This window comes from Coturnix japonica, chromosome Z (genome assembly GCF_054131305.1).
Source record: "Coturnix japonica strain WE chromosome Z, WE-NBRP24, whole genome shotgun sequence".
NCBI lineage: Eukaryota > Metazoa > Chordata > Aves > Galliformes > Phasianidae > Coturnix > Coturnix japonica.
In genome coordinates, this window is record NC_140702.1 from 5,321,745 (window position 1) to 5,393,833 (window position 72,089).

Sequence of the window (72,089 nt, forward strand, 5' to 3'; positions counted from 1 at the left end):
TTGTCTTACTGAACTCTTACCTTCACTGTTTTGCAAGTACCTCCCTCCTGCTGAATATCTGTTTCAATTTATTTTCCCTCAGACACATTAACTCAATATTTTTTTCACACTGAATCTTATATTGCTACTTCCTGACTATGTTTCTGACCCCTCTAGGACACTATGTTTTATGATTAAACAAACCTGTTCATGGGCTCCATGAAAGATGAGATCGTGCACTTGTAGGTTTGTTTTTATTCAGTCACAGGGAAAACTGCACTTTGAGGGGAGGATCTATTGCATTTAACTACTTATCCAGGATTTATTAAAATAAACAGCCTAGGAATCAAGATCTTCCACATGGGATCACATTTCAATTGTGCTTCAGAAATATGTATGGACTTGCACGTATTCTATGCATAATAATTCCTCTATTTAATGAAGTCTAGTTAGCTTCACCATAGATTAGTTGCTCATTATTGTGTGTTCGTATACTCCAGAACACATTGTACATCATGAATTTGGACAGGCTGTAAGTTGTGACTGTGTTCACCTTTCCAAAGTACCTCATGTGCAAGACCAATAAAAATGTTGTATACCTCATGCTCTGTTGAAGTAACTTTTTCCTTTCCTTTCCTCTTTCCTTTCCTTTCCTCTTTCCTTTCCTTTCCTTTCCTTTCCTTTCCTTTCCTTTCCTTTCCTTTCCTTTCCTTTCCTTTCCTTTCCTTTCCTTTCCTTTCCTTTCCTTTCCTTTCCTTTCCTTTCCTTTCCTTTCCTTTCCTTTCCTTTCCTTTCCTTTCCTTTCCTTTCCTTTCCTTTCCTTTCCTTTCCTTTCCTTTCCTTTCCTTTCCTTTCCTTTCCTTTCCTTTCCTTTCTTCCCCTTCCCCTTCCCCTTTCCCCTTTCCCCTTTCCCCTTTCCCCTTTCCCCTTTCCCTTTTCTTCAACACTACAGTGATGGTAAAGTTTAAGTAAGCACGCTGTACAGCTATGGAAGAAATAAAACTCATAACTGTATTACATCAAAAACTAGAGCTCAAGCTAGCTAAAATCAAAGCCCATGTCAAGTACAACAAGATCACCATCAGGCTTTGTCTGCCTGCTCAAAGAGCTTTTTCTTGATAAAGGGGAAAAAAGGCAGGAGGGAGCAAGTTTTTACACTCATAACTCATGTTCCATATCACAGAACAGCTGCTCCAGGCTTTGTCTCATCCTTTAAACCCATTATTTAGCAAGGAAAGAAAGAACAGAGTGAGAAATCCACCAGAGGAAGTGTATAGTGTATGTGTAGGTAATGTCACCATGCTGACAGCTTGCTGTACTGCCATTAAAATGCAGCCACAACCACCTAAGGAAACAGGAACATGGCTGTGTACTGTGTGCATCTTCTTTTGCCCACTACACACTCATGCTCATTACAACTCTTTCTTTCAACTGCTGGCTAGACAGCTGGCAGGGCCTCAGAGGAGCACTGAGTAAGGGAGCATGTAAATTACTGTTGTGTTTTACAGCCAAGATAAACTCAAACTGCAAGGCTATAGCCTGAACTGACACACATACAGAAAGGAACCCAGAAGGCCTCTGAAAGGCAAAGGGGAAAGAAAGCGCATTTTAACAAACCTATCAATCATGATGGGGTAGGGAGAAGCAAATGCTCACAAAATATAATCCTTCTGTATGTCTGAGGAGTAAAGCAAGGTTAATAGCTCTGTGTGTACAACCATAAATCTGTTATTTTAAATTAGTATTATTTTAAGTAGCTCTAGGCTTACTTGTATTGTCTTTGCTGTAGATTGTCAAAGACAGCAATAGATTTGTGGCGATAATTTTCATATTATAGGCTTTCCTATGTGAGGCTTAGTGCACTTGTCATTTCAAGTGGGTCAGCATGAGGATAAAGCTCCCACATGAGCACTGAGCGGGCTGCTTTTCTCAGGACTGCCTATGCTGACTCTGTGTCTACAGCATCAGCTATAGCCCACAGTGTGAAACAATGACTTTAAGATACACTGGGATCCCAAGGAGTTACTGGGGTTAAAGCACTATTTCAGATTCATATTCACTTCTGATTGACTTTGCACAGGAAAGAACAAGTTACTGTTTTCCTATACAAGTGGCTTTGCTTAATACAGCACCCTGCATTGCGTATGTTGTGATGCAGAATGCAGATCTGAATAAACTCAACCATGGCTGTATCAAAGCATGCCAGGTATCAAATATTCAGATACTTTTATATAGATGGTCCAGGCTGCTATTGTGCATTACTGTGAGTATTTCCTTGGAGTATCATACAGTCTGTGGAAAACAGAGAGACTGAAAATATGTTCATCCTGACACATTCTCTCAAGAATGCTGCAAAATATGCATTGGGCTTGATTTCAAAACCTGTGGACGGAGGCACAGTATGTGGTGTGAATTACTGATCTGCTCCACAGAAATGTAGTGCACAAAGCTTTATCTTTCATCCAGAAAGCCTGGAACCTCTGGGAGAGTACAGTCTAAATCAAGAATCAAAACACCTCCCCAGTGCAACTGCAAATTGAAAAGAAGCCCTTGTACTGTGCTGGCAGTGATATTGATGGAATATGACTTTGAAATGCTGAAAAGGTTCTCAGATCAACCAAGTGACACTTTTTAGGTGAGAGAAATGTTAAAACCAGAGATGTATTTGTTGTGGTTTGTGGAGGTCTGAGAGGTGAGAAAGGGAGTGTTTAAGTAAAGAAATTATTTGTTCACTGTATAAAGACAGTTTGGTTGTATTCAATCATGGTGAATAATTAAAATATCAGTACTAAGGCAAGTGAGACAGCGCTTTCTGCAAAAACTATTAAAGTAAAAATCTGCATGGCTCCTAAGTTGAACCATGATGTGGTTTTGATAAAGAAAATTTCTTCTTTTAGAGTCAAAACCATGTTGCCTTTGACCAACATTCTAATCCATATTCCAAGCAGAGACAAAGTTTAATAAAACTCTCCTGATCCACTTAAATTTAAAGTTGTTAAACTATGCTATACAGTTAGTTATGTAGTTGTATGTAAAATACCTACAGTGAGTACCAGGAAGAAGGTGAAATGCAAGGAAAGCATCTGGGTGGATGCTAAAGCCAGTAGCACATCACGGGTTTTTTTCACTTTCCCCATCTCATGAGCTGTCAGGTTGTAAGGTAACATGAGACTAATTCACGAGGTGATTCCATAGGTGATGGCAGCACCAAGCTGAGCTATCAGGAAGATAGCAAGAATGTTAGAGTGCCAGTGGCAACTTCTGTTTCCAAATCTGGCTGATGTTTATCTCCTTGAACTCTTCTGCTTGAGGCAGCCACCAGAGAAGGGTCTGGGGAACTATGGGCAAGGCTGGTTTTGCTTTGAAAAAGTCCTCAACTTTTCCTCTTGACATTTCCTTTGCATTAAATCCTTTCCTATTTCTGCCATGCACTTAAAACAAGTTGTTAATTTTTCACAGCCAAAGATGTGCATTTAAACTGGTTATATAGGTTAGGTTTGTTTAATTCCAGAGATCACATCTTGCCTTACAGAGAGATGTGCTGCCTCTCTCCTCTTCAGACAATTTCAGCATGAATCCTTCTTAAGACAGGGATTAACACACAATGTTTGGGGTCAAACTGAATATGAGTGGCATGCAAAGAAAATACCATTCTGTTCAAACAATGCAAAACCAAGATATGATGTGGAGTTTGTTTCATGAAGGGCTATGGATCCTACCTGCTCTGTGTGCTCTTGCCACCAGCTGTGGCAGCACTGGACAGGCTGTGGAAGCTGCCCTGACACCTCTCAGACAAGAGGCTGTGTCCCTACTCCCAACTAATAAGCATTACTTATGATCTAAATGCCAAACCACTGTGAGCACAATGAAAGAGAAATAAATAAATAAATAAATAAATCAAAGCTGTGCCTTTTTGTGTTATACAGCTAGAAGGAAGAAATCTGTATTTTATAGAAAATCTGAACATTCCCTTCTTAATGGGTATATAAAATTTCTGAGTAGCCCCATATTTTCTGTAAAGGATAGATTAAACTTGAGTGGAGATAATTTGTCATATTGATAATAATTACACATACAGGGAGAGCATTTCATCTCTATCGATCTCTCTCTTAGTCCAACAGAGCACCTCTACAATGTCCTAAACCTGACATTGACACATAGTGTTGTCAGTATGTTACTGGACATAAAAGCTATCTAAATACTGTAATCTGTTCTCAGTCCACAGCAACGCAGCACACATGCGTCCTTTCTGCTGTCCGTCATGAGTCATGATGTCTGACAAACACTTGTAATCGGGTTCACAGGATGGCACAGGGGCAGATAGGGGTTTATATTTTTTCTAAATCTATGAGTGCTGTGTAGTTCAGCTTCTATAGCTGCAAGCTCTCTAATTCCAGTAGTATAAGGATGTCTATTGGGCACTATGCATTTCTTTTTAAATGGTGACTTTAGTGCTTCCAGGTACTGGAAGCATGTTATATTTCTTTTATTTTACATGAATGGTAATTTGCACCTGACATTCGCTCCAACTTCTGTCCAAATAGAATTATTAAATAAATAGAATTATTAAATAAAAAAATCTAGATAGTAAAAATTTTAAATATCTAAAATCAAATGATCAAAAATCAACCTTAATAGAATTGTTAAATAAAATAACATAGTGATTTGATAGTGAAGAAGTGTTTCCAGACTAATTCTGTTGAGTTCCGAATGCAAGTTTTGATTTAGAGACAGGATTCCAAATGTTAGATTAATTTTTATGGTCAATAAAAGTATGAATTTATATTATTAATATCAGGAAGTCATATACACTTTTTGCTCTACTTTTGCAGCTAGAAGGATGTACAGCATTTCTTCAAAGGAATTTTCAATTTATGTCATGATTTTCTCCTCTTTACATTTCATACATTCAAGGCATCTTTCATCAGTTACTCCATCCATATCATCTCACATTTTACACAGTGGTTTGGCATTTTGAAGACAAAACTGGAATCTTACCCAAATGTAGTAACAGTTTGCCTTGTAATTATAAAAGACAAGTTATTGTCTTATAGCAAAGTCTGTCTTCGAGAAAAAAATGTAAATGTTTAGGAAGGGTATGCTGCTGGTTCATGGCCAACCTGTTGTCCACCAGGACAACCAAGTCCTCCACAGAACATTTTACCAGCAGGTCAACCCCTAATCTGATGCATGTTATTCCTCCCCAGGTGCAAGACTCTGCACTTGCCCATGATTAGCTTCACCAAGTTCCTTTCCAAGCAATTCTTCTGCCTGTCCAGGTCTTGCTGAAGGGAAGCATAGTTTTTCTGATATGTCTTCTACCAACTTTGCATCATCATTCATTCATTTCATGCAATCATTCATCCAGGTCATGGATGACGATGTTGGACAACCCTGAATCCAACACCAAGCCCAGAGGAACACCACTTCTTACAGGTGTCTGTCTAGACTCTCTGCCTCTCATCACAAGTCTCTGAGTTCTGCTAGTCAGCCAGTTCCCAGTCTATCTTACTGTCCACATGTCTATGACACGTTTTCTAAGCTTACCTACAAGGATGTTGTGAGAGACAGTGCCAAAAACTTTGCTCAAGTCAATGTACACAAGATCCACTACTCTTCCCTCATTACCCTGACATTACAGAAAGCTACCAGATTGGTCATGCATGATTTCCTCTTGATGAATACATGTTGACTACTCCTTGTAACTTTCTTTTCTTCCACTTACTTGGAGATGACATACAGGACAAGTTGCTACATCACCTTCCCTGGGTTGGAGATGAGGCTAACTGTTCTGTAGTTTCTTGGATTGTCCTTAGGTTTTTTTGAAGGCTGGGGTGAAATTAGCTTTTCTCTACTCAGGCACCTCTCCATGACATTTCAAAAATGTTATCTTTCATGGGATGATAATAGATACATAACTACTGGCCTTACAATGTAAGCCTCCACTTTTCCTGGCTGTTGCAGCATGTAAGACAGCAAAATATTACTTTTCATATATGTTCAGTAAATTTCACAGATACCATGGAGGGCATTTTACTGATATAAGAACAAGACAGAAAATAATACTGGTGAAAAAAAGACTTATGTACACTAATGTATGTTATTTCTCAAATAGAAACATGGTCATTCAATTCAAGAAAGCATGTGGTCCTTGAAGTTCCTCTCTGAGAAAACAGTGCATAGGTATAACTGAAGTGTATCAGTCAATTCTTCAATGGCTTCTTTTTGAAAAGGAAATCATATAGCAAGTATACACAATTTGGAACAAATACTGGAAATGTGGAGATAAATCAATTATTCACCGTATGTTAAAAAACAAAATAGCTCAGAAATTCATAAACGTAAGGTATGTTAAGTGCCTAAATTCTAACTACTATGCGTGGTTTTATTTCTCACCTTATTACGCTTTGCTTTTAGTAGATGTCTTTAAAAGAGAGGATATTTTTATGTGAAAAATATAGGGGGGGGGGGGGGGGGGGGGGGGAATTTCCATTTCATTGATTTCATGCTCCTGAGATTTCAGTCTTCCATAAAATTCCTCTGGGATAATGGAAATTTTTCACATTCAATCATACAAATGTTTGAAAAGCCGTTTCTGTGGGAAATGTCATGCTCTGTAGTTCTGATCAGACACTCAAGTGGAATTGTAGCCACATTTTAAATTTTTCTTTTGAAGGAAGATATCAGTACAGGTGAAGAAAAGTTCAATATCTACATCATGTTTCTGTTGAAATGCTTGTGTGTATTTCAAATTTGCTTCAAGACAAGAAAAATACAAATCATTCTTAAAGAAATAGTATTCCTGATACCCCAATGGAGCCTTAATGTATGACACATTTGTGAACTGTGTGAGAGGATTTCAGAGCCGTGTCTGCTGATAGATCTTCTGCCACAGTGTGAACTGCTTATAAATTCCTGGGATGGGGGAAGATAAGGATGTAGTATGATTTCAGCTGAAAAAGAGGAAATAGAGCTTGGTTTTCATTTTTAAGGATTTTTCATTCCAGATGTAAGTCTTCAAAGAGCTGATTCCTTACTCCTGTTTCTCAAATGAGAATTTTTGCACTGGATGGAGTAGGGGAGGGATGCTGTGCGCCCTAAGGCAACATTTTCATTCCACAAAATCTCCCTCTCCTCAGGACAAAAGGAAAAAAAGGCTTTCAGGGTTACAAAGAAGTTTCTCATGGTGGAAAAACTCTAGCTAGAAGGGCTCACTTGGAGTTAGGATGATAAAGCCATTCTGTCTCTGCTTGACTCATGGTATAGTCTGATGGAAGGCAGATGTCCTTTGAGGGTTATTACTGAGGACTCTGGAATGGCAAAAATGTGGCTGAAAGGTGTACTCCTGGAAGCTTCCTCACTTGCCTTACCCTCAACAGAAGACACTGCAGATCTCAGTTCTGTGATGCAATGCAGCATCCAGCTTTGAGTGACTTTGAGTGTAACTTTGAAACTGTCCCATGAGAGTACACCAACTTTCTCTAGAAGAAGTTTTCCCTGGCTTTAATGAATTGCTTTAATCCCTAACTTGCTTCGGTTATAAGAAGTATCATGCTTGAAAGCTCTTATCCTGATGAGGTATTTCAAATATTCAGATGTCTGCTGGAAAAGCAACACAGCAGGCATGGTCACCAGCAATCCTGGAGTGCAATGAGGTAAACATCCTTGTGCACATACTAGACTAACTGATCAAATGAAAAGTGTTACTGGATCTAGTGCTCACCAATAGAGAGATCATTAAAGATGTTAAGAATGGAGGCTGCCTGATCATGACCTGGTTGAGTTTGTGATCTCAAGGAATATTAGCCTGGCAAAAAGTTAGTTCAAGACCCTGAAACCGAGAAGAAAACATCGTCTATTAAAGGAATTACTGAATTATATCCCCTGGGAAAATGCCCTTAGGGACAACTGTGTGGGGAATAGATGACAACTATTTAAGAATGTCTTTTGCAGAGCACAATGGCTCTCCATCCACCAGCATAAGAAATCAGAGAATGAAGGAAATGGGCATGGCTGAACAGGAACCTTCTAGTCAAACTGTGGGATAAGAAGGAAATGCATGCACAATGGCAGCATGTAAATTTGGCCTACAGGGATGCTATCCAGATGTGCAGAGATGGAATCAGGAGAGCCAGCACACAAATGGAACTGAATTTGACAAGGACTGTGAAAAATAGTGAGAAGAGATTCTACAAGCATAGTGCTCAGAGGAGAGACACACCCTCTGTCACGGTAATCCATTCTAATAAACAAACACGAGAAATGGCAATACAGGGCATGAAGAAAGCTGAGATACTCATTAAGTTCTTTGTCACAGTCTTTACTGACAGGCTTCCCACAACTCTCACATCTCAAAACCTCCTTCTCAGTGTAAGAGGCGAGCAAGCTTGAAAGAACCCAATGAGACTGAATGTGTACAAAACTATAGCAATCTAATGATATACCTGGGGGAACTAGCTGATGGTATTTGCCAAGTCACTCTCCATCATATTTGAAAAGTCATGGTTGTCAGGTGTCCTTGGTGATTCGAAAAATGGAAATGTCACTCCTATTTTTAAGAAGGGTAGAAAAAAAGAGCCAGGAAACTACAGGCCAGTGAGTCTCACTTCTGTGCCTGTGAAGATCATGAAACAAATTCAGAAAGCAGTTTTAAGACACATGGAAGATAAAGAGGTGACCTGAGACAATCAGCATGCCTTTACCAAAGGCATAACGTGCCTGACTGATTTGGTGGCTTTCTGTGATGTAGTGACAACTTCAAGAGACAAAGGAAGAGAAACTGTTGTCATCTATCATTTTTGAAATATCTTGGAGAATAGAAGCAATTACTGAATACTGGAGGGTAGCCAAAGACACATCAGTCTTAAAAAAGGGCAAGAAAGACAATCCAGGAAACTACAGGATAGACAGCCTCATCTCCAAGCCAGGAAAGATGATTGAACAACATGGTCTAGGTGCCATCTCCAAGTAAGTGGAAGGAAAGAAAGTTACAAGGAGTTGTTAACACAGATTCCTTAATGAGAAATCATGAGTGACCAATCCGGTAGCTTTCTATGATGTCATGACAGGCTAATGACGGGAGAGAAGTGGATGCTGTGTACATTGATTTCAGCAAGGCTTTTGACACTGACTCCCACAGCACCTTCATAGGTAAGCTTAGAAGAAAAGGGATAGGTGTATGGACAGTGAGGTAGACTGAGAACTAGCTGACTGGCAGAACTCAGAGACTTGGATCAGCGGCTCAAAGTCTAGTCGGAGGTCTGTAACTAGTGGTTCTCCTTATGGGTTGGTACTGGGTGCAGTCTAATTCAACATTTTCATCACTGACCTGGTTGGAGGGATAGAGTGCACTCTCAGCAAGTGTGCTGATTGTACAAAGCTGGGAGAAGTGGCTGACACACCAGAAGTGTGGAAACTCAGCAAAACCTGGACAGACTGGAGAGCTGGATAGGGAGGAAGCTGATGAGGTTCAACAAAAGCAAGAGCAGAGTCTTGCACGTAGGGAAGAGTAACCACATGTATCAGTACAGATGAGGGGCTAACCTGCTCAAAAGGAGTTATTCAGAGAAGGAACTGTGCGCCCTGGTCAGCAACAGGTTGTAGCCATGAGCCAGCACTGTGCCCCTGTGGCCAGTGGTATCCTGAGGTGCAACAAGAGTGTGGCCAGCAGTTCAAGGGAGGTGATCCTTTCCCTGTCCTTTGCTCCCGTGAGGTCACATCTTGAGTACTCAATCCAGCTCTGGTTTCCCCAGTTCAAAAAGGCAGAGATTTCCTTGCAAGAGTCCAGTGAAAGGCCACAAAGATGATTAAGGGCCTGAAGCACCTCCCATACAAGGAAAGGCCTGGGGACTTTTTGGTCCAAAAAAGAGAAATCTAAAAGGGGATCTGAAAGTGCAATGTATTGTAGGGAACATGTTTTAGCAGGGGTGGAGGACTTTATGACCTCCAGAGATCCCTGATAACCCCTACAGTTCTGTGGTTCTGTGATTCTCTGATCTACATGGACTTCCACAAGGCCTTTGACAGGGTTCTGCACCACATTTTTATCTCTATAACTGGAGATATTTGGATTTGAATCGTGGCCTATTCAGTGGATAAGGAACTAGTTGGATGGTCACAGCAAGAAGATTATGGTCAACAGATCTATGTTCAGTTGGAGGCTGGTGATGAGTAAGGTCTGGCCTAGTAATGATGCACTTTAACATCTTTAGTCAGAGAGGTTGTGAGCACTCTCAGTAAGCTTGCTGATGCCCCTAAAATGAGTGGTGCAGTTGATCCAAAAGAAGGAATGTGTTCCATCCAACGGGATAAATTTGAGAAGTGGGCCCACATGTATCTAATGAGGTTCAACAAGGTCAAAACTTGTAGGTTCTGGTGGATGAAAACCTTACAGCCTGGGAAGACAACTGTATTGTGGGCTCCATACAAAGCACAGATCAGCGGGACAAGGGTGGTGATTCACTCACTCTATCCTGCTTTTTTTGAGACCTCACCCGAGTTACTGCATCCAGGTCTGTGACCATTAGCAGAAGAAAAACGTGGAGATGTTGGAGTAAATCCAGAGGAAGATCATGAAGATTATAAGAGGGATCAAGCATCACTCCTATGAAGAAAGTTTGAGGAATCTAAGCTAATTCAGCCTGTAGAAGTCTCTGGGAAGACCTCTTTGCAGCCTTGCTGTTCTTTCAGAGAGCTTGTAAACAGGAGGGAAACAGAATTTTTTAAAAAAGGAAATTTGTGGTAAGACAAGGGGGAATGATTTTAGATTAAAAAGATGGAGATTCAGGCTGCCCAGAGATATTGTAGTTGCCCTATCTCTGGAGGTGCTCTGGGTCAGGTTTAATGGGGCCCTGGGCAGCCTGATCTGGTAGGTGGCAACTCTGTTCACAGCAAGAAGGTTGGAAGTAAATCATCTTTAATGTCCCTTCCAACACAAGCTGTTCTATGATTTTATGATTTCCTACTGCAGAGGTCACATTCTAGAGATACCAGCAGTGAAAAGGAATGAAGGGAAATCACGGGCTTGTCAATTAATCCCCAGTCAGCAGCTCCAGCTCATAGAAAAGTATTCCTGACTGAATTATAGAGTCTTCTCTACAATTTTCTGAAATGTGTGTTGGAAAAGCTTAATAAGTGAGATATCTTCCCCTGCTTCCCTTTCCTCAGTATCTGATTGAATTGGATTAGTAAGTTAAGATTTTCTGTAGCCATGCTCTACAGTATGCTTGTGTTGACACCTTATGGGAAACTTTGACACATACTTTTGAATTTTACATGATTATTCTCAATTTTCATTGACCGCTTTCTAAGTAGTAAGATCTTGTTATTTTCAAATATCAAATATATGGGTCTGATTGAGTTTTCTAGAGAGTGGGCAACATATATAGATTGCTTCTTTTTAATAAAGAATGTATATCAAAAGTATCTGTATAAAGATAAGATACATGAACAATTCAGGGCAGGAAGTTGGTCCAGATGATCTTAAAAGGTCTCTTATTACTGAATTATTCTAAAAGAATTCACATATAAGGTTTGCTAGCAACAGGTGAAATCAGTGTCAAAATATACTTGTTAAGCATTTCCTCTTAACTTCTCATACAAGCCTCGGTGGATGTAATAGTATTTAAACAGTTGCTTACTGCTCAGAATGTGTAAAATAAACAGCTTTGGAAGGTTCAGGAGCTTCTCTGAATTTATTATGTAGATCCATCAGGTCAGAGGTGGATTTTGGTGGTATGGCAATAGGAGCTGAATCCTTCCACCAATATTTCATTACATTTTATTGCACGTGTCAGAAGGCAACAGATGGGAAGTCTGACAAACTGTTGTTTGATAAGGAAATGCTTATGAAGTAAGGGTGTGGAACTGAATTTCTCCATGCAGCAAAAATGGCATCTACTGGCATTTCTCGATGCTTGCTGAGCATTTATGGAGACAAAACAGTGGCTATGAGCACAGTGAGGCAGTGCATGCATCTCAGCAACTATGCAGTCACAATAGCTGTGAAACAGTGGCTCACCTCTACCAGTGCAGATTTTTATTAACACAGCACATAGTCTTGTGTTTGTGACTGGTGAAAATATGTAGTTAATGGAGGCGACTGTTGAAAAATATTGTTCTGTAGCTGAGAATTTGCTTTATCAAATAGTGTGTGACCTACAAGCAGTCACTTGCGCAGAGCTGTGAAGCTAAGTAAAAAGGCAGGAGTGAGCTTTCTAGTGGAAGTATAAACTGCTGGATGAACAAACAATAAGGATGGTGTTGTATACAGATTCACAGCACTGCTCATACATCTGAAACAAATCCTTGTCAGGCACAGGATCATGTAGTCCCCACAGTAATAATAAAGCAGCATGCCTTCTGTTCACTGCATGCTTCTCTCTGTGAAGAATTATATTTAGGGGCTAAGTCTTATGACTGCTTTGACAAATTTTTATTACTGTGTGTCCAGCACAAGCAGCCTCTGTCTATATATTTAGAGAAGAGCAAAAAAAACATTTAAAAAACACAGAAGTGCATTCAGCTCCAGTCAAGTGAGATTAGTCAGTTTAGTGTGGATGCATTGCTGCAATCATTAATTGAGAGCCAAGGGAGATCTATTCTACAGAGTGCAGAGTATTTTATAATATATCTTGGATAAGGCAGCTTCTGGTCAGTATTAACTCCCAGGCTTTCTCAAACACCACAACTGAAAGAAAAATGTCACATAATTTTTCTCCTAAATAATTGATGGCAGCTGAGCACTGGACAAAAAACACGATTCTCCTTCCACTCCCTGAGGATCTCCAGGACACCTCTGCAGAAACCCTCCAGCAGTCAGTACAGTTTATAGGGGTTTAAAAATACTGTAACTTGTAAGAGTAAACAGGCTGGGTACATTTCCCACTCAGCTTTTGTCTCCTACCATGTTTCCATTCTTAGTTTTTACAGCCCCATTTTCTTTTGCTTAACATACATGTGTTCAGGGGCGGGGGGTTTGGGGCAGCTGTGGAAAATACCTTCAGCTACATAAATAAAAAACATAGCTGACTGCTTAGTAAAAATCACTGCTGACATGTCATTTGTGTCTACAGCAGCTTGAAACCTAAAATTTCTAGGGTTAATTTTTCTATTGAGTATATTGAGCCACCTCAAAACAAACAAATTAAAGGTAGTAAAATGGGGTAACATCAAAAGATGCTTAAAAGAGAAAAATATGTTTCTTGTGTGAAAACATAACTGGGCTTTTGAAAAAGAGACTGTAAACTGCTCTTTTACATAAATATTTTGAAAGCAATTCCTTTACCAACCTCATCATCATTTCTTCTACTAGTAGTGTGAACTTTCTAACTTTCCAGGTTCACAAAGGACTTTTTTAGTGGCATACAATTCATACATAACTATGAAATTTTGAATAATGCAAGCGACACTTCTTGATCCATTTTCTTTTTCTTTTTCTTTCTTGTGAATTGCAGTTGTTACATCTGTAGCAGTTTCCATAGTAACCGTCAATCTTGGACTTTAATAAAGGGTGGGAATGAGTAGCTTGAGAATGATTGACCAGGAAATAGGTTTAAAATGAATAATTATAAAACATTTAGAGGCTACCAGGGGATATAAGAAAAAAAAAAAGTACACTGAAATACCTTAAACCCTTTCCAACTCTGTATGATGTTAACTCAGCCATCCAAAAACACCCCAGTTCTGAATACATCTGAATACATAGCTAGCTAAGTAATAAATTTTAACACTAAAGAGACCTGTCATTTTTGTAATTGTTCATCTTTCTCTCAGGAAGTTAGTTTCCCTCTGCAGTGTCTGTGACAGACTCACGTAGAGTGGAGGTGACCTCGTCAAGTGTTGCAGTGGTCACAGTGCACTGAGATTTAGTCATGATCATGTCCCACCTCTGTTTAATGGAAATGTTTGGAAGTATGTATTTGTTTTTAATAAATTCAGCTTCATGGACTAATAACTCACTCTCAAACACCACAGCTTTGAAAGGGTGTCTATATGCATTTGGCTAAAGAGGGAAAGAAGAATGGCAATGTTATTAACTAGTAGAATCCTGAAGAGTATGCAAGATTGTTTCACGGTGTTTACTATGACTGATGCAAAAGCTTTCCCCATAGAATGAATACACACTAGAAATAACAGTTGTGAATAACTTCAAAAGGAAAGACAATAGAGGAGAGGACAAAGATTTAGTGGCTTAGCAGCTAAAACCCTGAACCTTTCACCTCTGGTTGCATTGTGAATGCCCAGCCTGAAGTTCTCAGAAAAAATATTTTTAACTACAAAATGGAAAGAACTTACCATACATAATTGGAAGTGATTTAGGATAAGGAGATAGAATAGTAGTTTTATGAGGTCATGACCTTTTAGCCTGCACATTTTGTCATGGTTCTTTTTACAGCTGGTGACATTTAGACCAAGGAATAATTTGTCTTGACATGTTTTTGTTTATCTTTGGGTTTGGTTTTGCAGCAACGGCAGAAATACTTTTTGTGATTAGTGTTTAGATGTTCTGCATTTAATAGAAGTTGATTACCTGTCTAACCTTTACCTAAATGCAGTTCTGATTTATTTTCACATGTAAGATGCAATATAAGTGCAAATCTAAAATCAGCATTACAATAGAATGATTGAATTTCCATAAAGGGAAATCCTCAAATGAAATAAAGAGAGAAATCAAATTGTGTGCTCTAACTTTAACCTTGTCTGCTAGGAATGGACACCATAGCTTTAATTTCATGTGGTCACAGTAGATACCTGTTAAAAGTCTGATGTAAATCATGTGCCAGGGTAGAAGACAACATTTATTTAGTGATTACACTGTGCAGTTGATTTTGTCCTTTTCTTGAACTGTGTCATTCTGTTATAGCAGTTTCTTTTTGGGAGAGAACTGGAGATATTCAGAAGCTCACACAGAATCAGTTTACACTGCTTGTGAGCAGTTCATATAGTTCAGTTAGTAATAAAATCTTCACTTAAATCTTCTTGGGCATTCTGTTACACACAAAATTAATAAATATATTTATACATTCTTCTCTGTATACCCTCGTCTTAGTAATAGCTAGGGCTTAAGTGCTTGAGAGATATTTCAGCTTTATCATAAATAACCTACTTGAGAAATACTACAGTGAGAAAAAGAGAATTACCTTAAGAAAGAACTGAGCAGAAATTTAGCCTTGTGACAGCTTAGGGAAAGTGGGAGAGGAAGAAAAGAAACAGAAAAAAAGATGAAGTACAATGGAACAACTGGTGAAAAAGAGTTAAGTGCCTCACTCCACGCAGCTTGGCAAATGGAAGAACACAAATCATTGCAAAGATAAAAAAAACATGCTTGGAAATCTCTGGAGATGGACTTCACATGGCTAATTTACAAACACATGCTGCATCTGTCACTTTTACAAATCAATGAGAGTGCCTCCCCTTTAATAGCATAGGGTCACTAGTAAAGGTTGCTAGTGTCGGCCATACAGACGAGACCTTTCAGGATGTCAGGAAAAGAACCTTGCTGACGCACATTAACACCCACATGCTCCTTTATGTCACTTCCAATTTACTTTATCTTAAATTGTCAGCTAGCAGAACTCACTTCCATATTAATAACTAGAGGCTTGCATTCTAGCCAGGAAAAATAAACCCTGCTGATAGCTCTATGAGGCAGCTGGCTTGCTCTGAGGAAAGTCAAAAGGGAAAGATTGAGCTCTTTGTCTTTTGTAGCATACAGTCTGCAATGCTAAGGAAAGGAAAAAGATTATATGAGTTAAGACTGGGCCATATGTAATGTATTTCTTTATTTTCTCCATGTACCATTCAATAAGAGAGAGATTCAGTTCTTTCGCAGTAGTGGACTACAAAAAAAGGATGTTAAAGCCAGATTTTAATACAGAATGTTCCCATAAGCTGGAGGAAGTTCTCCAACTCCAAGTTTATATTTCTCCATGGTATTACCAGCTATTTAATCCACTTACTTAGTCTTTTCCCAGTCTTGAAGAGACTTAATAGACCTGATTCACTTTTTGAATTTAGCGGGTGGAAGCTGGGCTGTGCGATTTGGAGCTGTGTGATTTGGAGCTGGGTAAATCAGCAATGCCAAATGTGTCTCAGTCCAGTTAGCTGGCACTCTCTGAAAGCGTATAAATCTTCCCTCTCCTTAGCAGCACAGAGGAGGATGCAGATCTAACTACTTAGGGTAAGGACTGAAGCATCCAGTCCCATAGTTTAGTCCTGCGGGATCATGGATATCCTCTGGGAAACTTGCAGCAGTCCTGAAGTACTCCCCATGGTAACAGCAGCTTCTTTCTTTCTTGTATCTAGCCAGGTGAATAGAAACCTTTGTACGTGGTTCTGAAATTCAACTACATGTTGTTACGTAGCTCACTGCAGTACTAGGTATCAGGTACTGCTTGTGGCTTTACTAGCTATGAATTCCAGCTACAAAATCCATGTTGAATTTTTCTCAGTAGATTATATTGCTCCCAGAGATCATTTATTTTTATCTTCATCTTTTTGGAAGCCAATTTCAAAGTCTGAAGGTTTGAATTTAAAGTGTGCTGTTTTCAGGATTATACTTAAAGAGTCTTCAAAAATGGATGTCACATTTGTCACTTTCCACTCCTCTAAATGTAAACTAAATTTTGTTGGCCTCATCAGCAGTTCTGCTTATGGACTGCAATATAGACACCCTAGAAAGCAGTCTATTCAGCTGCTGGATACCTGTTGGTGTGGGAATAAAAGACTGAAATATCTGCTGCTTGTGAAATGTTGAGAGAAATAAGCATATCTCTAAAGAGATAAAGATTAATATTTATTCAGAATTTATTCCTTGAAAGAACCTGCTCTATTCCTGAAGTACTGCTGAGGTGAGTGGAAATAATCACTGAGTAACAGTAATCTAAGCTACATGCATTTATCAGCAGCTGATCGAAGCTGATGGCAGGCAGATGGAGAAGGTAGGCTGTAATAGAAGCAACCCAAAGTAAGGATATTACAGAAGTGATCATAAATTACACTTCAGACTTTGAATTTAACTCTGTTAGGTAGGTGTATTTATACTTGATGTGAAAGCAGAAAAAAATCTTGTAACATTTTTGTTTTTAATAGTAAAACACATTTAACTACTCTCCATCAGTAATGAAAAATATTTTCTCTGCTGAAGTGATTTGCTAGATTTTACAAGGAAGAGTTAGTGATAAAAATAATAAATACAGTTATGAGGAATAGATCTAGATTTTTACTTTTTAAGTTAAATGCAGAATTCCAAGCGTTTTTTTCTGTTCTTGTTTTCTTATAGTAACTGTCACTGCCACACTTCTCACCTAGGTTAGACAGATTGGTCCTTTACAGAATACTTCCAAGGATTCATAGCAAAGAGTGTTTGTGATATACTGTGTTCTTGTAATTTTTTAAAGCATACTTGCTATGCTAACTATTACTTTATAATAAGGGTGTACACTCTGCAGCAGATATTGCGTGGGTGCTGGAAATTTTGGTGATCTATTCTCACTTAAGATCTCAGGAGTTTTCAGCTTAGTATGATCACATATAAGACCAAGAGGGAGATAAGGAATGACCTGTAGATGCAATAAAGAAGGTATAATTATTGTTCTCCTGCATAGGCAGATGCTGGTGTTCAAACAGTCCATGTTGTTGTTTGGTTTCATTTCTCACCAGTCCAAACCTTCTTACACAGAGGTAGAGAAGCTCTTCAGAAAGTGCATCTGGATTCTTCTGCGTGGCAGCACTGGTCCCCTACATTCCTATTTCACACAGTTGCTCTCAAAATACTGATGTCACATTTTTAGATCAAGCTGACAGTTTTGGTCATGTCTTACTGGCTTCACTTTGAGTCCATCTATAAAGATTCACTGCTCACTTTCAGGTAAGATGCAGAAACTGTTCCTGATTTGTTCTTTTCCTGCACTTGTAGTAATTAAAATACACTTATTAAAAATAGTTTATCTCACAAGAAATTGACATATCTTCTGAGATAATGCTCAGAGGAAACCTTCCTACAGAGGAAACCATTACTAAGGAAAAAAAGACAATCTCTCCGATTCAGATATAAGATTAGTTTTAACTCTTGTATTTTCTTTATCCAGAAGATGCTCTGCACGACAGTGATCCTGATATATCATGCTGAAACACATTAATTTTTGGAACTGTCAGTGAATGCAGCAGTCTGAAATCAGTTAGTGGCTGGTGAGCCACATAGGCATTTTGTTCAGAAACATCAGTCATATACTGCAAACACTCTGTTTTCCATGTCCCAAGAGTGCCTGGAGTGACAGTATCCTTTGTACCTCTAATAGGACAAAATTATTTCATTGGGTAAACTTCTGGGGCCAAATATGATAAACAAGAAGGCAAACTGCCTTTTAGACCACACTGTCCATTTGAAAAAGTGTATGTTTTCAGATCCAGAGTGGTTTGGTTTAATCATGACAGCATCAGAATTGCAAGAGTTAAGTTTTATATATTTAGGTAAAGAATTGCATATGTATTTTGTCATGTTTTTTTTTGTTTGTTTGTTTGTTTGTTCCAAAATTTGATCTCTCCTTAACAAAAATGACCACAATTTGCATTTCTCTGATCTCTTGCCTGGAGGGAGTTCCACTTTATTTTAGATCCAGTTCTATCTGGCTTATATTTTTTTTTCCTAGTTCAAAATGCTACGAGGTTGTGGAATAGGTTTTGTTTGTTGGTTTTGTTCTGTTACCTCTTCCTATTCTTCATAGTTTTTAAAATTATCTAAAGTATCTGGGGGTGTGGAGGGTGGGTGGGTGTTGAGTACTAGCAAATTTTATGTGTACAGCAGCTCTGCTCAGCATTATCCTGCAGAAGAAAATGGAAAGAATAACTGACACTGGCCAAGTTAAAGGATGAACTTAATTTGTAATTAACAATACATTTACATGATGAGTGAAGAGCAAGCAGCAGTTTCTCCCTGCTAGAATTTTCAGCAAAATTTTACATTATGTTCTAGTCGTGGAAATTCTCACTGTAATTTTTTTCCCCTTTACATGTACTTGGATATTTTGTCACTTGCTTATGCCTACCGCTATAACATAACAATGCACTGAAATTCAAAGAAAGACTGACACAATTAACTTAAGAATTAGTTGCCAGCCCATTATCTAGACAGAAATAGGAAGTACCCTAAAGGAATCTGCGGCCTCTACTTGTTCAAAGTCCTGTGGAGAGAAAGTGATATAGGGCAACACATACAGTCAGAAAAGGTGATATACAGAAAGAACGTGTTCTTGGAGTGTCCTTTAACATGGAAAAGACTCCCTTAGCAAGGAATTACGTGGAATAGCATATCAGAACAAAATAAATTAAGAGCCACAAATAAACCCTGAGAAACATACGCTTCTGCTCCCATTGTTTGTGTTCAAGAAGATAATCTGTACTTCATGAACAATCAATCTCATTTCCTGCGAATTTTTTTCTGTATGCTAGTGTTGTCATTCCAAACTTTCCTCCTTTAAGTTTGGATGCAAATCACAGGCATAGTGGAGGCCCCAGATAATCTTTCCCTTACTGCTGTTGCTCTCAACCCCCACCCCTTTGAGGTGAGAATTCTCAACATAAAGATCATTCAACTAGTCATACTTCTTCATGATTTTTCTCTTAAGCACTGCTGTGGTCTTGAAACTAGCCAGGACCTGACTAAATAAATGAGATCAGGCATACCCTAGAGAGAGTATGTCTGGTTCCCCAAGATTAAATGGACATTATCTGTAATGGCTTTGTCCAGGGCAACCTCTTGGTAAAACAATATATTGCAGAACTTCAGTGCTGATGTTCTTGCAGTATTTCTGACCTGTTATGGATAAAGTATGTTTCAGCTTGAAAACTGTAATGTAAAACTGAAAATTCCTGAGGTTTACAGAAGTGTCTCAATCTGTAATATATATATATCTGCACGGTGTCCAAAATGCTACATATCTGCTTTCTACTTGGATTGACACTCTTATGACTTATCCATCTGTGAGTGGGTACACACAGGAGTGAAAAAGATTAAATCATGTAGCCAGCCTTGCTTTCTCTTCTTAAAAAGGGCTCATTCAGTAAAGGTGACTTCTGCCCAGAAACCCTTGTGGTACAGGCTGTCAGTCCATTTGTTGACAAGCATTGCTCAAGACCTGCTCTGTGTGAATAAGAATTTTTGCACATACAAATACAGCTATCTTGGCCGTAAAAACCTTATACCAGGAACTTATGAAATAATGTGTGCTGTTATGTACCAAACAGCATCTTTGTCATTTTAACTTCAGTTCCTCTATGGCTACTTTGATACTATTTGTTGAAGGGAAGTATTATAACAACTTATTTTTTTATAACTTGGTGATTGTTTCTTAAAAGTAGCATAGTAGTTCTGTTGATTATGAATTTTGTTTGCAGTCATTGATAAAATATTTTTGAGGGCAAAATAATAAGCAAGAAAAGTTCTGGGAATTAACCCAAACATGTTTTTCCCCCTTAGTATTGTTTCCACAACAGTCAATTTTAATGTGTTAACACACTGACATTCCTATTTGTCCTTTTTACTTTAAAAAAGATCTACTTATATAAGTACAATGTGATCAGTCTTCCTTTCAGATAGTTCTTAGATATCAAGTATGGATTGTATATTCCAAAAGAGGATACACTGATACACTCCACTATTTTTTCCTGGACCTGAAAATAACAGCACTTAGTAGTGGTATTCATGATGCATTTACAGCAATGCTCATGAAAAACCTCAGGGTAAAATCAGAGAATCATAGAATCATTTAATGGCTTGGGCGGAAAAGGGCCACAATGATCACCTAGTTTTAACCACCCTGCTATGTGTAGGGTAAATCATATTGGATGTTTAAGAAACACTCTAAAAAAAATCTCAAACTAGTCTATTCAACATTAGAAAAAATTCATGTAATATGGTAGGAGTTCTCTGTATCTTTGAGGATAGTCTGTTATAATTAAGGTGATTAAAATAGACACATTGCTCGCAATTACATCTTTGTGTGATCTTTTGATAAATGTTTGTAACTTAAAATTGTATTTTTCATTATTTTAATTAGCATAGCACCTTTTGTGAAGAATGTCTTGGTTAACTTCTGTTTAATTATTGTATAAAATTCATAAGATGAGGTTGAATTTTCTGTTCCACTGTATGAATTTTGCAAGCTACGAAGTTCATGAAAATTAATTATTTGCATCTGAAGAATGTTAGCTATGGTGGACATGAATAGTGGCCACAGAATAGGATTAATCTTTCCACAGTTTAGCTTTTTAATGATAAGAGCCTGGGCTTCATTTATACTTCAGTTTATATCTTCCCTAAAATAGATGTGCTGCTTTACTTGAAGGTTCTTCCCTTTGCATTATTGAGAGAGTCCAGATAGCTTGCTTAGATGCTAGGTGGGGCCCTGGGCAACCTGATCTGGAGCCTGATTTAGGGGATAATCACCCTGCCTGTGATAAAGGGTTGGAATTAGATAATATTAGAGGTCACTTCTAAACCAAGCTATCCTAAGATCCCATCATATGTTTGTATATAAAATCTTAAAAGTTTGTAGAAGGAAAACTGATTAATTATGCATCTCCAAATTCTGCCATGTGTTCTTCAACTCAGATGTACAACAAAAGTGTTCATACATACCAAAGAAAAGGTGTTTTTGATTCTGTGATGTAGAAAAAATCAAAAGACAGTCTGACTTCTGGGATTATTTATTTTTCTTTCTGGAGAAGAAAAGGAAAAATAGAGAAAGAACAACTACTCTGAATTGATCAGAACTTAAGCATGAAAGAGAAAGAGTAAAGTAGATAATTACAATGAAACAAAATGCAAAAGATTGCATGACAGGAATACGATTGTGTATTGAGACTATCCCTTTGAAGATCCAGTGAGTATTTTCAGATAAATATTGATACATCCTTAAAAAAAAAGATCTTTCTGATACTGTTCTAGGTACCTTGCCTGCACTGACAAAGTTGTTATTGACTATGTTAGTTATAAAACAATAAATAATAATAATAATAATAATAAATATATAAATAAATTAATAATAAATAATAAATATATGATAAATAATAGTAGTAATAAACATGTGAAAATTACTAGTTTCAGGACAGCATGTTTACAAGATGAAAGGCACAAAAGCAATGAGATAGTTAAGAAAGAGTGTCTATTCTGAAGAGGTACAGTTTGAATATATACATTAAGGTTTTACGTGCATATAATATAGGCTTGCATACAAGGCTGTAAAAGGCTGTGATTAGATGGAGAAATAATAGGGCAGAAAACAGTAGAGTTGGTCATAGAGAGAACAGGAAAGAAGAAGGGAAAGGAAAGAATAAGAAAGGATCATATCCAGGAATATGATCAGAAGTGATTGCCTCCACTTTTTATTTATTAATTTATTTAGAAGCTTAGAAATGGTTAATAAGTATGAATTAGGCGCCATGAAAACAGATGATGTGGATTAAAACCACCCTTTTGATCAAAACAATTCAAATATGGATTGGTTGGAGGCAAAATGGTATGCTAGAAGAAAACAGGCTCAGGATTTTTATTTGCTTAAAGGATGGAAAGATTCTAAGTAAATGATTCCCCCTTAATTTTCCTTGAGTAGTAACAATGTTTTCTTCCACTGGAATTGAAGTGTGTTTTACAGTTTCATCAGCACTCCTTTTCAATTCTATTATAGCTAGAATAAACAAGAAGTTTGATATTGTTTAAGTTGTTCCACTTACTTAAATCTGTATTTGTTACAATACCCATCAATAGATGCATCATTTTCTTAGATTGTAATGCAGTCTGAGACTGTTTGTTTGCCTTTCTCTAATACTTAAGGTGATACTTGAAGAAATTTATGCTGGGTTTGGGCAGAAACTTTAAATAGAATATTTTTAAAGGCCTATTCCCAAATGCACTCTTCTTCAGAGTGATAGCTTTTGGAAAATGGTAGATGGTGAACATGTGAAAACTATCTTGAATAGATTTTAGAGGCAAGGATAAAAGGGTTCTTCTGAAGCAAATCATTAATGCCTCTTGAACACGTCAGAGATTAAACATTCACTGCCATTGCTCGTCTGCTTATACAGTGGACAGCATATCTAAATTTCTGTTTCAAACTGAGTGCTTGAAGGTCAATGTTATATGGGACTGTCAAGTCACATTAAACAAAATGCCAGTATTTTATTATTATTATTTTCAGGAAATAAAGCTTGGTAAAAAGTGAGGCTGCTTAGATCTGAATACCAGTTTTTGTGTTTGTTATCTGTATCATCAGTAATGAGCTGCATTAAGGGAATCTCTAGGAAAGCCAAATATTCTCATTTGAGGTGCTTAGAGAAGCTGAAAAGTTGCATATTCTGGTTGAAGTGGGTAATGACATTAGTGATGATCATTGGACAACCTTCTTAGCCTGACTACATCTGCCAGTTCAGTCCTGTAGCAAAGCTGTTTTCCACCCAAAGAGCAGTGGATGTATGAATAGTACTGGACATGAGCAGCTCAACCCTGTTACAAGCTTCATGGCCTCATTTGTTTCTGTCACATCTACTTTTCTGTCAGCAAAACCATACCTGACTGTGTTGATCTCAGCATCTAGGATTGCCTTTATTTAAGAGGGCTAGGAGATGAGAGGAGATGTGAGCAGTCTCCTGTAAGCAGAACACTGTGTGGTAAACGTGGAAATCAACCAGGCTGCTGACTTCAAGAATAAAATAAACAATAAAGCTAGTTATTTAAATATATGTATGATTTTGTGCTAATAATATTTCTGTAAAGTAGTACTTTGAAACTCATTTAGATGCCAAAGCCTCCATTTGTTTTCCTAATATGAATATATCTGCAGTGAACTTTTTCACTCATTAGGGCCCATTAGGTAGTTTATGGCATGATATCATGATCATTAGAGAGTTATTGAACACTTAAGTCTTTTGCTACTCATAATCAAGTAAATTTGTCTAAGGTATGAGGTCTGTATTTAGAATTCTTCCTGGTTAAACTTATAGTACATGTTGTAAATTAAGTATGTTATTATACAAATGCTGTGCCATAGTTGTTTGCTTTTGAAAAAGAGATTTTGTGCAATTTGAAGGGAGGAGAAGTATTAAATTTTTGCTAGGGGCTCCTGCTGGTAGCTTTCCCAAATTAATTCAAGCTTGAAATCATCAGCTGGCATGTGGTAAAGTCTGCTGCTAATATTCATTTTCTTTTTTAATGTTATCATAAGAGGGTAAACAGCCTGGGACTGTAGTTCTCTTCCACGTTTTATTCTTACAAAACATGGCAAATAAACAATGTAATAATGCACGAAAAAGAGTTCTCATCTGTATGAAAGCTGCAGCTTTCATCTTATACTAATTTCAGGCCAAATTAAATTCAGCAAGGAATGCAGATATGCTTAAAGGTTGTGTAAAATCTTATTAGTAACTCTACAATTTTTTCCTGTGAGATGTCAGTATGGATAGACTCTAAAATATTTTGATACATTACTATGTTTGTAGTGCTTATGTTTAGAATGTTAGGGTATGAAGAGAAGCCTATGAGGCATGACGTAAAGCCATGAGGTGATGCCATCCCAATGCTTGAATTGGGATATCAGAGAAAATAAACTTTCTGGCTATCTTAGCTGAAATCTGTACTGACATCTTTATGCCATTTACTGTACTTTTCATTTAAACTTACTTTTCTTATGTTGCACTTTGCAACACACCTTGCTTCCATCTTGAGTTTAATCTTGGTTTTCATTTCTCTTTTCCATAACACCTGGTCATATGGTCTCTTTTCCTTTTATTGTATAATTATTATCTTTAATATAACAGCATGAGGGAGAAAAAATTCCTCGGCCTCTTCACGAGGAGGTGCAAATTGTCTATGTCAGTTCACAAACAAAAGTGGCAAAAATGGGTGAGATATAAATTGTGTATCCTCAGTGAATAACACCTATGATCTTCAAAATACCAGAGACATTTAGACATCTGTTCTGTTAAACTTCGGATTCCTTGAAAATTGTTCTTACACACCAAAAAACAAAAAACAAAACAAAACAAAAAAAACCATGATAAGATAATTTGGGTATCCTTAGAGGTACAGTAGTCAGGTCTAGATAGATAGAATAGAAACTGACTGTAATATGCTTCGAAGAGACTTAAATGGGGAAGTCGGTGCTATCTTGAAAAATAGAAATTGCAAATGTCTCTACTATGAAATCCTAGGGGGTATAATTGAACCTCATCTGGTAATTCTATCATCTGTGCTAGTTCCCATTTTGCAAGCCTGCATGGTAAAATATCATAATTTCTTATTTTTCTTAAAGTGTTTTGAATCTTCAATTGTCATCATCTTAGAAAAGCAGTAAAAAAGCTGGACCAGGATTTTCCAAACTCACTTTAACAGCCAATTTTTGTTCCCTCAAATTGGATCACGTTTTCAAGTCATTATCACTGAGAATTTCCTGAAGTATAGCAGAATTTTTTTATTATGTTATGTTATGTTATGTTACTTCAGAATAGGCCTTGGGTTTCCTGAAGATAATATTTTCTTTCAATATTGATTTGAATTCCACCTTTTCTTCAAATCATTCTGATTTTACTGAAGCAGTATTCATAAATTTTAGTTGAAGACTGACCGTGATTCTTATCTGACTTGACTTCTAGTTTAGCACAGCATGCTATTTCCATTCCACTTTTTCATTACTGCAGAGATGGATTAACTTTATTAAATGACTAGGTGATATTGCAGACATTGTTTTTCTTGTTATTTTTATTATATATTAAGAAACAGATTTTTTACTTAACCATTGTCCCTGAATCTGATAATTACAACTCTGCAATATTTCAAAAAAGTTCAAAAAACTTTCAAAAAAGTTTTATGGGGAGGTTAATTTACATATGGAATGTCTCCTCACAGTCAAATCAGCCAACCCTTTAAGATTACAACACTAGAATCCTGTGGTCTGTTTTCTCTTCTGCTTTTGAGGACATACTGCATGATGTGTGCAGATCCCAAGGAACTGTCTCTGAAACCCTGGGAGACAATAGGTGGATTTATCCATACTGTCACATACTTTTCAGCTTCACTGATTTTCTTCCAAATAAATGGAAGATTTCTTCCATAAAACAAGCAGCAATACCTCTTACTGATATCTTTGTGATCATAGAATCATAGAATTGCCCAGTTTGGAAAAGACCTCGAAGATCATCAAGTCGAACTGCAGCCTGACTGTAGTACCCTAACTCTAACAACCCTCTGCTAAATCATATCCCTGAGCACCACATCCAGACAACTCTTAAACACATCCAGCGATGGCAATTCAACCACCTTCCTGGGGAGCCTATTCCAGTACTTAACTACCCTTTCTGTAAAGAAGTTTTGCCTAACATCCAACTTAAACTTACCTTGGCACAACTTGAGGCCATTTTCCCTTGTCCTGTCACTTGTCACCAGAGTGAAGAGACTTGCCCCACTCTCACTCTAAGCACCTTTCAGATACTGGAAGAGGGCTATAAGGTGTCCCCTCAGACACACTTCTGCTTTGTACACATGTCTGTATCAGATGTGTTGTGTCACATTGCCCCTCTGATGAAACTTGCTGCATAGCAGCTAAATGTAGTGGAAAACTGATGAGAAATTTCAGTCTGTACTGTCATACCATCAACATCCACCTCTGACATCATGGGCCAACATAATAAAGTAGAAGACACTACTGTCAGAACAGCCCACATTTATTTATGGCAGCTCTTTCTTGCAACTGCCTATGACTGTGATAGTGTGTGCTAGCACACTGATACAGTTCAGCTTTGTTTTTATTTTGTTTTTGATATGAGTAATGCCCATTTGAAATAGTGAATTTCATTGTTACATAAAAAGCAAGAGCTCACCAAGTATGATTACATTATAATCACAAACATTATACAACAGTTATACATGGTATCTTTTGTCTCCTTGGTTTTAAATGACAAAAATAAAAACCATAAATGCTTAAAATAAATGTTTAAAAATTTAAAAAAGAATAATTTCCTTAAACAAATCCTTTCTCTGATTTGCAGCATTTAGCCTTTAGGTCATTTGTTTCAAATCTGTGTATGATATGCAACAGTCTCTTTTGCTTACTTTCGCTTATTACTGTTTTTTTTCCCCAGAGTTATATTATACCTTTGTGACCAGTAAGTATTAGGAATAGAAATAATATCCACAGAAAGTGTCTCAGTTTCATTTGAAATATCTCATGCTTGCCTCTATTATTTCAGCTGGCTTGCAGAAAGAAAGTTCTCTTTGTTTATGAGACCAGCACAACACATCCCATTATACTGGCTGTAACCTAATAAATCAAACATTTGCACAGTTCTCCTTCATGTTTTTTTCCACATAGGTGTATTTATTTATTTATTTATTGTGGCCATAAACTCTAATGTAGAATAGGTGTCATAGCTGGATGTTTAAAGAAGTAAAAGCAAATGGCAAGGGCTGTCTCTGATTCCATGCACCAGGGAAATATGTTTGAAAATGTCCCCAAAACATGAGGGATGTGAACTCCCTTCTCCCACACTGTTGATTACAGTTCATGTAAGAAATACCTTGCTATTAGAAAGATTAATATGGCAATTTATAGATGGATTAATTCACATATCTGTAAACACTGGAAAAATAGAATAATTGCTACTATTAATGGAGAGACAGCATCAAAAAACTTAGCCAAAAGTTATCACTAGATCACAAATTCTCAAAATTGAGCAGCCTACTCAGTGTGTGAAGACCATTTCCTTTCTCTGCACAGAACGTGCATATGAAGAAAACTTTTCCACGATGAAACTTCTGATTTAACACATTAAGGGCTATATAATCTGCACTTATCCTAGAGACCATCATGTAGATTCTGCTTTCTTACACAAATAGAAGAATGCAAGCACTTCAAGGATGTATTCTATCTTTCAAAAGGGCAGAAAACCCACAAAAGTTCTATCACAGTAATTGCAGGTTGTGATTATGCACCTAAAGTAAAGAATTTAAGGAATCGGAAGTCTGCTTTACAGGGGCTTTGGAGTCTAGAGGCCCCAATCTCTACAATTCTGTGATTTAGTGACTTTATAAATTAGAAATTATGCCATTAAAATGGAACGAGTCTTTCACCAAAAGTAAGAGGGTTTTAACAGAATGAACTACCTTTTCCCTGCCTACTTTTAGTCAGGAAGCTGAAACATAGACATATTTATCTTAATAGATAATTTAAATAAGAATTTTAAAAGAAAAATTTTGAAATTATATGAAAGATTTTGACATGTCATATTATTATAGAAACACTGCAATATCTAATTTGAATATGTTAATAGCCTTTGCTAATTTAGATTTTCTATCTCAAATGCATTAATGTCTGCAAAAGGTTGATGTACACTTCTCTTCTTGTCTATGTCAATATTCAAAAAAGCTATGAGGAACAATGAGGAAAAAATACATGTATTGTATTTGCATTCATTGTTGGTAATTTAAGATGGCTCTAGTGGCATGTCAAATCGAGCCAACACCTTGAAGGCATGAAGGCCATTAGGTATCTGTGACGCCAAGTCCCTGCTTTAAATTAGGCAAAATAATGACTGGGAAACACCAGCCAAGGTGACAGGCTTCTCACCAAATCTCAGATATCCTTTCTGGAGATGTGATGGCTATGTTCAAACCTTGTTATTTATTCTTTTATTTATTTTGGGGGGGAAGTGTTTCTATTTATTAAAGAATGAGGTGAAAAGACCACAAGATCTAAATTAAACATAACTGGATTTGTTTTGGAGTAGGAAGAAATTTCTTTGAAAATGTGGTAATGTGGAGATGAAGACTTCATCTTTCAGCACCACATGGGAATAATGAACCTCTTGAGGTTATCAGAGAGAAATACCTGTGAATTGTGCAATCCTTAGCCCAAATAGTGGTGTTTTTGTTTTTGTTTTGTTGTTGTTGTTGTTGTTTATGTGGGTTTTTTGTTTTTGTTTTTTTTTGTTTGTTTGTTTGTTTTTATTAACAAAGTTTCATTTTCAGATCTATTTGTATGCTATCTCCTCAACGTTGCCACTGACTGCCTGACTGGGGAATCAGGAGGGAGAAATGCATTAAATGCAGAGCACACAGCACAGTGGAAAAAGAGCTACTGCTCTGTGCAGGCAGGATTCTCCAGGGACAATTCTGCCACACACTCCCTAAATTTCTAACTCTGTTTCCTGAATGTTAAAGCACAGGAAAAGGCTGCATGAGAATAGTAACAATGACACTTTTCTGAATCCAGACTGACTTGATATGTCCATGCTGGTAGTTCTCCCGTTTATTTTAAACAGCTGATTTATGAAGTCTTGGTCAATGCTTGTTTGTCCAGCTGGACTCTTCATTCTGGCAGATTTGCTTTCAAGTGCCATCCACCTCAGCAAAGCTACCTCTAGATCTGCCTTAAGTGGAGCAGGCAGGGAGGGAAATTGACAGGTAAAATTGCTATGTTATTGAGAAAACAGGTGCAGGTATGCACTGTGAGAGGTAGTGCTTCAAATGCCTCTTCACTGACAGGTTTAAAATGCAACATTTGTCCCCAGTCTTTCCAGATTGTTTCATACTGTCAAAAAAAAAAAGGAAAAAAAAAAAAAAAAAGAAAAAAAAAAAAGTAATAATAATAAAAGGGCCAGAGGGATGGAGGGTGGGGAGGTTGGGAGTCTCACCTTCCAATACAGATAACAAGTAGTGTTCTAAACTAATGAAATGGACACAGATTGCTAGATTTCATGTGCATTTGTCCATCAAATCTACCAGATGTTATCAAATTACTTTTGGGAAATGTAAGGTAGGAAAAGTTTCCATTACACACCTATGACAGGAAGGATAGAATATTCCTGTGACTTCCAGTATTGCTTGAAAACCAGTGATGAGCCCAGGATATTTTTTGGCACAGAGCTATTAAAGAGTGTGCATCTTCATAGTGAAGCATAATTCCACAGAGGTCAGCACAGAATCACCCACTTTCATTTTGGCATCACAGAGTTACTGCTATGTAGTACTCTGGACAAATAGCAAGATGTGAAGCCGAACTACAAAAGGTAAATTATGTAAATTTTCGTGTGATATACCTGTTGCAGTAGTTCTGATCAGACTACACTTTGGGGCTCTATCTTTGATTTCCTGCTTTGAGCATTTCATGCTGTTCAATTTATCATTCTGCTGGAATCCCTTTAAAATCACTGAAATATTGAACACCATAGGTTGGAGAGGGCCATAAAGATCATCTAGTTTCAGCCCCATGCCATGGGCAGGATTGATACCTTCTAGACTGTAATGCCCAAAACCTCATTCATCCTAGCCTTAAATGCCTCCAGAGATGGGGCGTCCACAACCTCTCTGGACAACCTGTTCCAGAGCCTCACCACACTCTGAGTAAAAAAAATTCTTCCTAATGTTTAATATAACTCTACCATCTTTCAGTTTAAAGCCATTCCTCCTTGTCCAGTCACTATCAGACCATGGAAAGAGTTTATCCCCCTGCATCTTTTAAGTTCCCTTAAGTTTCCCCTATGAGGACAGGCTGATCCCCTACGAGGACAGGCTGAGGGAGTTGGGTTTGTTCAGCCTAGAGAAGAGAAGGTTGCGGGGTGACCTCATTGCAGCCTTTCAATACCTGAAGGGAACTTACTCCCAGGAGGGGAGTAAACTCTTCGAAAGGGCTGACAATAGCAGGACACGGGGAAATGGTTTTAAGTTAAAAGAGGGAAGATTTAGGTTGGATGTTAGGGGGAAGTTCTTCACTAGGAGAGTGGTTAGGCCCTGGAACAGGCTGCCCAGGGAGGTTGTGGATGCCCCGTCCCCGGAGGTGTTCAAGACCAGGTTGGACAGGGCCCTGGGTTGGAACTACATGATCCTTGAGGTCCCTTCCAACCCCGGGTCATTCTGTGATTCTGTGATTCAAGTACTGGAAGACCACAATGTGATCTCTCCAAAGCCTTCTCCAAGCTAAAAACAACCTTCCTGACAGGTGTGGAGTTACAGCCCTCTGATCAACTATATGGTTCTCCTCTGGACCTGCTCCAATAGCTCCACTTCCTTTCTGTACAGGGGCCACAGTTTGGTGACAGTACTCCAGATGGGGCCTCACAAGGGCAGTGCAGAGGGAGATAATCACCTCATTTGTTCTGCTGGCTGCCTCTCTTTTGATGCAACACTGTATACAGTTTGCCTTCCAAGCTGCAAGAGCACACTGCTGGCTCATGCCCAGTTTTTCATACGCCAGAGCTTTCAAGCTATTCCCAGCAAGGCTGCTCTCAAAAATTCTCTCAGTCTGCGTAAATGTTTGGAATTACCTCAACCCAAGTTCAACACCTTCACTGATAAAGATCTTGAAGTACACCAGTCCCAAGATGGACCACTGGGGGACAGCACTCATAACTGGTCTCAACCTGGACATAATGCTGTTGACAATAACACTCTGGCTAGGACCAACCAACCAATTCTTTATCCATCGAAAACACTACAGCCTTCACTTCCTTCTATCTCCAATTTTAAGACAAAGATATGGTGTGGCATCACATCAAAAGCCTTGCACCAGTCCAGGTAGATGACATCTGTTGCCCCTCCTTTGTTTACCATTGTGGTCACTTCATCATAGAAGGCCACCAGACTGGCAAGGCATGATCTGCCCTAGGTGAAATTTTGCTGACTGTCTCAGATCAATTCCACATTTCACATTACCTCCAGGAGGATCTACTGCATAAACTTTGCAGGCACAGACTTGAGATTTAATGGCCTGTAGTTCTCCAGGTCTTTCTTTCTCCCTTTGGAGAGTGGAGTGATGGGAGTGATGTTTCTCTTTTTCCTGTCACTGGGGACTTTTCCTGGCAGCTAAAAAAAGCAGTGGATCTCCAGCATTCAGTCCATTCCATGGTTTAATTTCTAGTCTATTTTTCATCAGTTCTTGCTTCCAAGGTTGCAGGCAATTACCCTTGTGAGTAAAAAGGTCTGTTGTTTCCTAAAAACGAACTTACCCTTCTGAATTTTGTGAAAGTAGCCTAGGATGTAAGAAGTAATGACACTTTGTAACAGACTTTTCTTCCATTTGCTTCTTGGAACCTTCAAGAACTGGCTTTTGCTTATTCCTTCATGTTGGGGTTACAAAATTGAGAAAGCTTTAGTCAGATCAGAGGGGGCAAATAAAATAAGCACATAAAATTGTCCCCTTCAACATCAGTGCATCAGTGCATTATACCACAAAATCAATGCAATTTATGCAGCTTACACAAATTCTCTTTACTTTGCTTCTAGTTCTTCCCTCCTAACATAAAATAAATGATTTTTATACATTTCTCAACAAACAGCCTTCTGATATCTTTCTTATCAACTTATTCTGTCACTTTTCCTTTTCAGATCTGACTTGCTTTTAAAATATTTGTACAGAATTTCAAAAGTCCCACAAACAAGTATGATTTATGCTTTCTTAGTGTTGTAATTTAAAAATGCCTTTTCAAATCTGATGCACTCTTACATATTTAAAATGCAAGACTTTAAGGTCTGCAAAATTTCTTCACTGTATAAAATATTTACAAAAATTTTGGTTGTCATCTACTATCTTTGACAGGTCTTGGAGAATGAGAGAAGTATCTAAAGATCGAAGGACACGGAAACTCTCGAAAGGTGGGCTCACATAAACCCAATGAGGTTAAACAAGGCCAAGAGTTAGGTGTTGCACTTGGGTTGAGGCAAACCTAGATATGTGTGCAGACTGGGAGAAGAACTCCTTAAAAGCAGCCCTGTAGATGTGTACTTGGACATCCTGGTGGACAAAAAGCTGGGCATGAACCAGCAGTGTGCACTCACAGACCAAAAGCCCAACTGCATCCTGGACTGAATCAAAAGAAGTGTTTGGCCTTGTGAGGGAGATGATTATCCCCACCTACTCTGCTTTTATGAAGTCTCACCTGAAGTATTGCATCCAGGCCTGGTGCGCTTAGCAGAAGTGGTGACATTGGAGCCAGTCCAGAGGAAGACCGTGGAGATTATAAGAGGACTGTAGTACCTTTCATATGAAGGAAGGTTGAGTGATCTGGGCTTGTTCATCCTGGAAAAGGCTGTGGGGAGACCTCACTGCAGCCTTCCATTACTTAAAGGGTGCACATAAACAGGAATTAAACTGACCTCTTACACAAGACATTAGTTGTAGGATAAAAGGGAATGTATCTAAACTAAAAGAAGGAAGATTTACGTTAAAGGTTTTAGGGAGAAATTTTTCACTCAGAGGTTGGTGAGGCACTGGAATGGGTTACCCAGGGAAAATATGGATACATAATCCCTGTAGGTGTTCAAGGCCAAGCCAGATGGGGCCCTGGACAATGTCATCTACCATGTGACAACCCATGTCGACATCAGGGGTTGGAACCAGATGGTCTGTATGGCAGTTTCAAATGTAACTCAATCAATGCTTCTATGGTTCTGTGATTTTGTGACCAAGTGTAACAGAGTGGTAGATCTTGAGAAGGGAATTAGGGAATATATGAAACCCTTCCTTGAGCTGCAGAGTTGAATTTTTTATGCAAATCCAATGCAACAAAAATATCTGGAAACCACAAGGTTTTCCTTGCTTAAACCATTACAGTATCCTCAGCAAAATGAAAACAATTCTTTTACCAGCATCACATCACAAAATGCATTAAAATATAAACCTCCTTTTTAGAACACTGGGGAGTACAAAGAGGATATCTTGCCCACATTCCCTAGGGATCTTTCTGAATGTTTACCAGACATGTTTTTCACCAGTCAGCCTTCTACATAAAGTTAGCATACATTTGCAGAGTTGGCTGAAAACACACAATTTTCTGAGAGTATGATACCTAATATCTTCACCGCAACCACAGTGACTAAATATGTAATACATCAAGGATAATAAATAATACCAGTGCTGGCAGCTGTAACAAAGTATTCTCATCTTCTCTCTTTCTCCACCAGGATGTGGAATGCATAGTTTGATTAATTTCTTCATTAACTGCTGATTTGTTTGCGCCTGTGTGCAAAAGTGAAGGAGCTTGATGGAAATTCTCTGTGAAAAAACTAATATAGGCAAATGTATTTTTAAGTAATTGTTTAGCTCATTAGTTATTTTTAACTCTTTCAAGTGTAAGCCCAATGCCAAGAGCCAGTCATTGAGACTTTCCTGCCAATAGCACTGAAATTTTCATACAATATAGCACAGATCGATAGGAATGAAAAGCAAAGGCAAAAGTGAAAATATAGGCATCCCCTTGTGTGGCAACACTAATGAAGTAGAAATAGGATAGGATATCATCCAGAACCTCTCTGAAGGTGCTATACAACAGAACTTTGAGTATAATTTCACAAAAATTAGAACCCTGATATATGCAGATCTGGACTCATCATTAAGTTCTCATGCATAGTAATCACAGAGAATTTCTTTTTCTGTGTCAATTATTTGAGGTGATAAAAATATTATCCAATGGTTTATATTGTTGGCTTTAGAGATGTCGTTTCTCTGAGACTGTTCATGTGACAGAATCATAAGAGAAAACCACATTTTTTAATTTCCTTTATTATTTTTTTTTCTTCACCAGAACCAGCATACACTGTACATTTCCTTAGCCTCAGGAATGCATACCAAGCATGGAGTCTGGCATATGTTTTTGAAGTAGATCTGTGTTGAGGTAAGTAGATTTTTCACAAAAGGTCTGCTTCAGGAATTTAACTCAACTCTTCTTTCATTTCATTTCTCTCTTCTCACAAGATAATTTAAATTTAGATGTTTTCATGGTTTTGTAAAAGCAGAACTATTTTGTGCTTTAGGAAGTATTACCTAGTATAACCTCATAGCATGGGTGGTATAGCTGTGTTTTCTGTTTTAATACAGGTCATTGAAGACAGTCCTCCAGATAGTTCGAGGTGAAAAACTACCCTTTTGATGTAGAGTTCAATAAGACTGGACTATCTGAGTGAAATTAGCTATCTAATATCAGGTAATGAGGTGACCAGCTGGTAGCTGGAGAAGCTTCAAATGAGGGGATTGCTACCTGCTTGAATTTCTCTTCCAACAGTTATATCTGGCCAGCTACATTGCACATCTGATTTTGTGTATGGAATTATGTTACTCATCATATTTGTTGGAAGGTGGCATAGAAAAAGATGCTGTCCTCAGATAACTGCTTCATCTTTTTATTCTCTGGTGGTATTAGCATCATTAAAGGAAGTCCTCAAGTCTCTCTGAGTTTAGTCCAGAGCTTAAATAAAGGCTTGCATTGAAGATGAGATCAGAAAAGAAAAATACTCACAAAAAACACACACAGCCAGTGAAAATTTTTCTTCTGGGGAATTCTGAAGCCATCATGTATTATATGTATCTCTCTAGCCAATCAGAGACATTCACTCAGCTGTTTCTCTCGGACCTTGTCAGGTTTCTAATGTGCTATATAAATCTGTTCCTGCTTGACTTCCACAGCTGGTTTTGATCAAATTCCTATAAAAAGGAAGTTTCAATTAGCAGTGATCCAAACACATGCTGGAGAATTTTGTTTATTTATTTATTTATCTTGGCTGTTCAACCAATAGCATTCTTTGTTCATAAGTCTGCTTGCGACTCCAAAATGCAATGCAGCCAGAATTGTGAGTCATCGCCACAAGCACTCTACTTACTGCAGAGGTCAGACTGCCAAAACCAAAGGAATTAGCTGGCCAGATTGAATTAGCGGTTGAAACATTAATTTATGCTACGTAAATGTTATTGTGGCCCTGTGGGCAAGTACTTAGGTCATAGGCTTTATGAACTATTTGCACCAAGAGGGTTTTCCAGCCATAAATCTGCTTCTAAGCATACCTTTGTAAAGCACTATTGTCTCAGTGCTGTGTTCCCTGCATCCACAGTGATGCTGCTTGGCCATGGAGCAGAGGCAGTGCTGGGTCTGGCCAAGTCCTGGCTGCCCATGTTCATTTAGCAGTGGCTGGCAGGAGTGCAGCTGCACAGCAAGTGGACAGCCTAGCATCTCAAGCATGTGCATCACCCAGCCCTGAGAAGGCTAGTTCTCTTCTGGGGGTAGAGGAGAATAATATGCGTTTTTCATAGACTATTTTAGAGTTTAAAAAAAAAATTAAAAAAAAAAAGGAAGAAATTGTTTTCTGGCTGTAAACTGTGGTAAGTGAGGATGCGTGCCAAGAAAGAATTATGCACAAATGATACTGTTTAAACTTGTTTTTATGTGTTTTGATGTATCTTTGCCAAAATTCTGACTGGGCCTGATCATTGAAGCTTTTTTGCCGTTAAGCCAGTGGCTGCACCCAGTGAGCATTTTGTAAGTAATGAAATGATTGTGGGCCATTGGTGCTGTCTGCTGGTGCCAACTAAATGTATGCTGCTTTTCTGTGAGCCAGGTAGGCACTGCTGGACCATAAGCAGTGAGGTAATGTCTATCACAGAGGGGAAGATCAGCCTCTTTAAACAAGTGTGCCTGTCTCCAAGCCATAATTCCCCTCCAATTATTTGATTTTGGGTTGTGCCTGCCATTGCACAAAGGTTTATTTGTTTTACCATTGTTTGGTTTTGTTCAGCTCAGCTAGCACATCCACCCCCATGTACCACTGCCACTGTGATGCTGAATCACACTGCACATACATCTTCCCCTGCAGAGTGCCACAGCACCTGCCTCCTCTTGTTTTTAAATGTCATGCAGCCAGCATCCTTATCGGGTATCTCCAGTATTTATTTTCTCAAGGACACAACAACCTCAATTCAGATTCTAGACTGCAACATGTTTGTACTCACGTTCCTGGTTCCAGGCTTGTTATTTTAGGAATCTTGGACATTAATCATCTGGTGTAAACAATTTTTTTCTCTATGTTGAATATTTCAACTGGATCACAAAAGAATGTTTTTGTAGCGTTAAATATTCATAAAATCATACTAAAATAGTTAAGACTATGTGAAATACATGAAGTCTTGAAATTATGAATATTTTATATTTTAATAACTATTCATGAGACTTTTTTTCATGAGCCATGCGTCACTATCATAAGTTTGGGGTGGCTTTTTTTTTTTGAATGTGCAAACTATTAACTGCGTCCTATTATAAATGGAAACATTTAGTCTACTTAATGGCTAAGTAGGTCTGATATTGCCAACCCTGCTTGTCTAAGTAATAACCATTCATCCTGTTCCTGAAACACTCCCATGCTCCCTGTTTTTACTGCAGAATTCAGTTTACCATTACTAGGATTTCAAGTTGGCCATTAAAGCTGCCAGAGAGCAAATTTTCTGCATAAATAGCTTTTTCTAGAAAGCAAATAAATGATTGTCTGAAAGGAGGCTGATTTTCAGCAATAATGAATCCACATGTTTCCCGTTAAATCTGTCTTCAGAAAACTCATGACAGAAAGCAAAAAACATTAGCAGTGACAAAAGTTTCTCGCGTGACTTACACAAATTTCTTTCCTTTATATACATTTGTATCTACATTATCTTCATGAAATGAGAACCACAGCATGTTGCATCAATTATATGTTCCCTAAGCAACTATTTAATTAACTGATGTAGTGGACAGGGTATTTACTACATTTCATTAAATGGGTTAGGACAGTGGGGATATTTATAACAATACTCCTCCCAAAGCATAAATAGTAGTAACTAGTAGGTGGAATGCTTCTCAGGGGCAGCAGAAATTATTTCTTGGCTAGGTAAGTTGTTTTACAGAAAAAATAGCTTACAGTGGTTTGTTACTGTGGTGTCTGTCTGGAAGCCAGATTTGAGTTTTAAAAATGGAAATTAACTTACATTCCATCAAATTTTCCTAGGGAGAGTCTGAAATTTTGGCTGCCCTTTTAGGTGGCTGAATCGATATAGTGGAGCTATTTTCACATTCTGTTATTGGAAAGGCACTCCTCCCTTCTGGAGCACATGTAGCTGATGGTGCTGCCTGCACAGCCCATATTGGTACATGGTGATGGCAGCAGAGCACAGCAGCTCCATGGAGGAACACCCACTTGCTGCTTTGCTCTGACCATCCCATAGAGCTTGGGACCACAAGCATGGCCTCCCCTGAGCTGGTGCTGTGCACCTGCTGGGTATATCTTGGCACCAGGGAACTCTTCCCTAGTGTCTGCATGCTGCCTGGTCATCCTTCTTTTGCCATGGATCTTCCTTGAATCGGGAAAGACAGAAATGCCAAAGCACGGTAGTATTCTTTGGGGAAAAAAGAGAAAAAAGTAAAATGAAGAACATAAAAAAGAAAAGAAAAAAGAACAAAAAACAAACAAACAAACCAGGAGATCTATGCTAATATTCATACTTATACTGTCCAGAGGCATCACAGAATCTTTATTAAATTCCTTACATTTAGTAATTTTTTTTTGAAGTTTTGATTCTTTTAATTCATGTTACATCTGCTCTTGATTTACTATGTTGCATTTATACTATTGTTTTGGTCACTAATGCACCACATATGAGCCCCGAGTTCTTAATGTTTGCTCTTTTTGAGCTACACTGCACAACAGTCACGCTACAACTTGAAACCAGGTGTTTCACTGTGAAAAAAAATCCCTCCAAGGCTTGCACAAATCGCTGAGACAGCAATCCATAGAATTTGTCAAAATGTGTTTGGTTAGCTTAGCATTCTGTTTTTATAGATGGTGATGTATGGAATAAACTTGACAGGTGGGAATTATAATCTGTGACATACTTAGCATTATAATTATCTGTCTTATCAGTTAATTATTATTAGAGTTTTTGACTGAACCTGCCCTGTTTTATGATGGTACATCTAATACAGGATCTAACCAAAACTAACTAAAAATCCTAACAATCCTAACTCTGTTACTTTTAAATGGTGATACTGTATCTTAGACCCCTGGAAGATGTTTTAAAATGTACATTAATATACTGATAATAAGTTTATTTAAGAGGATGTTTTCTACGTTGCATTGCTTGCTTGTGATGTCAAACATCTCAGCATCTCAAGTCTCAGGAACTGTGCAGCTGATTGAGAAAAAGATGTACTTACTGAGCCCCAAATACAAGTAAATTATTATAGACATCACTCAGTAGAAAAATCTCAGCCACAGGAGCACTGAAGTGAGCATTCTGAACCTTAATTACAAAAATTCAGTGCATTCATTGTGTCCATCATACTCACAAGTTCACTGAAAGCAAAAGAAGCACTACAAGATTTTTTATGTTCTCATCATCTTATCTCATCACAGGACTGAAAATTTCCACATTTTCTCTGGAAGGGCATAAGTGATAACTAGAAGTTCAAACGAATATTTTAATACTTTAATTATCATGCATCTTTGTGAGATTAGTGGTTAATGTAGAATATAAGCATTTCCTTTTTACAGATATCTAAGTAGATTTCCTTTTTCTGAAGTACATCTATGTGTTTAAAAGTGAAAAATTCTTGGTTATCACTACAGACTATCCTGGATTTTCTGAGCAGCCACACAGACATTCCTGACTGCATGAACCTAATAAGATTCAACAGTACAATGATTTCTGTGGTGTTACCATTGATATATGTTGGTATAAAAATCAGATTGCTGTTGGTAAAGGAGGATTTTCTATTTACCTGTTTTCTAAAGTGAGTGTTTTAGTGCTGTGTACTTAGGAGTTACACTGAGCCAGCACTGCCAGCTGGGGCTACCCTGAGAAAACTGTCTTGGTTTCTCAGCACTAAAGCAGCCTAATAAATGATATCTGCATGGTTAATATCTAAAGAAGAAATAGGAAAAGGAAGAGGATAAGGAGGAGAAAAGAAAGAGAAAAAGGAACATGAAAGAAAAAGTAAGAAAAAATTAAAAATAATAATAAAAATAAAAAAGAATAAAGAAAAAGATCTAGTAAATATGAAACTTTTTGTTTGGGTAAATCTTGGGCACACATATTAGAAAGGGTAATGTAACCTTCTAAGAACAGAGATGGTCCTAAAGCACATGTCATTTTATATTTATGTTTAGGACATTGATGGTCAAGTGGAAACTTAGACCCAGTTGGTGGATTGAGAGCCAAAAGATAAAGAAATGACTGACTGTCCTAGGCAAGGTTAGATGGGGCCAGAGGCAATTTTATTCAGTGGAAGGCATCCCTACTCATGGCAGGAGAACTGGAACTAGACGATCTTTAATGTCCTCGCAAGTTTACTGATTCTATGACATAATTCTATCTTAATTCCATTTCTTACAGTCTGAAAATTACTTCTCACAATTTTTTATCTTTTATAAAGTGAAATTCAGACCTTCCAGAGAAATTAGAACAAATGCCATCGACACTGGAGAACTGAAAGTTAACTGATATATAGACTTGAATATGTGAATTCTACTTCACTGATAACCAACTGGAGAAATGGCTAAGTGCCTTATAGTTCATTCTCTTCTGTTTACTCATTCACACACACTAATTTAAAACAGAGGAACCTCTCACATTCCACATTATCCTTTATTCACTTATCAGAAACATTAGTAAGTAAACAATCATTTCTTTCTTTGTCAATAAAAAATAGTTTCAGAAACTCTTGCTGGTGATTGATTGAGATCATTAAGTATTTCAGGATTAGGAAGGTAAACATTGAGAAGTATGCTTAGCTGGAGGAAATATGAACAGTTGATAAGAAAGAGAACCAGAAGGAAGAAATCAATCAGCGCTGAGATATCTGGATTTGTTATTCCTTTCAAAATCAGCAATAATTCAGATACTGAATACCAGTTCAAAATAAAAACTGTTAGAACAAAGAAGTATAACTTTGCAATTTTTCTTATTTCCTTCCTCTCAAAAGCTTGTGAAAATATGACTATTCAGATCTGCACTTTGTTGACCTAGCTGGATGCTTTTAATGAATTATTAGATAAAGTCTGGGAAGAAAAAAAAAAAAAAAAAAAAGAAAAGAAAAGAAAAGAAAAGAAAAGAAAAGAAAAGAAAAGAAAAGAAAAGAAAAAAAAGAAAAGAAAAGAAAAGAAAAGAAAAGAAAAGAAAAGAAAAGAAAAGAAAAGAAAAGAAAAGAAAAGAAAAGAAAAGAAAAGAAAAGAAAAGAAAAGAAAAGAAAAGAAAATAAAAGAAAAGAAAAGAGAAAAGAAAAGAAAAGAAAAGAAAAGAAAAGAAAAGAAAAGAAAAGAAAAGAAAAGAAAAGAAAAGAAAAGAGAAAAGAAAAGAAAAGAAAAGAAAAGAAAAGAAAAGAAAAGAAAAGAAAAGAAAAGAAAAGAAAAGAAAAGAAAAGAAAAGAAAAGGAAAAGAAAAGAAAAGAAAAGAAAAGAAAAGAAAAGAAAAGAAAAGAAAAGAAAAGAAAAGAAAAGAAAAGAAAAGAAAAGAAAAGAAAAGAAGAGAGAGAGAGAGAGAAAAAGAGAGGACTAAAATAAGTTACAGCTTAATCCCTGTAATATGGACCAGAAAGCAGTTTGCATTTTTCAGCCATGTGTAGTTTGACTAGTACAGATATTTTTACAACAGTTCTATAAAGCACACTGCAGACTCTTACAATCCCCCCTGCTTTCAAAGGGAAATGAGATCATATATACGAAATGTGCTCTTATTCAGACATAGTTTCTCATTGAAACTGACTATAGGTTTCATTCAAAATTTTAATCTACGTATTCTATTACTAAGTTTTATATGCAAATGAATTTTGCAGACATTCAGAACTTAACTGCTTGTAATCCCAAATGTTATAAATAACACTAAAGGAAATCAAGGGAAAAGACTAATTCACCACTTCATTTCCTAGTCTTTGAATTTCTGGAATGTCTTAGTTTTCTAACAGATATCTCTAAATATTGGAGAAGATTTAATCAGATTCTGGGAAACCTAAATTCATGACTCTTACTACAAATTAGTGTGATCAATATAGGTAGAATCAGCTTTCTAGAAATTGATGCTGACTTCTTTCTTTTCCCTATGCACAAAAAGTGAAGAGTTACAGCGAAGTGGACCAAAATAAATAAATAAAAGTATCAAAAGAAATGGCAGCTTTTATTTTTCTTTATTTAAGAGATTCATGTTGTCAGTCAAGAGATTTTATATAAGCTCCTACTAATTACTGACTTATTGCGATGGTATTGACTCAGGGAAAATTATTGGAAGATCTCCTCTGTTAATCACATAGTACATTATTTGTTGACATACTGAGTTTATTACCATTAGAGAAAATGGATTTTCATGTTTGTCTTTCAGCCATTTCAGCCTTAGTATTAAAAATGACAAATGATGTTGGTAGTGATATGGAGCCAAAGGTCATATGTGGTAAGGTGCATGATTTATCCCAGGGTTTTGATCTTATGAACCATGGTATTTAACTTGCAAAATGTTTGCCAGGCTTTTTCACGTCCAGCGTTTCCTAGGTGTAATCTTATTTTTTGCTGATATGTGCAGGTATTCTGTATAACTATCCATTTTCTACAATTCCCAAGTGACAATTTAAAGTGAATGCCTTTCCTACCTCGACATATCACATTTCTAAAATATAAATTCCTTGCTATGAAATCATAAATCCTCTATCTGGGATAGGCCAAATGTATGCAGGCAAGATCTTAAGCAATTATAAAAGTAACTTCCACAGACATTCTGGAGGATTTGTCTTCACCCACCTTCAGTGTTCAGGCCTGAACCTTCTATTTTCAATATCATTTTAAGGTAAAACATATTGTTTTTGTTTGTTTGTTTGTTTGTTTTTTAAAGAACCACCAAAGTCTCCTGGATTGTTACAGCACTAGAAACTACAAACCACTTTTCTTCTTGCTGGCACATTTCAGCGCTTATTGCCTTGTTTAAAAGACAAAGGAAAGCAAACATTTCATTTCCTGGGAACAGGCTGAAGTTAGAATTACCGTAAATGAATTTAGGATGACAGTAATAGATAGCAGTTTATTTTCATCAGATACCTTCAGATATTATAATTTGATACGGAAAAAGAGAGTTTTAAATAGGAAAGAAAAACAAAGCCTCATTAGCAAAAACTTGGGACAGAGAGAATTTTCATCCTACAGTACTCCATAGAGTACTTAGAATTGTTCATACAAAATCCATTCTGTACATCGTTTACATTTAATCTATATGCATATTTAAGAACAGCTAAATCAGCAAATTGATTAGTTCTGTAAATCTCTTCTGAAGCTCTGTGAGGTCAACTTTTCTATTCTCATGCACTGTGTGGGTGCCAAGCACACTTAAGGTTATGTATTATTATGTTTTCTGTCTAATCTTGTGTTTGGAGAGGCACTGCACACCTCAGATAATAAAGATGTGTGGATTGTGCATATTTACTTACCTGTCTTTTCAGCTGAACCATTATTAATACTTCTGAAGCTGTCATAACATAACTGAAAACAAAAAAAAAGCAATGCTGAACACAGGTCAAGTCCCAGCTGCTCACACTCTCTCCTCAAACCTTCCTTCTTCTTTTGCCCTCTAAAGGGAAAAAGATTAGGGTATCACAATTATATGACTGCTTATTCCACTTTGCCACTTTCAGGGACATGAAGGCACTCTGCCTCTCCACTTCCACTCTCAGGTACTCATGGTCTGTCTCCCCACACTTCCATCCATGGGTGACCCTTAGGGATTTTGACATATGTGGCTCGTTAACTCCTACACTTTTGTGTATTTGGAACAGGAGGTGGGTTTTCTCCCAGTGAATGATGAAACATACTGATTAAATTGTGTAATTCTTCGAAATAGTTATGTTGGAAACAGTTGAAGATGAAAAGATTTTTGTAGCTATTCATCTAAAAACAATGGAAAATAAAAGAAAGTAACATTAAAAACTGTTAATGTTGGTCTGTAAGCAAAGGGTACAGAAGGACTGCACTCAGAAGCCTTGTTGTGCTTTTACAGCATGGATGTAACAACGGTGAGAGTTTCTTTCTTAGTACTATTAGTATAATGCCCCTTGAACTTTGAGGAGCATGTTAAATCAGATCTGATTAAATCATGTTCCCTTGGTAGAGCAGAAGATTGCTTAAACCTTTCTAATTTCTGACCTATGAATGTGCTCAGTTAAATGCAATATTAAGGTCAAGGTCTAAAATAAAGTCACAAAGTAGACCACAAATTCATTACTACATTTTAATTCATGTACTGACATACCTAAGAACATGTTCCTTTATCTTTGACCCTCAGTTGTAAAGAAAATCCATCTGTTCTTTCTAGGTAGTGCAAGCCTCTGGAGAGTAGATTGTCAGGACTGTTAAGCATGTAGAAGGTCACAATGAGGAGACGTGTATAAATGCTGTATCATTAATATCCTCCTTCACAATTAGCACTGGCGAAAATCAGTAAATAAGGACCACAGTCCACAGTGCCATATGAGACCTTTCAGGGCAGACTGCACGTTAGGGGTGTTTATAATACCCATTCCACTTCAGTTGCAGGTGCAATTAAGTGACCCAAATCAGGTGCCTAAATTCTCTCTATGGTCAAGAAAGTCTGGTAGTGATGAGGTAGCCATTCACTACTAAAGCTAGATGCTGAGATGGCGGTGCAAGTACTACTTTCATTCTGACATACAATGTAAATGAACAACATAGCATCAACATCAAAAAACAAGGAAAAAAAAATAAAAGAGGGTAGTAAATTACAGTGAGAATAAGAAATGATTTTATGGTAATATCCTGTTCTGTCTGACTCTCTGCCTTCCTGTTCCTGACTCTCTGTCAAGAGTTTTTTTCATAGCTGAAAAAGGTAGAAAGTTTATTGCTTTGTTTACTGTAGCCATTCAGCTGGTACAAATGTTATATATGCAGTGCTATCTTGTTCTTTAGCACTGTGAACTGCCTGTCAGTCTTCATATTTGAAAAAAGAAAGAATCCTAGCCACCCCACTGTGCTGGATGTGACAGCACTGTAATGTCAAAGGACCAAGGGAAAGGTGACAGTTTATGACAGAAATAAATCTTTTATGAGAGCAAACTTGGTAGAACTGCATGCTTTTGTAGAGTTATATCTCTACACAGTTACCACTGACAACCTTCTCAAATGCATTTGTTTGATAAGGTGAGGTTTTTATTGTGTCTAATCATGTATTGAGTCACTGAGGGGGGTGGGCAGGTAGGGGGGAAGACAGAACTTTTATGTTCTTTGTGCATGGATATGTTATATAAAATATATTTCTGAGTGTATTATTTCATATATATATTGATACATATGAGCACAGATGTGTGTTTAAATTTATATAAATTTGAAGAGAATTACATTTGCTAAATGGTCCTTGAACTTACTCCCATGTTTTATGGCACAAGTCTGATTGCTAGACAGCATGCAGGTGCTGTGGATTATTATTCTGAAAGAGGAAAAAAAAGGGGGGGGGCTTTGTCAAAAAAGACTTCAATTTGCATGAAGGGACATGTAGTATAATAGCATTTTCACGAAACAGAGAGATGCTGCTGCTTCATCTTCCACATATTCTCAATGCTTTAAATATGCTTTCTGTAACTGGATAGCAGAATCATTAAATTCAAGAAGGATTTTTGAAATCTTTATTTGCGTAGAAGAGTCCTGCTCTTCCAGAAGGAAGCATAAACAGAAACCTACACATCCTAGAGCCCACCAAACTACTTTGAAGGATTTGTTACATGCACATCATGCCCTACCAATCTCCAGTTTTTGCAGTTAAGCTATTCCAGTTCTGTCATGTTGTCTCAGTAAACATTATTGATAAGAATATCTTAAGTCTCAGGAATTTCCGCTGTTGTTCATCAAAAAATACAAGAATGTGTGCAAAGGCTTTTGCTCCAAAAGCTACAAAGTCATAATGAACCTGTCTTTTGTACTGGGGAGCCCAGAACTGGACACAATATTCCAGATGAGGCCTTACCAGGGCAGAGTAGAGGGGGAGGATCACCTCCTTCGACCTGCTGGACATGCTCTTTTTAATACACCCCAGTATGCCATTGGCTTTTTTGGCTACAAGGGCACACTGCTGGCTCATGGTTAATCTGTCGTCCACCAGGACGCCCAGGGCCCTCTCAGCAGAGCTCCTCTCCAGCAGGTCTTCCCCCAGAAATCTCTTGGGAAGAGATCCCCCAGGATCCCCCCAGGGATCCCCCAGGATCTCTTGGAAAAAGTCCAGCAGAGGGCCACTAAGATGGTGAAGGGCCTGGAGCATCTCCCCTATGAGGAGAGACTTAGGGTACTGGGTCTGTTTAGCCTTGAGAAAAGAAGGCTGAGAGGGGACTTGATCCAGGTTTATAAATACCTGAGGTGTGGGAGCCATAGTGGTGAGTCTGGTCTCTTTTCAGTAGTGCGTGGGGATAGGACTAGGGGTAATGGGATGAAAGTACAGCATAGGAAGTTCCGCACAAATGTGCGGAAGAACTTCTTTACAGTGAGGGTGACGGAGCACTGGAACAGGCTGCCCAGGGAGGTGGTGGAGTCTCCTTCTCTGGAGATATTTAAGACCCGCCTGGACGCCTTCCTGTGTGACATGGTGTAGGGAGCCTGCTTTGGCAGGGGGGTTGGCCTCAATGATCTCTAGAGGTCCCTTCCAACCCCTACAATTCTGTGATTCTGTGATTCTGTGTGATTCTGTGAAATAGAGCTGCAGTCCTACTCTAACCTATGTATAATTGTTGTGTGTCACTCCTGTCATTCACTGATATGCCTAACTGTGCATAAAGTTACAAGCACAGACCTCACATAATTTTCATTTTCTCCTCATTCACTGAAGTTAAAATGAGTGTTCAGAAAGCAGCAACAAGTTAATACCACAAAAACACTGAGCTGACAGAAAAAAAAAAAAAAGCAACAACAACAAAAAATGCCTTTTCATTTCTTTTTCAGCTCTTTCAAAGTTTTTTCCATTCTCTGCTAACATTCCCCTCTTCCTTTTCAGTGATACTATTTTTCCAATTTCACATTGCATTTTCTTGCATGAACAGCAGGATTGCTGTTTGATGCAGTATATCTTTACCACAGACACAGGAGAAGTATCATCCCACCCAAAGGGCAGTACAAAAGTCTTTTTGTAATGAGGCAATCTTGTGATAGGCAAATTCTTTGTCTTGATATCTGTGGCTGTTGGGGGTCCATAATCTGATGGGCTCAGGCAAGGGGCTGTGAAGTGGAAGGGTGGAAAGAAAAAGAGAATAGATATGGTTATTTGTTTATTTATTTATCTAGGCATGGTGGTTGTGACCACCATGAATGGGTCATCAGGGTGCTTCAGCAGGCACAGGTTGCAGTCTTGCATGTGGCGCACATTTTCCATTGACAGCATGCACTTGGAGTGTAGCTAAACAGACAGTGAACCCATAGGCACGCATGTGGGAAGGATCCCAGGCTGGACATGTGCAGTCAGATTTGATGTCCAGTTTATTCCATCCACCAGTCCAGGAAAGTAAATTATATTGTAAACTGTATTATTCCACACACTATTTTGCCAAATAATCCCCAATAGTTAAGTCGTTAGGCCCTGTAGACTTCAGCTCTGTTTTCTTAGCAAAGTAACCCAGTCCAGCTTCCTGCTTATTGTGTTTGCTTTCCAACGTCACGTTTTTACTTTTTTTTTTTTTTTTAAAGCACGTATTTTCAAAGACCTCCTTCTGCCTCTTTTTTTGCTAACAACACAATCAGATGAAGAAGTAGGAGGAAGGGGATTTTTCAACCCAAACAAGTGCCCCTTTTCACTTTTCCCCCCCTAAATATTCTGTTTATTTGTGTGTGGTTTGTCATAGTTAAAAAAATAATAAATAATCTTTGAATCCCATCTGATGAATAGCACACAGTGTCTCTTCCTAAAACTCCCACTCAAGGAATGCTGCAAGATGCCAGAGCGTGGGATGTGTTAAAGTAAAGGCCAGAGCTTTCCTCCTCTGTTGTCAGCTCTCTCCTTGCTAAACAGTGCTCTCACAAGAACAGATCTAGGCCAAAGAAAAACAATCAACAGATGCAGTTCAGAATAGAAGCAGTCAAAAGTATAGGGGTTAACCAGGTGGTTCAGATGTATTCCCAACACAAGTCAGAATATTTGAGGAAATCCACAGCAGCATTCTTGACCATATTCCCATTGCTCAGCACAGTTCCATCTGCAGCCCTTATGATCTCCCTCTTCCCTATCTTCTCTTTCATTTCGATGGAGCTCCTGAGTGCTTCTGTTTATCACATTTACTGCTTACACTCTCCCGTTGTCTCTCTCTGTCCTTACTTGAAGACAGATTTCTGCTGATGCCTTTCTACATTTTTCAGGCTGCAAACTTGAGCAGCTGGTACACATCTCTTGCACCAAACTGTGGTAAGCGTGTTGGTTTATTTAAACAACTCTAACAGTTGGCCATGAGAATCTAATTGAGAGGAAGGCTAAGTCCAAGACTTTATTTTCTAAGTTAATGGCTTGGCTGCACAGTGAGCAACTTTTTTCCAAGCATAAGCATAGCGTGGCATGTTGGGTAGCCTGGAGTTTTGGCACTGGGGAGGCATTTCAGTAGAATTGTCTGAGACATAGAATCATAAAATCACCAAGGTTGGAAAAGACCTCTAAGGTCATCTAGCCCAACCACCTGCCCACTGCTAACATTTTCCCACCAAAACACATACATTAGTAGCACATTGCATACTAGTAGATGTCTAGAAAATGTCAGAGAAATATTACAAAACTGAAATCTCTATAGTTATTACTTCTCCATATCAAAAGCAAAGACTGCCTAAATGTCCATTCTTCAGCTGAGTTGCTTCAGACTGAGCTACAAAAGAGAATAAATTAGGGAAAAAGGATTAAATCAGCATTTGCTTACAGAGTACTTGGTGCAAATAATAAATAGGTTCACTGTATTTTAATGAGTGGAGAAAATTTCTATACATTTCTGTACAGATATGAATAAATACACCTCTTTGTGTGTTTATGTATATGCATATGTATATACACAAATTCTATCAAAGACTGATATAACCAGATCACTACCTTCTGTCATACCCTTTCATTTGTAAAAATAAAAACATCAAATAATACTCTAGCTTATTGCAGTTTCACCAGGAGAAACTTAACTAAAATAACTTCAGTTAAAAATAATAGCTTTTATTTTCATTGTTGATTTTTATTTTATCAGATGAAAACAAAATGTGCAGTTTTATAATACTACATTCCAGAGATCCTGTACCTTTTGAAACAGTGGTAATTAGGTATGAGCTGTTTTCTTGTTAGTGAATCTGCGGCAAGAATGCTGTTCAAAGACCAGGAAACTAATAGATGACCACTCCTAGAAAGCATTCATTGTTGTGTGTGAGGTAAGATGAAGTACAGGAACAAAGGAATACTGATTACTTGCTATCAGTAGTTTGTAAATTAGTGAGAACTGAGTGGAAGAAAAGTGAAAATTAGGAGCTATGATTGAACTGGAAGGCTTGGGAAAGCCTACATGTAAGAAACTGAGGGAAGCAGCACCTTTCCTAAACCTTAGGCCCCTTGGAAGAGACCTAAGTGACAATGAAGAAAGGAACAGGTCCCCGATCACATAGTGGACAAGCGGTCTTCCAGCCTACCTACCTACCCAGGTACCCTTGGATAACAGGTGTGAAGCTCTGGAACTCAAAGATTGTGTAAGTGAGGATGTTGAAGAAAGTCCATCTAGAGAGCTGTCTAGGGCGACTCAGTCAGACCTACACCTTAAGATTACCTTTGCCTAGAAGAAAAAACAAGGCAGCTGTCATAGGCAACTCCTTTCTGAGGAGAACAGAGGTCCCAATATGCTTATTAAGTCCTACCCATAGGGAAGTCTGCTGCCTTTATGGAGGCCAGATCAGGGACATTATAGGAAGACCCCATTCTGCTTATAGTGTTGTGATTATTACCTACTTATGGTAGTTAGAGTTGACAGTGATGAAGTCTAGGGGAGAATCCAGAAAGCTATCAAGATGAACTTTAAGATGATGAGATGGCTAATTGGAGGAGCAGTAAATTAGCTGGTGTTCTCTTGAGTCCCTTCAGAAGCAGGTAAAAATAGTGAGAAGAACAGGAAAACCTATCTGATCAACACATGGCTAAGCAGCGACTGCTATCAGACTAATTTTATTTCTTTTTTTTAATCATGAGGCAGTTTATTCAGTACTGTGCCTGCTGGCAACAGATGTGTTCCACATGTCTCAGAGGGGAAAAGCATTCTAGACCAGGATTTGGCAGGGCTTGTTGAGGGAGTTTTAAACTAGATTTGAAGGGGGAAGGGAATAAAACCAGACTTGACTATTATTAGCCTAAGGACATGCCCGGGTTGGGGTTGAGATCATTAGCCCATCTGAATTGCACCTATACTGCTGGTAGTAAATTAACAGATGGCATGCCACAGTCAGAGGCATGTGTACTGCTAAGATTCTTCAGTTTGCTCCACAAGGTGATGGGTATAATGAAACACATGTAAAATGCTTCTACACCAATGCATGCAGCATGCAGAACAAGCAGGAAGAACTAGAAGCCCTGGCTTAGTCCCAGAGCTATAATATAATTAGTATAAGCATAATCTGGTTTGAAGAGTCCTACGCCATGGACACTTACAGGTTTTCCAGAAGAGACAGGCAGGGAAGGAGAGACACATTGGTGCTGCTGTGTGTAATGGAAGGGATGGAAAGTACAGAGCTATCAGTTGGCAACAAGACAGTTGAGAGACTCCAGATGAGGATTAAGGGACAAGCAAATAAATCACAGAACCACAGAATCACAGAACTGCAGGGTTTTGGAACTCGAGGTTATTGAGCCCAGCACTGTGGCTGAAGAAGCTACACCTACAGGGGTCACACAGGTAGGCATCTAGACAGGTGATGAATATTGCCACAGAAGAAAACTCTGCAACCTCTTTGGGTAACCTGTTCCAGTGCTCTGACATTCTTGCCATAAGCAGGTTCTTCCACATGTCTGTGTTGAATTTCCTGTGTTCAAGTTTTAGGCCATCATGCCTTGTCCTATTCTACACAACACTGAGAAGAGACTAATATCATCCATTTGCCTTCCATCTGTCATCAGAGATTTATAAACATTTTTATTGCACCCACTGATACTCATGGATCCTTGCTGAACATTTATGGAGATCAAAAGTGGATGTGAGCACAGTGAGGTGCTGCATAGATTGTTTCAGCAGTGGTGACAGTGGGTCACCTTTATTCATGGAGATTGTTATAAGCATGACATGCAGGCTCTTTTTCATTGCTGGTGAATGCATAGTTAATGGTGGTGTCTATGTTGAAAAATAGTGCTTTGTAGCTGAGAATTTGCTCTATTAAATCATTTTATTGTGTTCTTTGCATCTGTTGTAGCTCCCATGGAAAAAATAAGAGGCATTACTTTTAGGTTGACCTACCTATATGTGGCCAAGGACAGTCTGTATTCTCCAAATGTGGCCCAGGCAAGCCAAAAAGTTGGGCACTCATGGCTTAAATATTTGAGTTAAAAAGCATTTGGAGTAGTTATCACTTGTCACAATGAGATTTATATATTTTTCACACAATCCAAACTGCCTATGTAGATGAAAGCCAGGAATGAATACAGAGATCTGGGTTAGCACTTCACACCTCATCTACTTTTAAAATGTTGTTCCTTCACAGAAGTGGAAAAATTTACTCTGCAGTTTATCTCTTTAAAACTCTCATACTAAAGAACCAAACCATCTCCATCACAAGATGGAAAATGGTTATTAAAACTCATGATAGCATATATTAGTTACAAAAGGAGCTTTTATGGCCAGTGCCCACAAAGCTCCAAGGAGCTTGTCAGTTATTGGTACCTGCTCCACAGAGATGTCAGATGTTAAAGACATGATTAAAACCTTCAAGAAACAAGCGTGGATTTAGAGTATTCTTACAGATATGAAGGCAATGAATGACTGATTAAGCATAAAAATTAAGTGAAAATCTTTATTTAACTTGTTTAAAATAGTCAGGAAAATGAGAAGGGCTATGAGTACCTTCAGTGATTACCAAGCAATCTGTCATCTTCTGATTTGGTATTTAGGGAGGTTCTGTTTCTACAAGTAGCTTACATGGGCAATCCAGTCATTGAAGACTTTGTCCATAGTTGCTCATTCAACAGCTGTCATATTCAAGTCAAAATAGTCAATTTACACTCTTGGTAACGTCATGTATTGAGGAAAGAAGGAAAATATTTGTTAGCTAATAGAAAAAAGCCTCTAAACAAAACCTATGCATAAAGTGATCTTTGAATGAGTGTTTTCAAAATAATAAAATTTCAGCTCTCTTTGGAATATCTGAGGTATAGATATAGCCATGTAGGTGTATAAGTTTGGGATGAGATTGTAAAAATATTTAAGTGAAGATATTTGTCATATTAATGATATATATTGTATAATTATATATATTGTATTATATTATATTATATTATATATATTATATATATATAAAATTAACATGTAAATTCTATAGTAAGGAAAAGATTTTGTTAATAGTTCCTCTTATCCACTTTCAACTCAAACATCTGTTCTTCTAGTCTGAATGAGTCATGATTTTGTCTTGAAGGCTCACTTCTGAAGTACGTATTTCCTTTCAGTTGTTCAGGAAATCTTCTTGCCTTGTGTTCAGTGACCTCTTGCCAGTTGTTCAGTGTATTTGTATTGTTCTACCACAAGGCTTCAGAGATTATTCCTTGTCCCCTTATTCCTGAGACAGAGGTGTCTACTAGATTCTGATAAACCTTTGTCACTTGTAAGTTATAGGAAGGAAAAGCTAGATCAGGGTTATCCTAGCTGTCAGCTAATTTAATACAGCAACAAGAAGTGTTCCTGATTGTCAGAATAGCCATGAATGGAAGACCAACACAAATCCTCATCTGAGTTTTGTCTTCTCTAATCTGAACCATGAATATAAAAATAAGAAGTTGATGATAATTAAAGATTTTCCACAAAAGTCTAAACGTGTCTAGCGTTCACTGATAGTATAATCTGAGTGATAGCTCCTCTGAGAACTGGGCTGTACTTTTGAATAAGTGAAATGCTAAAGGACATCGTGCTGATAAGGACAGTAAAGAATCAGTGCATTTCTGGTGCTTTATGCTGTATTGCTTCAGTTATTGAGAGAGATGGTTCAGTATATATATATATATATATTTCCAAAAAGAGTTTAACACCAAATGAGGCCAAACGTGCCCCTACCAATATATTACAAATTCTAAGCAGTAATGAAATGTGGGGAAGATAAGGAAGTTAGAGGTTGTAAAGGGAGGAATCCTAGTGAATGAGATATAAAGGAGGAAAGGTCACCATTATGGATCCAGTGACAAGTCAATGGTCCATAGGGGACATGTGCTGCTGAAAGAACTTTCAGCCAAAAATTGTTCCAGCTTCTCACAGATGCCCAGAAGCCTTCATTGCTGTGTTCCTCTTGAAGAATTCACATGGAGATATCCTGTTGCACTCTCCCTATTTGAAAGTTCAACAGAGAGATAAACATTATCTGACTCAAAGAAAATAAAAACAAACATCTATATCCAATTTTTACTTATTACATAATCAGTTAATCAGAGAAGTCATTAAAAACATTATGACTAGAATTAAGTACCTAAATTCTCTAGGAGAAAACATACTCTTATAACCTTCGCACAACTCCTTTACATCATTTTCCACAGTCCTCTGGTACTGCAAGGCTGACTATTAAGTTTTCAGCTATACTCTGAACCATGTGTTTTACCACACTTGCATTTCACTGGTTCCATGGGATTCTTTCACTGAATAAACTGCAGTGAGTTTTCTTGATCCATGCATATGCAGCAATAATAAAGAAACTGATTTTTGATGAAAGGTTTGAGGTAACAGGACCTTTAGGTAATACTGATTTTCAGACTTTCAATAGTTTGAGTTGCTGAGGGCTGAGAAATAGTCAGATTTCTTGTGGAGTACCTTTCAAATATTTAATGCAATAAAGATTTAAGATGGCACTTCCTTGACATTTAATAGCATCAGGAAATGATCTTCTGGGACTTCTGAGTCATCCAAATTATCCACAGAATAACTTGATCCAGTTTCTTTTCATCCATGCTAAAGAGTGACTATACAGTTGGTAAAACAAAACAAAACAAAACAATAAAGTAAATAGGAAGGGAAGGGAAGGGAAGGGAAGGGAAGGGAAGGGAAGGGAAGGGAAGGGAAGGGAAGGGAAGGGAAGGGAAGGGAAGGGAAGGGAAGGGAAGGGAAGGGAAGGGAAGGGAAGGGAAGGGAAGGGAAGGGAAGGGAAGGGAAGGGAAGAGAAAGGAAGGGAAAGAAGGGTAAACTCCTCCTCAGAAAGTGTTTTCTTTGTTCTTTGTCACCCCCAGATTAATCATCTTTCCAATGCAGCTTAGACTACATTGCCATTAAAGGAAAGGACATAGATAATAGACAGCTTAATGCCCAAAGGAATTCTTATACAGGAAGTGTATGGATGCAGTAACTTGTGAATTCTACTTTGCCATAGCTACCAATACTTCACAGGTAGCAACAGATAGGTCGAATTAAATTTATGAGGCCACAATCATCTATATTCTCCTAGAGGAATGCCTGGACTGTTTCATTAGGCACATGTGGGCTTTGGGTTGTGATGTGTTAGGCCCTTCCCCTTGCGATAAGGATCAGTGACGTGTGCATCCCCAGTGGGCGTACACGAAAGGCATAGAATATATAAATGTTTACCAGATTCAATAAATTGCCATTTTTCTGTTCATCATATTGGTGTCACCTCAGTTATTGGCCAAGCTGCGGTCTTCCACGGAAGTCGAACAACTGAAGTCTACACTTGACAAGTCAAGATTCCTGCTTGTGTTGTTTGTTTTTTTATTTTATTTTATTTTTCATGTCTTTTTATCAAGTATTATTCATACATCCATTCTGATTACCTTTCTAGTCTATTTGTCTGGTATACAGCTTACGTTGCTCTGTGTGACCACATAACCGTAGGCTATTGTAATACATGGGACACATAGCTGAAGACAATTGTAATTCTCAAGAGGACATTATTATAGTTGTGCATTCATCCTTAACTTTGGCATTTCTTGACATTTGAGTAGTTCACTATGTAAACTTTATGTGCCATGAAAGTAGTTTCTTTATGCACTATATTTTTGGAAGTTTTTATTATAGGAAAAATTGGATGTGAGAATTGAAAGAAATCATAACAAGTAACAAAGTATACACAGTCTTCATAACTTCATTGTTTGCAAATAATATAATTATAGTTTCTTAATTTCATTATCAAAATAGTTCCATAAACTTAATTGGCCTTGACCAAGAGGAAAAGGGCAAAATGAGTGCTAGGAAAAACAAAACAAAACAAAAACAAACAAACAAAAAAAAACCCCTAAATTATGTAGGAACATTTTAACAACAATCTTCTCCATCCATTCTGTGTAATTAAAAGACTGTCTATGTTAAAACTATCTTCCAAATCACCATTAATCTGCTTGTTGCTTGATAAATTCATGTTAATGCTGTGTCTGTTAAGCCATGGGCATTACCATTCACTGTCGTTAGTTTAAATCATTGTCCTAAGAGACAGAGTCCCATATGCCATATTTAAATGGCACACTTAAGGCTTTTCACTCCCACCATAATCATGAAATATCACAGTATTGACAATGTTTCTGCATGATATAGTAGTCAACTACCTTAAGGATTCAAGTAAGCAAATTGTTTAGCAAATACAGGTAAAATTCTGCTTTATCACTATCTTATGAATTTTGTATATTGTAGAAGTCAGGTGTATAGCTCTGCTATGGGATGAGTTGTGGTAAAAAAAACACAATAAGCAGTGTCAAACTTTCCTCAAGGCAGATGGATAAAGAAAGTGTTGTGAGCTCTACTGAGTAGTGAAGATTTCAAGTCTCATTCTACTCTACTATACATCCTCCTAAGTAACTGCCACATTAGTAAAGAAATGGTGTGGTGCAGAGTGCCTTCCAAAATGCCTATGACTTCTGCTTTTCTTGGTTTTCTTAAGCCTCAACCACTGCTGTGCACATTAGACTCTGAGGAATGAAGCAAAACATGGACCAGGAAGAAGAATTCATCCCTTCTACAGATTTATTTGCTCCTCCAAGCACAAGAAAGCAAATATCTATTTAATCCTTTACATGCTTGCAAGGAATTACTTTCAGAAAAGCTTTCATAAAGACTATCTCTCATGTGAGTAATTAAAAATCCAATTACACAAAGATGAGTAGCTATTTTTTTTTCTTTTTTTCTTTCTTTTTCTTTTTTTTTTTCAAAATTACAAAGAATGTTTCCTCTATCATGAGTGCTTTGCTCTAAATATGCTGGATGTTTTCTGTGCTATAAAAACCAATATTGGCATCTGATCTTATGCAACAGACACTAAAATAAGCAAAACCTAGTTATCATGTTTTCTATATGATGAACTTTGGAATATCTACAGGAAAGAGCTGGTAAGGAACAGGCAGATAAATTTTTGGCTGTGACAGGTCACTGCGGGATATGTTCAAATATGTATGGCTCTGTAACAACAGCTTTTTTTGTTCACAGTTGTTTGTTTTTTCAAGCTTTTTTTTTTAAGCTTTTTTTTTTTTTTTTTAAATGAAATATAGTTCTACAATGAGAAAAATAAATTTCATTGACACAAAACCCCAATAGCTCCAAGGAATATATAATTTTTAACTGTTCCAAGATGCTCACCTATGGGATTGACCAGACATGGAAAGCTGTGCAAGTTTTACATCCTTAACTGTTGCACCTGCAAGTACTCTGCTGTGTATGCATGCCTAAATTTCAAAGCACCATATGTTTTATGTAATAATTCACTGTGACATCATCTAGCTAATAAGCAGACTATATTGCATGTCTGTATTCATTAAGCTGTCAGACCAGGAGTGACTGAACAGTTGTTTCCAGCCTTGATTTTGGGCATCACACTATGAGCAAGCGGGCTGTCTGAGCTTACTGCCCTGGTTTCCCGTCTCAGCATGCTAACGCCAGACAGCTTTGCTGCCTTTCGCTTACAGCAGATTTCAATGAGTGCTAAAGAATTGCTTTAGAGTAGGGAAAGCTGTCAGATCCCCTGTGAGATTAAATGAACACGCTTGCCAGAACAGAAAGGAAAAAGAAAATTTGCTTGTTCAGGGCATGCATGATCTGGCTTGCTGCTGTCAGAAGAGGTGCTAGGAGTAGAAATATGCTTTGGTTCAAGGAACTGCTTTTATATGCTTAGTAAATTGTAACTGAAGTTTATCTAGGCTAAAATTTTATCTCTGTCCTTTTCAGGGCACTTAAATCTACATACAGACAGATACTCCCCTCCTCCCACCTCCTGGCATCCAAACTCAAGTCGAAATGAGACACAGACAGTGAGTTGTGAAAGATAGGTGATAGTTCATATGTCATGCAATCCCCAGTATCTAGTAGGTTAAACTCATGCTTTCTTCTCTAAATCTGTCTGTGTCCTAAAGATGCATTCATTCTGTTCTGGTGATGTTCATCAGTACTACTTTTTACTTATTTGTCCATGACTTTAAAATGCAAAATAATAATGTTAACAGAAAATACTGTGGATATAAGTACTGACAGGATAATCTTTCTCAAAGTTGTAGTTCTGTCACTTTTATAACAACAACATGTAGATGCATTAAAGAACTGTGAAAGCACTGAAACAGACTGTATCTGAAGGATGTATAATGTGTGCATGTGTTAATGGAAATACCTATGTCTGAACAGAAATAACTATCCATAAGGAATCTCTATTTGAATTACAAACTCTAGAAACAATAAGTTTATATGAAATATTTTTTTAAGAACCCTGAATATAAGAATTATATTAGTTGTTTTTGCTATCACTTTTGGCATTGTTGGATTTTTCTTTTTTCAGAACTGTTCCATCAAACAATATTACCTACAAATTGTTACCCAGAATGAAGTAATAAGAATGGAGAATATGGATACTAATTAGGAAAGCATATAAAAATGCTCATGATATTGCTGAAGAGTTTAGCATAATTCCTAATCTCTTTATCCCTGCCTTTCAGGTGCAGAGTGCTAAATAGCATCTGCAGTAGACTGACTCAGTGTAGCCTCACAGATGCAAACTTGATGTCCTTCCTAACTGGGTTCTTAATAGCCAACAAAGCATTGAAATTTCCAACAACTTTTCCATGATGCTAGCAATTAAAGACAAAAATGGATCAAAAGATAATTATTTCTCAAACTCCAGCACAGGTATGATTGCAGTCTTCTTGGGAATTAGAATGCCTTCCAAAGGCATTTACACAGAGGACTTGTCCCTCAGTCCTGAGTAGACAAAGATAAATCCACTGGTTCCAAAGCAGGCCGTTTGTAATGTAATTTGATGTGTACAAAACCACAGGAGTGCTTAAATAACTAAGAATGATTTGATAAACTGTAGCTGTTTGTTGAACACTGTATAGAAGAGGCTGAGATTAGGCGTATCATAAACAGGTTGTTGAAGAGGCCATTCATTACGTTTATGAAGTCTGTTGGAGGGATTGGGGTTGATTAGTAGGTATGATGTAGATGAGCAAAGGTTATGTGCAAGCAGTGACAAATCGATCTGTTCTGCACGGTCAGGGAACACAAAACAAATGAATTTAAAATCCTCCTTATGCCTTTGAAGAGTAATGATCAAATGTAGCTTTATACAGGGAGGTGGACTGAGCAAATCACTGTGCAAGGAGGCAGCTAATTGCTGAACTTGATTGCAACTGCTAATCAGAGTCACACACACACACACACACACAAAAAAAAAAAAAAAAGTGTTGGGAATTAATTAGACAAGGACCTTCAGAACAGCAGCAGGAAGCCTCCAAGTGACCTTTATTTACAGTCAGTTAAACAGAAGTGTGACTAAAAATGCCAGGGAGCAAATCAGATTATTAATATTGATTGCTTAAAGAAAATGAATAATTTAGGAGCAGAGTCAGAATAAATATATAGTGACAGAGATGAAAGAGCACAATGTACTGCCTTTCCAACATTCATGTATCATGCAGAAGTGCCTCTTTGCACAGAAATGGAGAATTTCCAGCATCACAAAACATAATTAGTTTCATGACCCAGCGTGATCGCTATACTGCTCCTACAAGGAGCCTTTTTACATTACTACTCTTTTCTCAGGGAAGCAAAATGTGGGAGGAGACACAAACCTGCTGAACAGAAGCTTTATTCTTGGAACTTTGCAAAGAGATCAATATCAGGTACTAAGGGATTATCTTTTCATTCTTTGTATAGAAAATAGATCTTTATTATTATTATTTTTTTCCCAGATATGCTGTCAGGATAACCACTACAATTAACAGCAAAGCTTTAAAACATCCATAAAACTTGAGTCCTAAATTTCTTCTTCTTCTTGTCTATATTTCTTTTATTTATTTTGTTTTCAATGATTTTATACTGATTAATCAGTCCTTTTTTGTATCCAGGTAAAGGGGCATAGTTGGTTGCAAAAGCTGTTGGAATAGAAACTTTGTTTAGTGTTTAGTTTTCCTTGGGAGTTGTTGGGAAATTCAGTTACTTACTTGTTTTTACTTAGCAATGCAATTAATATAACAATTTTGATAAGCATAGTATTAAAAAAATTAGGCACTGAAAGTAAAACTTAATGATTGAGTAAATGTATGCACATGAATGCCTAATCAGTCCAGATTTTCATGACCTGTTATGAGAAGGAAACTGAACATCATCACTTCAGCTTGTGTTGTCTTAATGGTTATTTTTCTCACAGTTGCTTTTTCTCTCAAAGAAGATGAAGATAGAAGTAAGCAAGACAAGTAGACAGCACATATCTAAGAAAAAATTGTCTCCTGTTATTTTGTTTCTACTCATTCCAGGAATGATTTTCAGTATTAAGATTGTACAGGAAAAGGTTATCCTGGATATTTTCTGTTTTGGTCTGAGGAAAAAAAGGTTTTTCACAGATAAAAAGATTTTTAAAAGATAATGCATAAATTAATTATGGTACATGATGATCGTGTTCCCTTCTTTACTACTGATGCTCCCATAGATGGTGGTACGCTAGCTGCCGTGGTGCCTTCTGACTACATGGGAACTGGTGTTATGTTAAGAGAATTCCCTGTGGCTCTGCTTGACTGTGATATTTTCTTATACACGATCATACAGGTGGTGGATTATGGACCCAAGTTAAATCATGGAATGTGTCCTTGTGCACAAATGAAACAGGTTAGCCTATGCTATTCATATAGGTCCACCGAGGGTATAATCATGGGCCAGAATTGTACTTCAGTCAGTACCTGTGCTAGTTATCCATAAATGCACACATCAGCAGTCTTCAGAAAGTACTGCTTTTCTTGCATAGGTTTGCCTTGCTAAACATGCAGAGATGTAGCCTTCAGCAAGGCATAAATGGTACACTGAAATACACTGGTATTAGGAGGCATAAATATTTTAATTCTCGTTTCTCTCTACCCCTGCAGAAATAATGACTTACAGATGAAAAAATGAGTTTACTTCTCAGATAATTGTCTTTGGTTCAGCAGACTTCCACTATTTGCATTTAAGTGACTGTTTGGAGTCCCCTAGATTGCAGACAGTGCTTCATTTCACTGCTTTGGATATGCCTCAATGAATTTGAGGGATGACGCCAGCAAATTAATAAGGCAATCTGAGTAGCAGTGAACAAGGAAGTTACGGTTTCAGAATGAATATAAATATACTCCAGTCTTGTAAGATCTTGCTCATGCAAGTTAGGCCCATCGATTTCAATGAAACTATTCAGATGATCCACCATTCACATACTGAATGTTAGTGTGTTACACACTGTATCATGCTATATTCACAACATGGTGAAAGAATGTAGTGAATTTCAGATGGTTTATGTAGCTTTAATTAAACCCATAACACAGAGAACAGACTTCATTAACAAACTGGCATTACTGTTGTTGGTTTTTTGTTGGTTTTTGTTTTTTTGTTTTTGTTTTTGTTTTTTTTTCCCCCCTTTTGGATCCAGAATCATGCCATTTTTGTGAACCTCCTAATTTCTTGATCTCCATCAGACCAGAGAAAGCTGTGCCCAGGACTACAGAGGATTAGATGAGTCTTGCTTTTATGTCAGGCTTGGAAACATGGTTGGCACCCTCTCATTCTTGTCCTTTCAAAACAGTCTAATTATAAAGCCCACTGCAAAACTGAGAGCTGTGACAAGTTCAGCTGCAGGGCTGGGGCAGTGGGTGCCCAGCTGTTGGGGCCAGGCAGCATTGGCAGCGCAGTGTGGGAAAGCAGGCATGGCACTGGCCCACACAATGTGATACCTGGCTCCTTTTCAATCAGCACTCCTCACTGCTCCCTTTCATGAATGCCGCAATTATACTGGTTGCCACTTAAAAGCCAGTGTTTGCCAAGAGCTGTCACCAAGCTGCATCTGAAGTACCAGAGCATAATAAGAAAAAACTGTGGTAACTGCATGATACCTGTTGACAAATGATGGTTTTTAAATGGCGCCTACTGTAAGTAAGCTCTCCAAACCTGCACTAGATATACCAGTGGGAAGCAAGCTGTTTGTTTTTTCACATATCTTTCCATTCAGTTGTGTCCTGGTACACAATCTGTAACTTGAGAGAATCATAAGAACTTCTTTAGAAAGGAAGTTCATGGAAGGCCCTTTTTCATGTGTGAAACATAATTACACAGAGGATACCCCCTATTTCTTCTTTAGTATATTTTAAATTGATCTGCTTAAATTTATTTTACATATATATGTCACTGCAATTCAAAGAAAATAACAAGAAGGGAACATGAAGATTTAATTAAGTTCCAGCTTAGAACTTTAATCATATTAAACATCAAGGCAGTGTATTTTTTTTTTATTTTTTTTTTTTTTACTGACATGTTAAAATAGTTCTGGTAGTGGATAAATGGGTTCCTGGTGACTTGTAGATGATATGAGCTTTGGGTGAGATGCCATGTACTTGCACACAGTGCCAAGTTGATGTACTCTCCTCCACTGAGAAAGGAGAGAAAAGAGGAGAGGAGAGGAGAGGAGAGGAGAGGAGAGGAGAGGAGAGGAGAGGAGAGGAGAGGAGAGGAGAGGAGAGGAGAGGAGAGGAGAGGAGAGGAGAGGAGAGGAGAGGAGAGGAGAGGAGAGGAGAGGAGAGGAGAGGAGAGGAGAGGAGAGGAGAGGAGAGGAGAGGAGAGGAGAGGAGAGGAGAGGAGAGGAGAGGAAAAAGGCTCACCAATGTAAACACAGCAGCAGTGAGATTAACCAAGTTTTTATGACTCTGCTTTTGCTCCCATCACTGTTCAGTTAATCAGTTTGTGGAAGCACTTGAACACATTCCAATATCTCATAATATTTGAAACAGATCTTGAAATTAAGCATGTGTTTAAGCTCTTTCCATAATTGGAATAACAATAATGGAGCTCAGGGAATGCATTACAGCAGCATGGTAGAATGCTGTCAGATTTGTGGGCTAGTCTGCTTGTCTGCAATTAACTCTTCCTTTAAACTGACCTTGGAGAAAAATGTAAAACCAAGTCTTAAAAAGACAGTGGTAAACATAGAAACTGATTATGGGCTTCCTTATACGTGAACATGCTAACACTTGGGAAAAAAATTCAAATATTTCAATAGAATTAATCCCCTGAATAGCATCTTGTATATAAATGGTATTTGAAAAATCCTATCAAGTTTAGAATAATGGTCTAATCCTGCATAATGCTGGGACTCCTTCAGAATCACTGCAGTTTTTGCGATCAAGCAATGTGTAGTGGATCAGAGTCTTTGTGAGAGTCAGAGAAGCAGAGCAGTATGTATGCTAGTATGTATATAACAGGCAGACATAACCTAGCAGACAATTTAATCTCATCCGTTTTCTGAAACCAGACTGTATTGTGGCAATGCTGCTTGACACTGAACCATAATAAACTATTATACTTAGAATGCATACATGTTTCTATTTTATCCTTTAGTTTGTATACAGATTAAAGCATGATCCCCACTGACTGTAACCTATAATTGAATCAAGGATTCTGCTACTGTCACAGAGAGCAGGATTGGCACTTGATTGGTCTATAAGCATGAACAGCAGAATCTGAAGATTAAATTTCATCTTTGATCTTCAGTCTGTGATATTGAATTTTCTGTTGAAAAAATATAGAAGCCAAAATAATGCAGATAAGAGCAAGTAGAAGAGAGGGAAAGGTAAGGAGGCTAGTCAGGGATCAAAAACACATGCTCTTTTGTGTGAAACTATGATGGAAACCAGACAGCTAAAATTGCAGAAGATTTTTATTAGGAATATCGATGCACATATATTTCCAAAAATCTATTAGAAATTGGTAGGGTAGAACATCAGATCCAAGTGGTTGAGGATATCTGCTGTGTCAGTTCTTTAAGCTTCTCAAGCCTCAGCACAACTTCCATTGAGGATAAATGACTATCTGCTCTTCACATAAGAGTCACAGTTTTCTTACTGGATTGCAAAGTATCCATGGTCTTAAAGTGCTACTGCATAGCTGTTGCTACATATATTGTTGCTGAAAGTTAAAACTAGCTGAAATAGTCATTCCCAATGTTTGAAAAGGATGTGTTTTGTGCACTGCTTTTGTTGAGTCTTGTTTCCTTAGAGAACATGAACACATGGGACAAAATAGAAACGACATCAAGAATGCAGAGTTGTTGGATGCTTTTGTTATCCCTTCTCAACTCTGGTTTTGGACAATATGAAGAACTACAAAAAGCTGCTTGCATCATAAACTTTTATTTCATAATAAGTGAAGGACAATACGCAATTGACCATGCTGGATATGAGAACTGTAATCTTTTAATTCATAGATGAAAAGAAAGAACAATATATATAGTAAACATTAAAAAAGAGAACAAAGAGAGGTGCACTTTTGCATCATTTCCCTGTCTTAGGATGAGATATAGAAAAAAAGTTAAGCTAACAGAATTGATCATACATATAAAACAGATCTAATAAGTCATATAGTAACCCTTTCGTCCTTCCCAGCTCTTCCACTCCACTAAGATTAATAGATGCACTTTGGTTACTTGACTGATGCAAATCAATACAACTCCATTGCAATCTGCTGCAGTGTGTTTTTTTTTTTCTCCCTGGATGTGGCCAGTGGAGTTTGGCCTGCTGCATAGTGTGCACTGAAATAGTAGTTCAATACATTTTTAATTTGAGCCTATGCTTCTTTTCCTCCCACAAACTTCATTACTAGTAGCTATGACAGACAGAGAGAAAAGTGGAGTAAGGAAAATATTCCAGTTTCAAACAGACAAAAGGGATAAAATGAATAGACACTAAAAGTTGGGATAAGGAGAGGGAGTGGAATTTTGTTTCTGGCAGAGCTGTATCCTTCATTTGTAATCACACTAGGAATAGGAGGAAAATTTTCAACATGGTGTTTTCTGACCTCACTAGAATCACAAAATGTAGCTGTTTTTGAGAAGGAGATGCTCTGATACAATGGCTATGGAGAGAAATAAACTCTGGTCAGTGGACTGGAAGTCTCCAGCAATGCCTGGTAGAGCGGGGTCTGTGCCACTTCCACCAGTGCCTGTCCTTTTGCATAAAAGTAGAAGAGAGAAATCTACACCCTCTTGAAGACTGTAGGAGGCCCCACAACGCAGGCAGCAAGTAGAGCGGCAGGGGGGCTGTGGTTATCTGTGGACAGGGATGTTCTACTGCATGAGGATGAGTTTATTCATGGCAGAAAAGGACTCCGTGTTCCATACCCAGACACAACGTGCTATTGAGGAGGACAATGGCAAGCATGCAGCATCTGGTGTAAGGAGAGACACAATTGCTCCTCTTTCTTTATCTCCCAGAACTACAGGCTGAATGCTGTTCTGATATCAGTTTTTCCTTCTGGCACTGCAACATTTCAGATTCGGGTGAATTCACTATATGCCAATATATCCATGTTGCCATCCAAAGATACAGCCACTGATTATTCAGCCCAGAAGGAACCCCGATGGTTTTGGCATATGTAGATGCAGCTGCAGGGAAAGTGGAATCAGTCTAGAGTGGTAGCTGTCAACAGAAGACAGAGCCACTTCCCCCCAGTCTTTGAGACAGAGTGGCTTCTCCATGTATGCTCACACAGAGCACAGACATGCTGCTCTGTGCATTTAGAAAGCTGGAAAAATGAGCTAACAACTGCTGCTCATGAATATTCACACACATTTTTAAAAGGAAGAAATCTATCCATGTCAACATCTCATTTATGTTTGCATGTAGCCAGAGTGTAAGTGCAAACAATGCAGTATGCTCACAGTTTTAAGTAAGCTTTAAATTAGAACAATAGCAGCTAATAAAAACTGCTCTTTTTTAGAAGTCCTGTATACACATTGCCTTTCTTGATATTTCTTCTTCTAAAACATTAAATACTGTGAAGCAAAGACTCTGTGCAGGATTTATTACCTCATCTTTCTACACCATTCAAGTTGTTGGCAAATCTCTTGGGAGCATTTCTTGCTAGGCACCTGTAAAGAGCAAGAATTTCATCTTGTTTGAAGGCATATTTCCAATTTTAGCTATACTGGACTTCTTTTATGTGCCAGATCAGAGAGGTTTAATGTTTCCTGAGTCTCAGAAATGATTCAGGTTCATTATAGTCCAGTGAATAGCATATTTTTATTTTACTTATTTATTTATTTTTTAATGTGTGTTAATACATGTACCTCTGCTAAGAATTCACATTGCTCTTGGCATGCAAACCTCCATTGAAGACTTCCTTCTGTGCAGGAAGATGAAGTGACATTATAAAAGCAGTCACTGAAACATCTATCAGGACATAATCTGTCAGTTCTTTCTGAGCTCCAGCAGTTCTAAGAAGTTTTAGGAATGCAACAAACATGGCTTCATTCAAGACGCCTGGTGAAGAGTATTGTCTTGAACTCTGTTATCTGAAGGAAAAGACAGTTAACGCAAAGATCTGTCTGTTACAAGTCCTCTTTCAAATCCGTACTCTCAGGACTGTATACTTTGTCTCCTAATTAAATACATGTATTTTTATGGCCTGCAGCTGGAACTGGCTATGTAGGTCCTGCTTGCTGTCAACTGAGGAAATTCTTGCCGTATTTCTTAACAAAGTAAGCATGTGCAAGTATAGAAAAGGAGATGGAGAGAGAGTGAGCAAACTCTCTTATTACAAAGTTACTGCTGCATAAATAATGGCTTTATGAAAATAAGATGAAAGCTATCTGCAAATAGCTAATTATGAGGGTTAAATATGCACTCTCTTTTTCATCCATGTTCTTAAAGTTTCTTCTGAGCCTACCTAAACTGAGGAAGCTCTTTCCATGTGATGGGCTCAAATGCAGCTCAGATCAGTGGAACACAACTCTTGTACCTTTGTACCCTAGGGAAAACATCTTAATAATTAATTAATTAATTAATTAATAAAAAAGAAAACCTCACTCTTATTCTTTTGGTTCAAAATTGCAGTAGGACACATTACAGTAGAAAACTGGAAAGACTAATTTCAGATGGGAAGATCAGCAAAGTGATGGTGGGATTTTTTTGTTGTTGTGTTTTGGTTTTTTTTCCTCTGGAACTGAAATTGGCTTCATGCTGCAAAATCTCATTAAAGTTATCAAGCTTGATTCAAAAGTCTGTAAAGCAATGGAATGTAGACAACTGTTGGAAAATGCTTTTAAATGAATCCTGGCATCAGGTTATTCTGTAATACCAAAATCCACTTTAGCAAATAGGTCAGAGTACAGCTGCTGAAAGGAGCCTGATGCAATGGAGGTTACAGTTTTAAACACCATCAAAATGATTTTGGATTAATCACCTTCCTGCTTGCCTGCAGTAAAGGTTATTTATGGAGAGTGCTTAAAAAGGAGAGAAGCTTGAGTATCTCTGATCTCGTCCTAACCTTCTACAGCGAGCAGCAAAGCATTAGCTTTGTGTGCATCTCTGACTCCCATCTTTAATTATACCTTTCCCATGTTTACATGAACTTTGGTTTGCTTTTCAAAAGTCTCATGGTATAATTCCTGCACCTGACCTGTGTGTAGTACTGAATTTCTCCATAAAGTGAGTATTGATGAGCTGAAAAGTTCAGTGAACAGGAAAATTCTGCTGCTTTTATTGCCAGTGTGACAGGTTACTTTATTATGATGCCTTTCACAGCAATTTAACAGTTACCCTGGCAACGGATTCAGTGAGGTAATGGGATCAGAGGCATTAGAGGAGAGGAAAGGCTAGCGATGAGAGAAAACCATCTGCTGGCTTATGTTCCAGGGGCTGTTTGCTCACTGCGAGCTCCTGACAATCATTGTACTTGGATGTAAATGAGTCAGGTTAAACCACAGGCTTGCCCTATTTAGCCATACTCTGGTGATTTGTCTTTCTAATTCTATTGAAATAATAATCAGGATTTGTTTCTGATTAATTAACTAACCTTTTGGTAAAAAAGATTAGATAATGAAATTGCTGTCTATTCAGAGATAATGAGATTTTTATTACTCTGTCAAAGGGAAGGAAAAAAAAGTACATTTATGTGTCACCAGCCAGTGTGTCTAGGGAGGAAAATAAAGATTTAAATCTTTGTGTCAGACAATTTTATTTCCTGGTGTGTATTTAATTCCATGGGTGCACATCATCTTATTTAAAACATTTCAGAAGAGCTTTTGAAACACCAAATAAAGTAATAAGCACATTTAAACCATGATGCTCTTGGTTTTAATTTCTTTCAAAAATTATCTCCTAATGGAAAGAAATCACTTGACAATTCAGAAATCCACCTGTGCTGTGTTAGGTGTATTTACATAAGTGCAAGAGTGTGAAGAAAGCAGTAAAATCTCCGTGTGAGCACTTTGGAGTGACATATGTAAATAGGCTGCTATTATATCTTGCAGAACAGGCATGCCTGACACAGTAGTTTAGAAAATTCATTTATATGTCAGAGCTCTGTCTGGATGTGTGAAATACCATGCAGGCCACTGGAGGCTGATATAATTAAATAATGAACGCTAACAAAACATTGCATTTAGAGTCTCCTCACGACAAGCTCCTGGAGAAGAAGCAGCTGCAGCCTTTGATGAGGGACACAGGCCCTAGTAGCACTGGCAGCAGGACCCTGGGCTGCTCTACAGTGTACTGCAGATATCCCTGCCAATGCAATTAGGAGGTTGCAAATGCCTGAAAACTTGCTCCTGGAATTATGGCACTATGCAGCTACAGACTGTGTTGATTAAAGAGATATCAGTGGTTTCTTGTGTTGGGTAGCATAGTGATGTAAGCCCAAGTATATGGATAGAAATGGAAGCAGTGGGCTGCACTGGCTGTGCCAGATAGCATCTTGTGGCTTGCCCTCCACAAGGCAAGGGAGCTGCACACTTTGTTAACTGCCACGCCACTGATTGTGACCTGTTAATTAATAATTGTATAGCAAGAATTGTGATGAGAATGTCCCCGATCATGCAAACAAAGGACGAGGAAATACAGGACAGGGCTGAGCATTTTGTTGGCTCAACATTAATGAATGCACTCTCAGATTAGAGGTGACACATTGGTGGCTTTTGGTCTGCTTCATTACTTTTACCATCACATGTTAACGTGAAAGGCACACATTGAAAACCTCTGCTTCTCTCCCCAGTGATGCATACAGCTGAAAGCCAGCCAGAAACTGAATGCAGTTAGAGAAAACCTCTTCAGCAAAGAGATCAGGTGCAGAGCCTACTCCCCACCAGCCCCCAGCTCTCAGCTGCCCCTCTGCACTGCCAGCATCCCTCCCTCACTGTGGCAGGCTGTCTACTATCAAAGCTCTGACAAAGAGTGCAAACAAGAGGTCTTTCTTTTCCCAGCAGAAAATTGTTTCCCTCCCCCTGCCCTCCTAAAATTCTTACTGCGGGCTTCTGATCTTTGATAACCAAAATCCCTTGAAAAGCAAGAAAGCCTTTCTGGTTTAGCAACCGGTTAAAAAGCTTTCACTCTTCTCTCCTTCTCTACCCCCCTCCCCCCATGTGAAATTTAAGCTTAATATTAGTAATTATTATTAAAATTATCAGAATGCTATCAAAGGATCTCAGTAAAGGAGGATAAATATAGTTTTCCTTTCTCCAGACAATGACATCTGCAGCTCTACATTTTCTTGAAATGACTATACTTAACAAAAACATTACCTCATTTTTGTGGTATTTCTTTTGTGCTTAGGAGCAAACCCATAATTGTTCACTTCAATTACAACATTACTATTTTAAACTGAGACCCATTTTATCTGCATCCCAGCTTTTTATTTGTTTTATCAACTATATCTATTTCCATTACTGAAAGGCTGATGGTTTGTCTCAAGAGGAAATCAAATCCATTAATTCAGAAATTTCAAGCACGGCTGCCTCTGCCATAAGCAGCATTTCTTATGCTAATAGCAAATGTGCTGAGACTGAAAAGAACTGACACAGCTCTGTTTTTTATCATAACTTAAGCATTTATGTAAAAAGACAAATCTAAAATTACTAGGAGACTTGTGTTATTATATATAATTCACTTTACTGAGATCTGCACAGGTCCCTGGTTTGTGCAACTGTGGTTTTAATCATGCTGTTTGTGCTTTTATCTTGCTTGACATTTGGGTTCTGATTTTGATCTTGGTTGCCTCAGTGTAGATCTGCCATTGTTCGTTTCTGACAACAATGAAATTATTCCAGATTTACCCCAGGCAAATGCTGATCAGGATATGTTCCTTATGCTACAGATGAAATATTGCTTCACCATCTCAACAGAGTAAACTAATTTTGGAGATCGTGTGTGTGTGCAGAAAATGTATTATAGAAACTGAATGTATATTTTTTCTCCAGCCATGAAAACAGCTGCTAAACGGTAATTTCCAGGAAGCTGCACCCTCCAAGCAGAATGCAGAAATAAATGCACCCCTTCACACATGCTGTCTCCTCATTTAATGCACTTAGTGTTGTTGTATCACATGGGCTGTGTTCAATTAGATAGCTTAACAAGATAAACTCTGACTTTGACTGAGAAAAAAACAAACCAGCTTTTCCAGGCGTTGTGACCTGCATATGATAATGAAAGAGATCCTTATCACCGGGGCCAATTTAGATCCCAGATTTATTTATTTTTTATGTGTGTGTGTACAGGCAGAATACACAGAAAACAGCGTGCAATTCCTGCCCTTCATTTCTGCCGCAAAGCCCTTTAGTGCTGTAAATCAGATCTCATTGGGAGATCTTATACACTGACCGCCGATAAGCTGTTGAGAAGTAGACAGGGCTTTTAGGAATTGCTGAACCGTGAAGCTGACCTGCTTAGTGTTTTGTTGTAGGCTATTAAGTCCTGGATTGGCCTTTTAAGATGATTCTGCTTTCTTCTTCCCTTGGCCTGGTTAAGCAACTCTACCCCTTCCTCATTATTTAGCTGATTAAAACAAACAAAACACAACAAAACAAAGCAAAAAGAAGAGAAGCCTTCAGTTTGAAAATCCCACCTTCACCCCTCAAATTAATGAGAATGACTTATGCTTACGCTTAACAATTTGACACTGATTTTGTAATGAAGAAAATGTTTATCGTCTGTATGCTGTGACTTGGTGGAAGTGGAATGGGAACCTTTCCTCCAAAAGCACTCCCTGTGTCTTTTGTAAACACTCTGAATTTTGTGGACTTGCTGTAAGTGGGTCCTGGTTGGACTTAACATCACTCATTCCCATGAACATATTGATGGTCGTGTGTTGAAGGACCCACCAAGTAGACTGTACATCAGCTGGAGTCTCTTTTCTCGTATTGTTTAAATGTTGTAAATGTTTTACGCTCTCCTTGTTTCTGCCTACATATCTGCTGTTCCTTTGCACAACCCTTCCACACTGAGAAAGAAATTAAATGCACTGTTTTATTCTTGTGTTTGACGAGTGTTAACAAGTCCAGCATTTGAGAAAACCCAAACCAAGGGAGGCTCTGTAGCTGTTGTTGCTTAGTAAAGAATAAAAAAGCCACCTGGTGAGTAGGTTCGCTGGGGCTTCATTTCTTTGTGTGATTGGATGAAAGAGAATGAAGGAGAAAAAAACTTGCATTTGTATGAAAGTAAGTCCCATTGAATCACACTCAAGAGATAAAATCATCATAATGTGTGTGTTTTTATATCTGTGTTGACCTATGTTCCAGTTTCCACTTAGTGTGATATTTAGGGCATATTGGCATCAAGACTGGGGAATAAAAGTATTTAAAATCAGAGTACTTAAAATCATTTGCTGCAAAATGCATTCAATGCCTTTCCTTTTTTTTCTTTTTTTTCCTCTTTTTTTTTTTTTTTTTCCTCCCAAAGCCAAACATTTTTACCTCAGATATGTTTTTATCCTCTCTTTACTTAGAGTTCTGACGTAGGTTCAGCCCCCATTGCACTATTTTCGGTGGGATCACTGCTATTATGGGACTTTTACGATGATTTAGATTGCTTAAGTTTTTATCATAGCAATCCAATTTTGTGAACTTATCTGTTTTTAATTTTCTCATAGTCAGAAAGGAAAAGTGTAAGAAGTAAATGAATCACAATACAATAGGGACTAATGCATTGGAATGAAGAGGAATTCATTTGTATATCATCTGTCCAAGTAATTATACTTTTCAGTAAGGAAAACAAATTATTGCACGTTTTCCCCTCTCTGATGTTACATTTATCTATCTATCTATCTATCTATCTATCTATCTATCTATCTATCTATCTATCTATCTATCTATTATTTTTAATGCATATAAAGGATACAATTGTAGCAACAGTGCCACTATTGTGTCTGCATCACAATAAATTTGACAGCTCAGCATGGGATATATTGTATTTCTCACCTTGTAGGTCAGAAAATTTTGTTTTTCTTCATATATTTTATAGGGTTCCATTTCACCACAAGCCTTTTGTGTGTACTCAGGCTTGTGATGATGAGCAAGATTGTATGGCAGTCAGATCACAAGCTTAGAGCTTTGTTGTTTTACTATCCTTGTTTCTCTTCCTTCCTTCCTTTGATCCTTCTTCCTTCATTTCAACAGCATTCTCATAACTGCTGCTTAGTTTTCAGCTCTGCCTTTTCTGTGAAATAACAAAATGGTAACATTAATAGATGAGAACCGCATTTACTGTTTACTGAGCTTATTCCACACTGCCTGGAGAAAGGAAAAAGGTATTTTATTACTGAGTAGTAGTTCAGGGCTACTGAAAGGAAATGTAGATTATTTCCATAGTAATTACTTATTTCTGGCTCCATAGCTATAAATAATTATTCTAAATAAATTATTCCATGTTACTCAC